Here is a 72,089-nt window from a genome sequence, read left to right on the forward strand (position 1 = left end):
AAAGACCGCGTTTTCCGCGATTTTTGAACTTTTTTGTTGCACTACACGTACACACAGTGCACTGTTCTGTCAGCAACGTCTCATCGTGGCGGCTTTGTACTCAAATATGACGAGTACGCTTACACCAGAGACTTGTAACTGATTGATTTCACTACATACCGTACTTCCGCACATATAAGCGCATGTGCTTATGTCCGGACATAAGCGCACCCCCAATTATAAGCACATGGGCTTATATGTGAACACTATTGGTGAAGCATCCGGGAGCTGAATATACTGCTAAGCATTGTGATAACACCGTTGTTTAGGACACAGACAAACCTTTATTGCACATATAAGCGCATGGGCTTCTACCCGAACATGTTCACACAGCAAAAAATCTTTTTGTAGCAAATTTTCACTTTAATATAAGCCCATGCGCTTATATGTGGGGAAGTACGGTACTCACTGAAAATTGCCTCATATCAACTGCAAACTTGCCGCATATCAATAATATTCACCGCATATTTACCGCAAATAATAATTATGCCATAATTATGCCGCGTTTTTTTGCAATTTTCCCCGGGGACGTCGTCCGGACATGGACAGCATGTGTAGTGGTAGGCCCTTGTGTTGCGCCCACTGTCACAGCACTGGTAACTACTTCTTCATGCATACTTCGACTCTTCTCTTCGCAAACGCTACGATCTTTTCACTGAGTCTGTCGTGTACATGTATGCTTCAGACACCGTATGTGGTGCTAGGGCCGCATAAGTGTACATAATGTATGGATAGCATTCGGCACTATTATTACGGTAATATTCATTAGGTCGCCTTTCTCTGGCCAGCTAGCTAGCCCAGCAGGATCTACAAGTACCGGTACATGACTAGTCGACTGTAGATATCTAGGACCGTACTGTACTAGTAGTAATAGTATCGTAAGTACTGTCTCATGCATGCATGCATAGTAAGTGGTTTTAGCAACACACATCAGCGTCAGCGAGCATACTAGACCGAGGTATTACGACGTCACTGCCCACCATGAATGGTACATGCATCAGCCTTCGATCTTGTTCACATTTTTATGCATGAACCCGGTACTACACGATTGTACTATAATCATGTACCTACATACATGACCCCATTATTTGCATGCCGCTGCTATTTTCGTTTATTCATGTGCCTACTGTCACTGTACTGCTGTTACCATGATGCCATTATTCATGTCCAATAGTACTTTCATGCATGCCATGCATAGTACCCTGCAGCAGGTATACCCAGGCTTTCAGAATGAAATCTTTCAGGATTCCGCGTGAAACCACAGCCACCAGCCCCAGTAAAGCAGTATCTGAGGGCTGGAGGCAGTGGGCCCACCATGTACAATAGTACTTCATGCATGACCATGCAACCCCTGCAGCAGGTTTACCCAGGCTTTCAGAATGAAATCTTTCAGGATTCCGCGTGAAACCACAGCCGCCAGCCCCAGTAAAACCGTATCTGTGGGCTGGAGGCAGTGGGCCCACAAGTGCGGCTATCCCAAAAGATCCCATTCCTGAAACAGAGCCAGCACACCATCAGCAAAGCGACCACAAACGGAGGCATGACGAATTCCATTATGCAGAGCAACAATACCCAACTAAAGAAAGAAAAAGCCCTTCCCCTCCCGGGGTGACAGGTGTTCTGTTCAAGCCCACCACCCAAAAAATCCCAAAAAGCTCAGCCGGTAGAGGGGGGGGGGGGGGGGGGGTGCTGGTGATGACATGCTTGGTTGCTCCTTGACTTGGCGGTGACGATGCACACCATTACACTGAGCAGTGCGGCGAGTGTCATCGGCATTTTGATGGACAGAATCAGCGATGCTGTCATCTGAGATGGAACAAACAAGATGGATGAAGATGGCGGAAGAGCAACCCAGAAAACAAGAGCAAGCAAGGAATGCAAACTTATGGCCCGGGTAATCCATCCTCTATGCCATAAAAAGCGAGAAGAACCCCCCAAAGTTCTGTGTACTCTTGCGCGCCCATGCACTTCACAATAAGCATTCAAGTTCTATGGAGACCGGATCTTGTAGTTGTGGGTGCGCCAAATCTGTTTCAGCATGCCCATCACGCACCTGACTCACATGCGATAAGGGGGAGTGGGGCTAGTCCGAAAGTGCTACACGCCAACCAAATTGTACGTTTCACTGGCTAGTGCTGGAGAACTCATGCATACTTCAGGCGCGGTACAGGGGCATAGAGGTCTGGCATGAAATTCCTTTGTGCCGGGCTCAATCTAGCCACACTTAAACAAGCCTATAGTAATAAGATATGCAAGATGCAGCCCAGCTGTGGATGCGACTTGAAAGTGTCAAACCTCCTAAAACTATCGGACAGTCATTAGCATATCTATCTGCATTAACAATTACATATGCCACACAAATAATAGATACGCAGTACAGATATTTACCTTGCGCATCCCTTGATGTCGCTAGCGCGTCCTCCTGTCCCGTCCCGTCGCTTTACCTGAGCTGGGAGGAGAAACACACAGCAAAGGAGAAGACAGAGATGAACCTGTTCCAGAACAACATTGTCTCTTAGCTACCCACCCACCCACCCAGCAAATGCACACGGGGAATCGCACAAGCATGCGACTATCAAAATGCAACATGGCCAGCAATCGAGGACATCTGAGAGTTGTAATTTTTGTACTCCTCCGAGGTGTGATTTTTGGCGTGCTGGGCCAAGCACAAGGAAGCCATCTGCAAAAAAACTGCAGAAAATGGTTGTTGTTTGATCCTTTGCTGTAATCTTTGTTTCTAGTCGAAGCTGGTTGCTGTTTGGAGCAGAAACGCTGAAATTGACTATTTTCTGCATGTACTCATGTACTCAATCATGCAGTCTCACTCGTATTTTAGCTCTTTAGTCTGGAATGGATGCTGCTCTGCGCCCCTTGGTGAACATTTCCTGCGCTCGTGGAGCAGCTGAAAAGGACCACTGGTATGTCTGGTTCCTGGTTTGAAAGTGGAGAGTCGACTTTTGTGCCTTGAAAAAGGAGTAGAGAGCGATAAAGGTACGTCTGTGGCCTATTTTTGAGTGCTCCTCGTACATTTTTGATCGTGATAGAAATTCTCAGAGCAAAGTCAGACCAAAGTCAGCGCGATGATGGCCGTACAGTTTTCTTGTTTTTTTTTAGTTGTTTCGTCTCGTATGTATGTCAGTATCGTGATGGTGAAGTGGAGAGGGTGATTTTCTTCCTCTAGGCTTCGTTCGGCGACTTTGCTTCGTCCTCGTTGAAAAGTGATGCTGAAAAAAGGTCGATTCGAAATATTATGTTGATTTTCAATAGGGGTGAAACGAACATCGAATTTTGAATACGAACGAACTCTCACACTAACGAACGAACTCGAACGAACATTCTCCATTATGTATTTCATGGATGAATTTTTTTTGAAGACCATAGTTAATTTATTATTATTTTATTACAGTCTGTCAGTACTGGCGTTCTCTGTACTTGGCTGGCCACAGTTCAGACGGTGTACGATACATATACACTGCCAGAACAGAAATATTTTTTTATCGCGTCCGCCTGAGCTGAATCACAGGGTTTTGCAGGTAGCTGCAAAGTCCATCACCATCGTCCGGACGAGAGTTTTCTTCTCATCGCTAGCTCAGGTCGTCAGAGCAGGAGAACGGTACTTCTTGACGTGGGTACGAAGATTGCTTGTCGTCGCTCTGCTGTGTGATAGAAAATTTTTGAAATTGAGAAAATGACTTCGTCTTTCCCGACCACTTTATCAAATTCCGCTCCAACTCCGGATCGCGATGAAAGGCTCGAATGTTTTGACATGATTGCAACGAGTGCACGTTTGCTTTCAGGAACAGATGTCACAAGCGACTCGAATCCTTTCACTACGAGTACAAATCTAACTCAAACGGACACACAGAAATATTTCAAGAAACTTTGTCCCGACGCGACACTCAACTCCTTCAACTTGCTTCAACTTCAAGTGATCATCAAGGCAAACACAGTCGATCAGCGTGCAAGCTCACGATCTCCCAACCTCCGCGGCTCCTTCGTGATCTAGTCACAAGCGATCTTTATGCTTGCTTGCTGTGTTCGTTTATCAATCTTGCGAGTTCGTTCGTTCGTTTTCAAATTTTTCGAACGAATATTCGAACTTTCGTTCGTTCGTTTCACCCCTAATTTTCAATGTACGTGATGACATGCGATTGCTGGCTATGATAATACTGAATCTGTATTCAGGGCATGCAGGGTCAATATTCATGGACGCACGTGATGCACTGCTACACCCAGGGTGGGCAAAGTCAAGCATGCATTCCAAATCAAACACTGCATTGCACTCCCAGACTGCAGGGGACCTCGCACAGGGTCAGGGTTGGGACAGCACCCCATATGCATGCAGGCATGCACACCGGCATTCGCAACAGACCGGTGCAATGATGACGCAAGAAGCAGAGACAGAAGACTGGAGTCTACTGGGACTCTAAGCAAATGTGCATTTCATGCATGAAGGAATCACATTGCACTGGTCTGCTGGAACGTCTAAAAATCATGCACAGCAAAGGGGTACTTAGGTGAGTTGGTGTAGCAGTGCCGATGATCCTTGTGTCCGTCCATCTTGATCTGCTGCTGGCTTCGGGGATGGCGTCCTGTACTAAATGGAATCACACAGCACAACACAATGATTAGGCCCAAGAACAAGCAACACAGCCGATGTGTATGTGTGAACTATGTATAAGCATACATAACTGCAACTTCCCCTCCCCACTCCTAACCCGAAAAAATGCCAGTCAAAAGCTGCAATATTCTTGGAACTCGATATGATTGAAAGTGACAGATGTGCCAAGGAAATGTAACTGAAATGGGCGAGGCAAATAAACAACTCCTTACTGAACAATTTGACTGCAAAAAAGCAAGATCACGAAGGCAATTGGCTCAACCCACTGCATGAAATGGACAGGGGACATATGTAAGTACTGTTGCATTTGAAAAGGAATTTAGTGGAACGAATTGGCTACTGAATGGGGAGAGGAAGTTGCCCTATAGAAAAAAAGACAGCACAGAGATACTTAGGGTTTTGCAGTAGCCTACATCTCCACTGCCCTGCGCTGCAGCCGCCATCGCGTCACTGCAGAGACATGAACGGGTACAAACATTTATCGGTCACAACTAGTAAAATGGCGAACAAGGAAACGGCGAGTGCTGGGGGCGCCACAATGAATAACACAATTCACAAAACGTCATCTGGGAAACGCTCATCGCTGACCAAATTCCTATCACTAGACATAACCACTGACAACACTAACTGCATGTCCCTACCTCGTCCTGGCAGCATCATAACAATTCCACAGCAAGCATCCAGTCCTGGACATCACCAGCCTGGACCTGGAGCGAACAACAGCGGAAGTAGCAAGAGGACAGTGTCAGTGCCGCGTACCAGGTAGGAATGTGCCATGAAAGACATCCTGTCAGTGTAGTGCTAAAAGGCAATCTAAGCAGCAAATCACATCCAGAGTGTGTATCATACAAACTGTGTACCCTACAGCCAGGCAGTCGTTACTCACGGTGAAGGCGACATGATGAACTTGGAGACTTTTGTGCAGGTATTTCTCCAAACAAACGCTCACCCCTGCGGGATCTGAGGGGTGCCTGACGTCCACAGATACAGTAACACGACAGGACACACTACTTTCACGGCGATATGTCGCATAATCTGCTGAAAATTGACAGGAGTCATGTGATAATAAACGCACTATTTGAAGAACAAAAAAACAAGGTTTTTCAGAGTATCACACCATTGTATGGTATGATACGCTTTTGCCAAGTCAAGGAAACAACCAAGCATGTCATCACCAGCACTCCATACCCCTCACCAAACCCATACCCAATCCCGTGGGCTGAACAGAACACCTGTCATTTTTATGGCAACCCGGTTTTGAAGGATTTCCCCAAACCCAAGAGGAGAGGAGGAGGTATGGCTTGGACGACTCATCGCAAAAATGTCCAATGCCAACCCTGTTTGGAGTGGGCTAAATTGTGGCAAATCATAATGAAGAGGACCCGAGAACCTGCATTCGGAGACAGAAAGAAGAAGAGAAACACGTACCACACATGTACATGCACGACCAAAGGCAGACATGTGCATGTGCACACATACGGAATACGAGGACAACCACATGGCCATCGCGTGCACGTGAAACACGAAGCTAAGCACCCAGCCACTGAGCTTTCGTATTTTCCGGAGTACAAGTCGGACTGGAGTATAAGGTGCACTTAATATTTTTCACAAAATCCAGACATCTAGCTTATATTCAGTGTATAAACCGCATCCCTCCTTTGCTGTACGGTCGGTTCTTTTCATTGCTGACAGCTTCGGATTTCTTTTCGCCAAAGGCAAACCATGGCTTCATCAATGCCGAATGAACGGCCACAAGCTCGATTATCTACTTCCTCGGCAGCTTCAGTGACTCTCTGCTTGAAGAGTCTCATAGCTGCTACATTTAGACGAACCATGAACGTCAGATGAAAAAGAGAACTGGAGCTAAAGAGAAAGTGATTTATATCAACATTTTCTTGCAATGATCCAATGTGCGTTGTCCATGCGTGCATGTGACCAGTTGGGTCGTCACAGCCGTCACAGCTGTTGCATTCTCTCTCTCCCCCCCCCCCCCCCCCCCCCCCCAGAAATGTGACCTACCGCAGCCTATTTTGAGGAGCACAGTTTATTTGACCGCCGTAGTATAAGCTGCGCCGACTTCTTTTTGGTTAATTACGAGTGTTGAAAGTGCTGCTTGTACTCCAGAAAATACGGTGAAGCAGTACACACCATGCACCCCCATCCCAAGACCAGCACACCACACTGCAAATGCACTGGATGTATACCCATAGAATTTATCTCATGGCGTCGATAGCAGACAAGATCGGAATGAAACAGCCTTATTTACGTCCGCAAACTGCCCAATCGACCCCCAACAGACACCTGGTCTTCACCACACGGAGAACAACGGAATAGGACAGCCAAGTCAGGTACCTTTGTACCTATGCACGCCCTATATATGTCGGGGACACCAGTATAGACAGCATGCTGCTTTGATAGAGTAGTATACACTACTACTAGATGCACTGGTACCTTCAAATGAAATTGGAGTTACTTTACCAACCAGCCTCGGCAACGAAGTACTGGAACTCATGGCAAATAGACATACCACCACCAACCTCAGCCATGAGAGCTATGGTAACGACAAACTGGATTGTGGAGTCGAAACTAGTCAAACAGCACACACAACAGCAGCAGCAGAACAGCAGCAACAAAACAACCACTCGGTGAGAATAAAAATTTGAACCACACCCATTGCACTCTAAGGGCCTATCCACACTACAACAAAAACCGCGTACAAGTCACTTTTCCTTGTAAGTTGTCATGGAGAACCGTGGGAAACGGCGCGAAAGTGAAAAAGTCGCTTGAACGTAATCAGCAACTTCCGAACCCCGATACGAGGAACGGATCACCAACATCGAGCACGCCTCCTTCTCACCAGTTGTCTTGTCGTGCAGTGGAGGGTATGGCAAAGCTGCAACAGCACTCTATGCTCGGCTGGCATCGATGCTCGCCGACAAGAAGCAGGAGCCGTACTCTGCCACAATCTCCTACATCCGATGTAAGCTCAGCGTTGCCCTCATCCGTGCTGCTGTTGCCAGTCTGCGAGGCCATCGGCACCGAGTGCCCTCAGATACAAACGACTTGGCCCGATTTGCGGTTGCCATGAGCAGCATCGGTTAAAGCTCCCTCCCGAGGCTCCATACTAGACTGTTTTCACAGCCACGTTGCTCTCTCGACTGTTCTCACAGCCATTTTTGCTCTCTCGACTGTTTTCAGAGCCATTTTTGCTCTCTCGACTGTTTTCACAGCCATTTTTGCTCGTTTTTCTTCCGGTGCTGTTGAGGTTGCACTCGTAAAAAAAAGGATAGACGGTGGACGTGGACGGTTTGTTTGTTTGTATTTATTTGAATTCACAACTTCGAACAGGCAAGAACCCAAAAATACAAGGCCACCTTTTTCTTTCAAGTAGCTTTTCCAGGTTTCGGAAGTAGGTAGTTGTTGAAGTATTTGTTGAAGTATCTTGAGAAAATGCCGAGGGTTGTGTTCTGTGAAGAGCTGGAAGGAAAGCTCATTGAGCTGTGGGCTGCGAACAGAAAGCGAGCGATGGGACGATGAAAAAGCGGTCGGTGAAGGAGAAGGAGATTGCCGTGAAGTTGAATTTATTATCGTTCCCAGAAACCTCTGCCACCGTGGGTTTCATGTTCTGGATGAGTGGTCCACAATTGACGGCCAAGCGAAGTAGTGCTTGCACTCAGGAGCAGCAAGAGTCCTGCTGTGGGAAAGAAAGAAGATTCTGACTGTTCATCCGTTTCCAAATCGCGCGTGCAATCAAAAAAACTTGATCGGCTCAATAACAGCAACCTCTTTCGTCTTCGATTGTCCATAACTGGAGGCATTCTCCACTCGAATCAACAAACAGGGAGACATAGGTAGGAACTACAAGATAAAGCCTCCACGAACAAATTTCTGAGTCGATGATTTCTCTTTCATTCAGATCAATGTGGAACTCTCCGAGATAAAATTTTGAATATGAGGGGAAATTCCCGCGGGCACTCCTCAAAAGTCACGTTCACGCCGGCTGTTCTTGCGAGTGTGGATACAAGTGCACTTGCACGCCACTTGAAGGAGGACGCTACTACGTTTCACACCTGTAGTGTGGATAGGGCCTAACTTGCTTCAATATCTGTACTAGCAATCCGAAATTGAATAGCTGGCACAACCAGAGTCATAAGACGGCCCTGGTTCGCGTCAGACTCGACTAGAGGCGGAGTTTTCCGCATCCGCAGGAGCGTCACCACCCAGCGCAGATGCAGCTCCTGAAGCGGTGGGAGGTGAGTAGATCAGCTCACCAGCAAGTGGTCATAGACCCTAGCTAGACTGTAGACACATCACTGCAGTTGAGCTCGGCGAAATCTGACCCAAAGTGCACATTTGTCGCCTGCACAGCCCTCGACACCCTGGAAGTGGTGTGGGCGCGGCTGGACGTACAAATGTACAAATATGGGCCACAACCAGCTAAAACCAACCAGCTAAAATATGTCCTAGAATAAAAAATCAAATTTTGTAGTTTTTGGGACCTTACTTGACTTTTTGAAGGCGGCACAGGGCACAAAAGCGGTCTAAAAGTGCCCCAAACACCTCTTTCAAAATGTATACTTTGAAATAGAAAAATGACTGTTTTCGCGCAGTCTGAAACACAGACAAACTTAGTGGCTTTTGTGGAGGAGCACAGCACAAAGGAACTAAAGATGATGACACAGACTTGAGCATGTCAACGACATAAGTTCCAAGCCATGGACCAAGTTCTTCCCAGAAAGCACCACGATGCTCTGGGCGGCGTTGCACTTGCATACTCTTTCGATTCTGGCAGTGACACTTTTGATCGTCACCTGCACTTCCGAGACTGCGTCAGATGACTCATGAGAGCTGAACGGCATGTGCCGTCGTAAGGCTATGGCCAGCAATCAGACATCTGAGAGTTGTAATTTTTGTACTCCTTCGAGGTGTGATTTTTGGCGTGCTGGGCCAAGCACAAGGAAGCCATCTGCCAAAAAAACTGAAGAAAATGGTTGTTGTTTGATCCTTTGGTGTAATCTTTGTAGCTAGTCGAAGCTAGTTGCTGTTTGGAGCAGAAACGCTGAAATTGACTATTTTCTGCATGTACTCATGTACTCAGGCATGCAGTCTCACTCGTATTTTAGCTCTTTTTCTGGAATGGATGCTGCTCTGCGACCCTTGGTGAACATTTCCTGCGCTCGTGGAGCAGCTGAAAAGTACCACTGGCATGTCTGGTTCCTGGTTTGAAAATGGAGTCGACTTTTGTGCCTTGAAAAAGGAGTAGAGAGCGATAAAGGTACGTCTGTAGCTTATTTTTGAGTGCTCCTCGTACAATTTTGATCTTGATAGAAAGTTCTCAGACCAAAGTCAAACCAAAGTCAGCGCGAAGATGGCCATACAGTTTTTTTTGTGGTTTTTTAGTTGTTTCGTCTCGTATCTATGTCAGTATCGTGATGGTGAAGTGGAGAGGGTGATTTTCTTCCTCTAGGCTTCGTTCGGCCGACTTTGCTTCGTCCTCGTTGAAAAGTGATGCTGAAAAAAAGGTCGATTCGCAAAATTATGTTGATTTTTCAATGTAAGCGATGACATGCGATTGCTGGCTATGCAGTTTGTCGCCTGATGTACTCGCCCACAACTTGTGCCTCTTCGCTACTGGGGACAACGGGGCGATTCAGCTTCGCTGTCGACATCAACATCCCTGAGATCCCCAAAAATTGTCGTCGTCACTCTGCAGACCTGCCGCCACGGACTTGCTGACACCTGACCAAACCTGCGCAATGCACTTCGATCCTCTGGCCCTGCGAGCTACTCTAGTGTCACTAGATACGAACATTAATAGTCTTTGCTCGCCAGCTACTTGAACTAGAACGCCAAACAAGTGTTTGAACAAAATTTGAGAATAGGATCGCCACCGGTTAATGAATGAAGCGCAGCGTGAACGCGGTCGACAAAACATTTTTCATTCCGTCATTTCTTAATTTTTGCGAAACCCCAAAGACATGTTTTAATTATAGTGATGTAATCAGACCTAATCCAGGGTGCTAGCTTTACACTTTGGGTTGGATTTGACTGAGTGGAAATGTACCAATAAAATCGGGATGTACATAGAAGCCATCACTTTTCCCAGCCCTGTCCGGAAGAGTTTGATTCAAGTAACAGATGTGACACATGCCCCACACGGATTCGCTGTGCTCTTCAGGATTTTCCGACGAAATCCACAGATTGCAACCACAGACTGCACCCCACATGAATTCGCTGTGCTTTTCAGGTTTTGAGAGAAATCCACGGATTGCAGGAACCACATACGTGAATTTTGCACCAACGTACTTGGGTGCTCCCAGAAGTGTCGCAGAAGCTCAGGCACGCGGATTTACCGAGCCTGGTCTCGTGCCACAACTATTTTCGTGTCACCCCAGATTTGCGCGCTTGCAGATTGCGCAGGCAATCTGGAATTCTCAGATTGTGCAGCGCAATCTGCAAATTGCGCAAATTCTCAGATTACGCGGAACATGTACCCCGTAGTAGTTCACGTGTGTATGATGAACTATCCAATAGACTATACCCAACATAGAATATACCCTTTTCCCGCCAATTCTGGAAAGTGAGAAGTCATAGAAATGACACAGCTTGCGCACACAGTTACAGATGCTATTTACCGATCAGCTGGTCAGATGAGCAGCAAACATAGTCCGGTAACTCCTGGAACGGACGAGCCACTGGATCAAGCGTGACATGGTCTAGCTGCCATCATGGTCTGTTTTTTCTGCAGCATTGGATCATGCTGGCCAGGAATGAGCTATGGCAAAGGCACAGCACGCACGTGCTCCCACATTCACATGCAGGCCGGCATGTCACACATTCCTTCAGATCAGCCGGGGTTGTTCGTATTGTTACCAAGATATTCAAAATCTACGAGTATTCAATCAATCTGCTCATCAGCTGATTGGCACATAGAGCATCGTGCTTTTATAACGCTTCGATCACTAGCTCCAATATTGATTCTGCTTTGTCCATTTTACTCTTCAGTAAGCTATTGCATTCTCTTTTTCTCTCCCTTTACAGAAGTGGTTGCTGATCAATAGAGGCCACACAGTTTCTCTCACAGCAAATCAGTTTCAATTCGTGGATGGGTGATACGTACAGTAAAACTACCCAGATTCGGACGCCTCTAATCTGGGCACTGTTCTGACCGATCTAGAGTGACAAAAACTGGTCTCAATTAGATCTGGGGTTCAATGTAATGCACCTAGAAAAAGAAGAGCGGGGGGGGGGGGGGTCACCTCTTATACTGGCACGCATTCGCTTACGGGCACTACGGTATCGTGCTGAGATCTGAGTGCCAATAACTGTACACAGTACGGTCTCCGACCATATGTGGGGATTGAATCCACCTTCGCCGACCCCCCCCCGTCCGAGTGTGCAGGAACGTAGCTCTCACACCCGTGGTGTGATGTGACAATGTACATGAGCACATCTATGGCGTGGCCACCATGAACCAGAGCACGTTTGTGGTGTGGTGACCACGCACCACCGGCAACCTCGTAGCCACCATTTTGCCTATTTTGACTATGCACTCGTACTATGCCGCCATACCCTGGTCTGGTGACCGGGGACTACCCTGACCATACACACAAGCTGCGGGCCTGGTGTGGTGTCACAACTGCAGCTGAAACACCTAGTAGCTTGTTTACTACCTACATCTATTCATTGGAAGTGGTGGCACCAAACATGCGATCACAAAATGAGAGAATGCTGGTTGTGCTCTCTGTCACTGTAGCAGGTAAAGGGGTAGTACAGTAGCAGGGTGAGGAATAGAGCCATAGAAATGTCTTCGTACACGCAAAAATAAAATGGATAACAAAATCATGAAAAGGTACAAACTCATAAAATAATACTGTCAAATCATGAAAAACCACTCTCACGAAGACAAGCCTATGACGACTATTCCACGCCCAATCAGCAATGTGTGTGTGAGTGTTTGTCAACAGGGGCAGTGAGTGAATGTGTGCATTGGTATCACCACAACCAAGAAAGCCTTTGATCTGCAACTTGACATTTTACTTTTAGTTTCACAGTTGGATAGAGCACCATAATCACCGGCATTGCACATCTTGAATAGCAGTTGGTCGTATCCCCCCCCCCCCCCCCATCACAGTCATGTCACATGGTTGTATAACTGAGGAATATCAGGTCCTATGACTATTTCCCAGTAAAATCACACTTCAGGCTGTAACGGCCAAGGAATAGCATGCACTGCATACCCTCTGTACCCCATGGCTGTGCTGTGTTGAAGCTCATGCTATATACGGACTGTTGGGTTTTCCGTGTATTTTCACTGACTTCTACGCTACTAAATGGGGCCATGCGGTTGTAAGGAATAACCTTCAGAAGGATAACGTTATGCCACCTGTTGGCCAAAACGAGTGTCAAATCACATCAATTCACTACGGAGATCACGCTTCCACAAAGAGAAGTTGTCATTGTATGTAGCCAAGTACACGCATTCCCTTGTATATGGTTTTACCCTGCACTGTCCTTGGTTACTATTTTGCTGAGCATTTTCACTCCAGTCGTAGCCGATGTCGTTGCAATTTGTATGTTGGTATCCGTTGTGACCACACACAAAACAATCATCATGTGCAGTGGGCTTCGGAAAAGTCCGTGTATTCTTTACTAGTCAACTTCGTTACTTCACAAAAACGAAATCAGGAACTCTCACCTGGTGACTGGTGGTCGGTATCCGGGTTGGTTTGGTGACCTTGTAGGTGGCTGACACATACTTCTGTGAACACTGCCGGCGATCACGCGTTTTTCTCGATCCAATGCTGCTCGATCGCAAATCGATACTGATGCTCATTCTTCGATCTCGCACTAGTCTTCGGCCGATACAGTAGCGACGAGTCGATTCAGCAGCCCTTCCACTAGGCACTGGCAGATTAGTAGGCTCCTAAGTGGAACTCATGTCCATCCAGAGCAAATAAACATAGCATAAGGAAAAGGAGAACAGGCAACAATCATTTGCAGTGCCGTATGGAAATTCTTTGACACAGATCAACGATTAGTTACGAGCCAAGTGCGATACCGGCGCATACTGATTTGCACAGTAATGTCTAATTACGCTCACCGAATCGTGGACTTGTAGCGCCAAACATGGAACAAAGCCTCAGAAACCGCGAACATTACAAAATCGGTGAAGCAAACGACAACGTTCTTCAATAGTTCGTTATTTCAATACTAGGCCGGATGAAACGACCATTCCACGACCTGACTATCAAACAATCAATAAACTCACCTAAGGTATGAAGATATCCACCGAGTTTGCGAGAGGGAGAACGAATCCGAACACGGACAGGTCGGGATGGATGATGAAACATAGCGTGGACAGGATGATCCAGCGGCCCAGGTCGTTGCTTGAACGGCTAGCTCAATTCGCCTCTCGGCTCATACCACGGCTGTCTTCCCAGGTATAATCTGCGAAGGCACATGAACCCTGGACACACAGGAACCGCATCCCAGGAGAAAGAACATCTAATAATTACTATTCTTGAGTAAACGGATTCTGTTAGCACTGGTACCAGGTTTGCAAAACCAATCCCGTGAAAGTTTCACTGTTGCGCTGCATCATCCTTCGAAGTGGTTCATCATTGCGAACTCGTCCACACAAGTCCGAGCATTTGCAGATTATCTAGATGACCACAGTACAAAGAGTATGTCAAACACAAGGCAAGAGAATATCTTTGCGGCGCAAACAGACTCACCGGAAGCAGCCGTATTTCCAAGCGTTCTTGACTCTTCTCGACTACAAACGGTGCAAGCTCATATCACTCTCCGATAGCATCATTGAAGCGGTCCGCAATGACCATTGGCTTCGAGGAGTTGACAAACAAGAAGGAAAGCATCGCAGGGATCGAGTTTCTGTCCAGTTCCACAGATCAGCCGCCTTCAATGCGCAAAAGAACTCGACCTTGGCTTGTAGCTGGCTCGCCACGTGGTTGGACTGCAATCGTTCACTGGAGCGTGCGTGCGTACATCTTCATAATAATGACTGTACAGTCAGATCTCGATGAGCCGTTAGTCCTCTTCATTCTGAAAGAGACAAACACAAAGAAAAGGGGCATTGTCAGGGCAAAACCATTGCCAAGCAAACGCAATTCCAACTAAACACTGGCTTCTTGGATACACAACAAACAAACTGAACTTTCCCATTGTACATGCAGATGCTAGCGTTGAGAACCGACCGTTGAGAACCGATCGTTAGCCGGTAACGGGAGAATACATTTTTCTCCGGTTCAGACACCTAGACCCACAGTAGACTTCCGTTGAAAGTCAGAGTACCGTAGGTTGTAGTCCAACAGCAATACAACGCCACAAGGTGATGATCTTACCTTCTCCTCGTCGAAATCCAGAATAAACGATCCTCAACCTCCGTGACAGAAATCGGGGAGAAGACGACTTCCAGCTTTGATATGGCCAAAGAATAAACTGGCGTGTGGGAATTAACGCCGATGTATGCACTGCTTCGGACTACTTTTACTGCTCTAGCTGCGGGGGGGGGGGACGCCAAGAGGAAAGAAAACACTCTTCTTCCTTCTTCTTCCACCACCAAAGCAAAACAAGAGACAAAGCAAAGTCGATGCTGCAGTGCGGACTTAGTGGAGCATGCGCACTGAGGGTACAGACGCCCCCGCACAAGGCGATGATTGGTCGACGGTTGCAGTTGTAGTCACGGGGACTACCGAGAAGCTGCTGCGCGTGACCGCCTGCGCGGGAAAATATTTTCTGGAAATCGGAAGCCACTACTGCACTGGCACCAGCACTGATCAGGGAGTAGTAAAATATCGACACTTTACTACTTACTAAAACTGTCTTGTCTATGCATGATTATGTTGTTGTACATGTGCGCAAGAACCTACCACCAGCCAATTAGGACATAATTATAATGAACGTTTCCGTTCCCTTCTTCAAACAATACTATAATGTACTAGGCAATGATGGAAATATACTAAGAGACTACAACTACAATACTATAAAGATAAGAAGTTCAGAGATACAGCACTTCAAAATGACACAAACAGTGTGTGAGGAGTCAAAAGCATCGTGCAACCACTAGGTGAAAAAACCTTGTGAAGAAAAAAAAACTGCCGGACGCAATGGAGGGGACTGGCGAGCGGCAGGGTCGGAGGTGGGAACAGTCAGTTAGTTGCCAGGTCAAGGAAACCAGGCATCAGCAATCAAGCATCATTACGGTATTTTGTCAGGCAGTGCTAGTTGTCGTGAGTGGTATTCTGACGATGTATTCTCTGTTTTGTCACGTGGTAGGTACATCTTGCCGACCCACGAGGTGTTTGTCGCTAGGGTCCAGCGGATTCTGCCGGCAGAAAAATTGGCAGAATTCGGTACTTTTTCTGGTAAGTTTCATGCATGTTTGGTATGTGGATAAAGAAATGGAGCAAAATTCGAGGAATTGCCCGCCATAAGGTTTGTATGGTTCTGCCAATTTTTCTGCTTTTCGAGCAGAATCTGCCACCTTTTCGAGCAGAATCCGCCGGTCCCTATTTGTCGCGCTGGAAACGGAGCGTCTCTGTAAGTTTGTAACCCTGGTGATGCTTGTGCCTGGAGAGCACTATAATGCGAAGTGGTGCTCTTCAAGTTAGTTCAGACACGATCTTCCTCAGCCTACTCAAGCTCAACTGATTAGGGGTGAATTCCCCGAAACACTGTGTATTGAGCAGGGAGAAAGACCAAGGAACTACAAGTTACGCTATACTGTCCACTAACACCACCAGTTACTAAACAATCAGCTCATGCGATAACATTGCACGACACTGACCGACGGTGCTGGCGTTCTACAACTACATGTAACTGGCTAACAGCTCTAGCACATCTTGGATACGCACTCCAACAGCCTTCCAACTTGGAAGGTTCTAAGTAACAGTTATTGAAATAACATAAGAAGAGGAAGGTGAGCGCAACCAAGATAAGCACGAGCTGAAACTGTGAAAGTCTCAGCTGTGAAGGACGTTGGCGGATGTTCATGCATATCGATGACGATAGTGCGCATCCAAGATGTGCTAGAGCTGTTAGCCAGTTAGTTGTAGAACGTCAGTACCGTCGGTTAGAGTCGTGCAATGTTATCGCATGAGCTGATTGTTTAGTAACTGGTGGTGTTAGTGGACAGTATAGCGTAACTTGTAGTTTCTTGGTCTTTCTCTTTGTATAAATTAAACCTTGGCTCTCCATCTGAGTCCATTATTGAGCAGGGAGTGATGCTTTCTTGCAGGTTTGCCGAGTGGACGGTTCGATGGACTCCTCGTGTGCTCTGGATGGCAGTCGTGAGTCAGGCAAGTGAGTATTCAAGTCGGCAGGAAAACCGCGAGCTCCCATATGTATGAGCAACACACAATTCCCCATAAAAGAAGAAGAAGAAAAACTCCCTCGTGCAGTGACCCACAAAGGGCTCATGCACAGGTGGCAGGACTCCACCGCAGAGCAATCCAAAACTGCGGCAAAGCACCGACTCGTGCAGAGGCTACAGGATTAGAGGCTCTTACAGGGATTACAATGTACAATGGCGTAATAATTATGAGCCAATACAAATCCCGTATCCCAAGCAAAGATGTTACCTTTCTCCAGCGTCGCCTATAATTAATGTCAGTAATGATTGAGTAAGACGATCGGGGTTGCATGTCATGTAGCTTTAAGTAACGATACAAGGACCTGTCATCATAACCACGTGAAGATGACGCAAAATCTGTTATGAGGCCAGAATACGCTGTAAGATGGTCTGCTATATTTTGGCGGGTTAGAAAACAGGCTCTGCGGATATGACAAACGAGGTTTGTGGATTGCGACTGCATGTCAGCATGACATGCCATCATTGCACATGACATTGGACATGATTGTATGTATGACTGTGCTCGTACGTATACAGGCGGGGAAGAATAACCAAGGCCAGTAAGGGAAAGGCACATTGCTTTTTAGTCTAGAGCATACCATCCATGGTAGTAGACCACGTTCGGATTCAGGACTGACACAAGGCTGTCTTCAACAAGTTCAAGTAGATTTCTTACCATAATTCTCACTCCAATGTGTTGACAAACCCCTTTTATTTCCAATGTGTAATTCTCACTCCAATGGCAATGTGTTGCGGCCATAACTACATGACTATTGTATAATAAAACAGTGTGACTGTTATCACCCAGAAGAAAATAATAACACAGTCCTGGCATTTCTCTTATCTCTTCGTCCCGTTGCATGCCATGTTTACTCTCCCTCTGTTTCTGTCTTTTCTCTCTATCTTGAGTGCGCTGTGGTTTTTATTCTGATGCCGGGATAGTCCATCGTTTGAGCGGGGTCACTTATGTGGCACTTAATACAACCAGCCGTGTCGTTCCGTTCATTGGAAAGATTGCGCCCAAGCCAAGTACTGTACATGTAAAGGTAAAAAAAAGGAAGAACGGTGTGGCGCATACAGTGCTGGCAACTGAAATCCGACCCCCCTGGCGTCTCGTACGAATCGCTATCGCGGCTAGCGCAACGCTAGGGGGGTCGGATTTCAGTTGCCAGCACTGTCATGTACTTTCACATAATAATTATTATAGATGCTCAGTAGATATGCACCGGCCGCATGGACAATAGTCAATAGGTACAGGCCGGCGACCCAACCGGCCTTCGCAGCAGATAAGAACAATAGATCTACAAAGCACACTGCCTACATGCCTTTCATCCGTGTTTTGAAATAAGCTCAAGGATACTGTCGAGTCTACTCGCGTATTGATAATACCTAGTGTAACTTGTAGGAACATACGTTACATAGCACATCACCACCTTCGTAAACAGATAACATTCTACATGTTGGTATCTGAACCTACAGGAAATCCGCACCAACGACTAAGGTCGTACCAGGTAGATTGTGGTGACATTGCATAAGCGTATCGCCAATAAAATAAGAATTAGTTCAGCGATAGCTGGCTAGCTGTCACGCAGATCGTCGAGCCGACCCTCGCCTGCAGAGGCTGCACTGCACTCACTGGCAACAGTCAACAGTGACAACACGGATACAGTTCAAATGACGCTGACTGTACTAGACGGTACAGAGTCAGTACTGCCAGTACTGGTAGTGACAGCACTCAGCAGCATCTCGTGCCAGTTCGTAATCGTGCTTGGCATTATGAACGCAGCCTTCGGAACAGGTGACTTCCTTCTGTTGTGAACTAATACTTCTGTACGTAGATCTACAGTGCACAGCTTGGTACACAGCCAGCCCATGCATCCATATCGCTACTGCCAGTAGATAGTCTTTACTGATTTTGTGCACGAGTGCAGGGCGATTCCACTTCAGCGCGCAGAGTACTTCAAAACTGCATCGATCTCTGTTTACTCAGTTGAGGATTTCTCGACGTCTATTGTTCTCTCTCATCTCTGGAGACATTGACATGGCTACGTGCAGGGTGCTGTGCATCTCGCCTACTTTCTAGCGGATCGAGCGTGTTGCTGCTGCGGAGATTTAGGCCACACCGTCCACATCTAGAGCGCAATGCCTCGCAAAGGCAGCAGAGAGCAGCGCGAGCGGCGGGAGAAAGCAGCTGAGAAACGTTTGGAGGATCGTCGCCGTGTGTGGAGTGTTCCCCTAGAAGAGGAAGGTGGTACGGACAACATGGAGGTAGTGGTTGAAGTCGACCAGGCCAAGACGGGATGCGCCAACGAGATGGCTTCACAGGTAAATGACCAGTGAAATATTTCTTGTGTGCGTGTGCGGGTGAGCGCACTGTGTTTTGTTTTTTTGTGGCAATGCATGGTCAGCTTTCTAAGGAGACAGTGTGTTATGCACATGTGCCCATCACTCAGGTTTCTGAGCTTCATAATCCGAAATACGTTGCAGTTTCTGGCTCACGTTTGCTTACTCTCGCGAATAACGTCATTGACGCTGGTACGGATTTGTGGAAATGTCACACCTGTGGATCTTTGTCTGTGGAGATGTTGCACTTGCAGACGGATCTCTAGCAATATTGTCAAAATATTAGTGTTACAGCACCCGAGTCTAAAACATTGCGCTTTACAAAATGACGTTAACACCGGTGGGCTTTCTTGCATTTCGTGTTGGCTAAAAGAAGAACTTTCCCTCCACGTAATTGATGTACTGACGCTGTCGGCCGAAATTTGACGTAAGGACAGTGCTCCAACATTTTGTAGTGGAGCGGCACGGCAAATTGTAGTGTAATACAGTACTTTGATAAACCCACAGAATGTGTATGCAAGTCCACGAACACACAGACGAGCGAGGTGATTTTCTATGATCAGGATATGGCCTTTCCGGCTCTCTGGAAGATATTGAAATTAATTATTTTGCGGCTCTCACCATCAGCTGGTGCTGCTGCTGCTTGTACTTATGCCAACCAGGGAAGTGTTAGTGGTGACACAGTGCCCTCACACAGGAGCAGATCTGTCAAGTCATGGTGCGTGCTTGATTGGCCAATGCATGGCAGGACGGAGATGCAGGAAATCCAATCATTGTATTTTATCAGCTCCATAAATACTAACGTCAGCCCAGGGATCGAACCTGCCAGGTGCTTCTGGTCTGGAGTCAAGTGCCCTAGCTACATGTGACACCACTGCACTTAGTAATAGAGACCCATTTTACTGAGGACATGGAGCCATGGCATTCAGACCTACACTTGGCCAGCAAGACAGTACTAGTAATCCATTCATGTGTTGGCTTGCCTCTATTTATTTCAAAATCCCAAGTAACATTAATATTCATGCCATGCAGGACCCCCACAGTCTTTCGTGCTTTGTGTATAATATGGTGGGGACATATGCCTTCCTCAGCAGTAAACATGCGATGCTATGAAGTTCCATTGAATGTAGCAGTATTACGGTTCCCCATTCACATAGTGTCTTTGGATCCTCACTGTATGGCATCTGAAACAACGTGAACTGGTGCAAATCTAGGGGGGGGGGGGGAGGGGGGAGGGGGAGGGGGGGGGGGGAGGGGGAGGGTAATAATGTGGCTGAATCTTTTGTGGATCATGGCAATCCAGATAAGGATGTCACGTCAAGTGTATAGTGTAGTACCGTATTTCCCCGATTATAAGTCTTACACCTTTTTACACTAAAAATCAAGGGTGAAAAGGGGGGGGGGGGGGGGTGCGACTTACAACCGATCATGACTTACTACTGAAGTGAATACATCAAAAAATTATGGCTCAAACCTGGTAATGGGCGTGCGACTTATAATCGAGTGCGACCTATAATGGGGGAAATACGGTAAATACAGGATGCTAAGTATGGAATAGTGTGTAAATACAGGATGCTAAGCATGGAATAGTGTGTAAATACGGGATGCTAAGCATGGAATAGTGTGTAAATACGGGATGCTAAGCATGGAATAGTGTGTAAATACGGGATGCTAAGCATGGAATAGTGTGTAAATACGGGATGCTAAGCATGGAATAGTGTGTAAATACGGGATGCTAAGCATGGAATAGTGTGTAAATACGGGATGCTAAGCATGGAATAGTGTGTAAATACGGGATGCTAAGTATGGAATAGTGTGTAAATACGGGATGCTAAGTATGGAATAGTGTGTAAATACGGGATGCTAAGCATGGAATAGTGTGTAAATACGGGATGCTAAGTATGGAATAGTGTGTAAATACGAGATGCTAAGCATGGAATAGTGTGTAAATACGGGATGCTAAGCATGGAATAGTGTGTAAATACGGGATGCTAAGTATGGAATAGTGTGTAAATACGGGATGCTAAGTATGGAATAGTGTGTAAATACGGGATGCTAAGTATGGAATAGTGTGTAAATACGGGATGCTAAGTATGGAATAGTGTGTAAATACGGGATGCTAAGTATGGAATAGTGTGTAAATACGGGATGCTAAGCATGGAATAGTGTGTAAATACGGGATGCTAAGTATGGAATAGTGTGTAAATACGGGATGCTAAGTATGGAATAGTGTGTAAATACGGGATGCTAAGTATGGAATAGTGTGTAAATACGGGATGCTAAGTATGGAATAGTGTGTAAATACGGGATGCTAAGCATGGAATAGTGTGTAAATACGGGATGCTAAGTATGGAATAGTGTGTAAATACGGGATGCTAAGTATGGAATAGTGTGTAAATACGGGATGCTAAGTATGGAATAGTGTGTAAATACGGGATGCTAAGTATGGAATAGTGTGTAAATATGGGATGCTAAGCATGGAATAGTGTGTAAATACGGGATGCTAAGTATGGAATAGTGTGTAAATACGGGATGCTAAGTATGGAATAGTGTGTAAATACGGGATGCTAAGCATGGAATAGTGTGTAAATACGGGATGCTAAGTATGGAATAGTGTGTAAATACGGGATGCTAAGTATGGAATAGTGTGTAAATACGGGATGCTAAGCATGGAATAGTGTGTAAATACGGGATGCTAAGTATGGAATAGTGTGTAAATACGGGATGCTAAGTATGGAATAGTGTGTAAATACGGGATGCTAAGTATGGAATAGTGTGTAAATACGGGATGCTAAGTATGGAATAGTGTGTAAATACGGGATGCTAAGTATGGAATAGTGTGTAAATACGGGATGCTAAGTATGGAATAGTGTGTAAATACGGGATGCTAAGTATGGAATAGTGTGTAAATACGGGATGCTAAGTATGGAATAGTGTGTAAATACGGGATGCTAAGTATGGAATAGTGTGTAAATACGGGATGCTAAGTATGGAATAGTGTGTAAATACGGGATGCTAAGTATGGAATAGTGTGTAAATACGGGATGCTAAGTATGGAATAGTGTGTAAATACGGGATGCTAAGTATGGAATAGTGTGTAAATACGGGATGCTAAGTATGGAATAGTGTGTAAATACGGGATGCTAAGTATGGAATAGTGTGTAAATACGGGATGCTAAGTATGGAATAGTGTGTAAATACGGGATGCTAAGTATGGAATAGTGTGTAAATACGGGATGCTAAGTATGGAATAGTGTGTAAATACGGGATGCTAAGTATGGAATAGTGTGTAAATACGGGATGCTAAGTATGGAATAGTGTGTAAATACGGGATGCTAAGCATGGAATAGTGTGTAAATACGGGATGCTAAGCATGGAATAGTGTGTAAATACGGGATGCTAAGTATGGAATAGTGTGTAAATACGGGATGCTAAGTATGGAATAGTGTGTAAATACGGGATGCTAAGCATGGAATACGGTAAATACTGGATGCTAAACATGGAATACGGTAAATACTGGATGATAAGTATGGAATAGTGTGTAAATACGGGATGCTAAGCATGGAATAGTGTGTAAATACGGGATGCTAAGCATGGAATAGTGTGTAAATACGGGATGCTAAGCATGGAATAGTGTGTAAATACGGGATGCTAAGTATGGAATAGTGTGTAAATACGGGATGCTAAGCATGGAATAGTGTGTAAATACGGGATGCTAAGTATGGAATAGTGTGTAAATACGGGATGCTAAGTATGGAATAGTGTGTAAATACCGGATGCTAAGTATGGAATAGTGTGTAAATACGGGATGCTAAGTATGGAATAGTGTGTAAATACGGGATGCTAAGCATGGAATAGTGTGTAAATACGGGATGCTAAGTATGGAATAGTGTGTAAATACGGGATGCTAAGTATGGAATAGTGTGTAAATACGGGATGCTAAGCATGGAATAGTGTGTAAATACGGGATGCTAAGTATGGAATAGTGTGTAAATACGGGATGCTAAGTATGGAATAGTGTGTAAATACGGGATGCTAAGCATGGAATAGTGTGTAAATACGGGATGCTAAGTATGGAATAGTGTGTAAATACGGGATGCTAAGTATGGAATAGTGTGTAAATACGGGATGCTAAGTATGGAATAGTGTGTAAATACGGGATGCTAAGTATGGAATAGTGTGTAAATACGGGATGCTAAGTATGGAATAGTGTGTAAATACGGGATGCTAAGTATGGAATAGTGTGTAAATACGGGATGCTAAGTATGGAATAGTGTGTAAATACGGGATGCTAAGTATGGAATAGTGTGTAAATACGGGATGCTAAGTATGGAATAGTGTGTAAATACGGGATGCTAAGTATGGAATAGTGTGTAAATACGGGATGCTAAGTATGGAATAGTGTGTAAATACGGGATGCTAAGTATGGAATAGTGTGTAAATACGGGATGCTAAGTATGGAATAGTGTGTAAATACGGGATGCTAAGTATGGAATAGTGTGTAAATACGGGATGCTAAGCATGGAATAGTGTGTAAATACGGGATGCTAAGCATGGAATAGTGTGTAAATACGGGATGCTAAGTATGGAATAGTGTGTAAATACGGGATGCTAAGTATGGAATAGTGTGTAAATACGGGATGCTAAGCATGGAATACGGTAAATACTGGATGCTAAACATGGAATACGGTAAATACTGGATGATAAGTATGGAATAGTGTGTAAATACGGGATGCTAAGCATGGAATAGTGTGTAAATACGGGATGCTAAGCATGGAATAGTGTGTAAATACGGGATGCTAAGCATGGAATAGTGTGTAAATACGGGATGCTAAGTATGGAATAGTGTGTAAATACGGGATGCTAAGCATGGAATAGTGTGTAAATACGGGATGCTAAGTATGGAATAGTGTGTAAATACGGGATGCTAAGTATGGAATAGTGTGTAAATACCGGATGCTAAGTATGGAATAGTGTGTAAATACGGGATGCTAAGTATGGAATAGTGTGTAAATACGGGATGCTAAGCATGGAATAGTGTGTAAATACGGGATGCTAAGTATGGAATAGTGTGTAAATACGGGATGCTAAGTATGGAATAGTGTGTAAATACGGGATGCTAAGCATGGAATAGTGTGTAAATACGGGATGCTAAGTATGGAATAGTGTGTAAATACGGGATGCTAAGTATGGAATAGTGTGTAAATACGGGATGCTAAGCATGGAATAGTGTGTAAATACGGGATGCTAAGTATGGAATAGTGTGTAAATACGGGATGCTAAGTATGGAATAGTGTGTAAATACGGGATGCTAAGTATGGAATAGTGTGTAAATACGGGATGCTAAGTATGGAATAGTGTGTAAATACGGGATGCTAAGTATGGAATAGTGTGTAAATACGGGATGCTAAGTATGGAATAGTGTGTAAATACGGGATGCTAAGTATGGAATAGTGTGTAAATACGGGATGCTAAGTATGGAATAGTGTGTAAATACGGGATGCTAAGTATGGAATAGTGTGTAAATACGGGATGCTAAGTATGGAATAGTGTGTAAATACGGGATGCTAAGTATGGAATAGTGTGTAAATACGGGATGCTAAGTATGGAATAGTGTGTAAATACGGGATGCTAAGTATGGAATAGTGTGTAAATACGGGATGCTAAGTATGGAATAGTGTGTAAATACGGGATGCTAAGTATGGAATAGTGTGTAAATACGGGATGCTAAGTATGGAATAGTGTGTAAATACGGGATGCTAAGTATGGAATAGTGTGTAAATACGGGATGCTAAGTATGGAATAGTGTGTAAATACGGGATGCTAAGTATGGAATAGTGACGGGATGCTAAGTATGGAATAGTGTGTAAATACGGGATGCTAAGCATGGAATAGTGTGTAAATACGGGATGCTAAGCATGGAATAGTGTGTAAATACGGGATGCTAAGTATGGAATAGTGTGTAAATACGGGATGCTAAGTATGGAATAGTGTGTAAATACGGGATGCTAAGCATGGAATACGGTAAATACTGGATGCTAAACATGGAATACGGTAAATACTGGATGATAAGTATGGAATAGTGTGTAAATACGGGATGCTAAGCATGGAATAGTGTGTAAATACGGGATGCTAAGCATGGAATAGTGTGTAAATACGGGATGCTAAGCATGGAATAGTGTGTAAATACGGGATGCTAAGTATGGAATAGTGTGTAAATACGGGATGCTAAGCATGGAATAGTGTGTAAATACGGGATGCTAAGTATGGAATAGTGTGTAAATACGGGATGCTAAGCATGGAATAGTGTGTAAATACGGGATGCTAAGCATGGAATAGTGTGTAAATACGGGATGCTAAGCATGGAATAGTGTGTAAATACGGGATGCTAAGCATGGAATAGTGTGTAAATACGGGATGCTAAGTATGGAATAGTGTGTAAATACGGGATGCTAAGTATGGAATAGTGTGTAAATACGGGATGCTAAGCATGGAATAGTGTGTAAATACGGGATGCTAAGCATGGAATAGTGTGTAAATACGGGATGCTAAGTATGGAATAGTGTGTAAATACGGGATGCTAAGCATGGAATAGTGTGTAAATACGGGATGCTAAGCATGGAATAGTGTGTAAATACGGGATGCTAAGCATGGAATAGTGTGTAAATACGGGATGCTAAGCATGGAATAGTGTGTAAATACGGGATGCTAAGTATGGAATAGTGTGTAAATACGGGATGCTAAGCATGGAATAGTGTGTAAATACGGGATGCTAAGTATGGAATAGTGTGTAAATACGGGATGCTAAGCATGGAATAGTGTGTAAATACGGGATGCTAAGCATGGAATAGTGTGTAAATACGGGATGCTAAGCATGGAATAGTGTGTAAATACGGGATGCTAAGCATGGAATAGTGTGTAAATACGGGATGCTAAGTATGGAATAGTGTGTAAATACGGGATGCTAAGCATGGAATAGTGTGTAAATACGGGATGCTAAGTATGGAATAGTGTGTAAATACGGGATGCTAAGCATGGAATAGTGTGTAAATACGGGATGCTAAGCATGGAATAGTGTGTAAATACGGGATGCTAAGCATGGAATAGTGTGTAAATACGGGATGCTAAGCATGGAATAGTGTGTAAATACGGGATGCTAAGTATGGAATAGTGTGTTAGTACAGTATAACCTGTCTACGGCGACCACTCAAGGGACGAGAAAAAGTGGTCACCTTGGCCAGGTGGTCTTCATATCCAGGTTCAGTGGATCACGTGGTCATACCCGCGTCATAATACGTGTGATATATCATTTTGATTAGTGTATCACGCTGCACACAGGCTATGCCACTCTAGCACGACTCATGTGCCCGGGCAGTTGCCGTGCATGCACCATGCACAAGTACATCTACACGTCCTGCACTGATGTGTAGATCTACCATGCACTGGTGTGTAGATCTACCATGCACTGGTGTGTAGATCTACCATGCACTGGTGTGTAGATCTACCATGCACTGGTGTGTAGATCTACCATGCATGGTGTGTAGATCTACCATGCACTGGTGTGTAGATCTACCATGCACTGGTGTGTCGATCTACACGTCCTGCACTGGTGTGTAGATCTACCATGCACTGATGTGTAGATCTACCATGCACGGTGCACCATGCAATGTGTGCATTTACATGTACTAGCAGGGTGGAATGCGGAAGCGGGTGGGTGCATGGGCGTCGGTCGCGTTGAGCGAGTGGTCGCCGCATCCGAGCTGTTTTGAATGTGAATGCGTACGTGACAAGGAAAAGTGGTCGCCATGGTCGAGTGGTCGCCATATCCGAGTGGTCGCCATTACCGTAAAGGACCGGTGATCCGCCCCCTCTCTAATTCCCGCCCCCTGTCGATTTTCTCCTTGTGAAGCGACTTCGGCGTATACAACGAAATACGATGTTGAACCGACGCATGCATTGCTGTACACAATACTTGCCAATCCAGGATCAAAATGTGCACAATCCAGCACATTGAGTCTGATCCTCTACGTTGTTGAACATCGTACTGCACTTGACAGCCTTGATCTAATTCCCGCCCCCCTGCCGAAAACCCAGCTGGGAAGCGACATGGCGTGGGGGCGGATCAACGGTACTTTACGGTACAGGTCTTACTGTGGTAAGTTTTAGTCTGGTCGGTAGGTACGGTAACGGTGGTTGTGTATCAGGTTTTCTCTCGGAAAAGTCTCATTAGCATTAGTTGGTGTCGTTGCTGCTTCTGTCATCGTTGTTGTTCCTGCCTTTGTTGTGGCTGACTCTATTATCGCTGTCATCCTTGTTGTGTTGTCGTCGTGTTGTCTCTGTTGTCGTTGTGTTGTCTCTGTTGTCGTTGTCGCTGGCATTGTCATTGTTTGCTTGTCAGGTGCATATAACAGTGAACGAGGAGAAGTCTTGGGATGCCCAGCTGTACAACTCCTGTTCGCAATGGCCAGCATGTGGAACGCCGAATCGTCATTGTTGGGTAAGGTCACTGAGCTGATGCCTACGCTGCATGTCTGAAGTTCTACACAGAAAAAATATTCATCAGTTATGTTCATCTTCCGATTCGCCTTGTGGCGGATCTGATCTACTCACCTCCCACCGCTGTAGGAGCTGCATCTGCGCCTTGATCCTTGAGGGTGGTGGCGTTCTTGCGGATGCTGAAACTCAGTCTGACTGAATCTCAAGCGATCCGTGTATTCTTGGAGAATTTATGTACAGTAGGTATCGGTTATGGCGTGGGTGTTTGAAGTGGGACGTTCCATTCTTATTTCCGATATTTCTTACACACGATAAATCAAGTGGTGTGACATATTAAATGCATGTGCGCAGGGGCAGGATGGTCATCATACATGCAGCGTATCGCTGCTGTGCATACAGGTGTTCAGTTTGAATCATAATCCCATACGCTTACTGGCCATGTGGCAATGCAGCGCGAGGAACATGTACATGACTACAACAGTTGAACCTGCAGCACTACGATGCAGTGCAAGTCGGATTAGAACTGCATTGGACTGATGTTATTACTACCGTAAAGTACCGTTGATCCGCCCCCTCTCTAATTACCGCCCCCCTGTCGGCGTATACAACGAAATACGACATTGAACCGGCGCATGCACTGCTGTACACAATACGTGCCAGTGCAGGATGAAAATGTGCACAATCCAGCACACTGAGTCTGATCTTCAACATTGTTGTACATCGTACTGCACTTGACAGCCTTGATCTAATTCCCGCCCCCTGCTGGAAACCCAGCTGGGAAGCGAAATGGGGGGGGGGGGGGGGGGGGGATCAACGGTACTTTACGATACAGGCGATACACTTCGTACTAATCTGGCATGTGTTGCTACACAAAGTCCATTCTTAGGACCGATCTATTCTACTATGCGATAACATTGCTTGTAAGAATAAACGTTCACTTGAAACCCATGGTACGATCATTAAAAGACGAGAGGTCATTCTTGTGGGCAATATATTCTTTTACGCGACCACACTATAACCACTACGCACTGTATATCTATCTTGCGTCCGATGACCTAACGGCAATAGAAATGTGTAACATTTTGGTAACCACGGTGGCCGGCCATAACAAAACGGTTGTGTTGCTGGACGAAGGATTGATAATGGTTGTTGGCCCCTTATTGGCTTCTGTTGCAGGCTTGTGCTGCATGAATGTTTTTTTTGTGTTACTGCGCGCGCACGTGTGTGTGTGTGTGCATGTGGGGGGGGGGGGGAGGGCGTGTGCATGCATGTGTGTGTGTGTGTGTGTGTGTGTATGTGCATGCATTTTGTGCATGTGTCTGTGTGTATATTACGTGTATGTGTATGCGTGTACATACATGTATGTATGTTCTTGTGTCCTGTGCGCTGCTGTCAGGTGGAGAAGGGACACAAGGTAGAGCTGGCACTGGACGGCACTGCGCTGCACGTCTGGAAAGAGGCCATGGTGCTTTTCATCGACGGCCGGGAGGTGGAAACCGGGCTGACCCGAAAGCAGTACTGGCGTCGCGTGTTCCTCCGCAAAGTGCTCATATCGTGCATCTTCATACTGCTCGGCTCTCTAGGGCTAATTCTGTACTTCACTACAAAGAAAAGCGCCGTGTCTATGATCCTGCTACTTGTTCCATTCGGTCTGGTATACCTGGTCATGTCTATTCAGGCCATTATCCGATTTCAAAGTGACCCTGTTGAAGTGTCTATTGAACCTGTTAGCAAACAGGGTCCTGATGATGTCAGACCACTGTTGTGTGCTGAAGTGGAGAGCGTATGAGCTGCGCTACGGAGATTGTACTGCCGACAATCATTGTCCTCGGATGTTCGACGCACGTGAGCCGGAGGACATTAGTAAGCTGGGCAGCAGCAGATCTGCCATTGCTCACTCCACCCCGGATATGCCTCTGATATTGATACGGACGGTTTTTGATACTCGTGCTGTGTCGTTTTCTTATGTCTTTTTGTTGTGTTTTCAATATACGGCATACCATGGCACTATAGGCAGCTGAAGCAGTTGAGCAAAAAAGGTTTTGTTTGTTCTTGTTTATCTCTCTAGTCAAGGCCAGTTAAATTGATAATCACTGGTGCATCCAGTGTGGACGAAATTTCTATTCCTCAACGTATTTTCTACGCTGTTGGCTTGAGTTATTCTGTTTGGAGCTGTGGGCTAGCAGAGACTGGCCACAGTTCTTCGTCAATTCGTATTCTTCACACGATGTTGCAAGCTGTTGTGCTTGTGTGGTCTAGAGTATGCTATATTTTCAGTTTCGAATGTCTTGATTCCCTCCCCTGCTATGACCTGTAACCCGTTGACAGAATAACAAATGATAATATTATCACAAGTGACTGAAATGAAGCAATGTTTGACTGAGCTGCCTAACTGCAAACTGATGTCTGAGTGTTGTGTCTTGTGCCGGATTAGTCTATATTCGCACTCTGATCATGTGTGTGTGTTTCCGTCAATCGTGAAAGTCTGTAGTTCGTTTTGAGAAGAGCTGGTGTCCCCGATAGACTCGTCCGCATTATCCAAGCTTTTCACGACAACATGAAGGCATCATTGGTACTGGCGGGAGCTGACGTTGACCCGATTGATGTAAACAGTGGTTTGCATCAAGGATGCTGCATGGCACCAGTCTTGTTTAATTAATATCTACATGTGGGCTGTGTTCCAGCAATGGTACAAGGCGATTGCAGACATTCCGGATATCGGGCTTCCTGTGGCGACGAATGCTGGTGGTCGGCTACTATTCCGCAGGCCACGTACAGGCGTTTTGAAACGGCACAACGACAGCCAGTTTGCTGACGACTCTGCACTGGTTGCCACCTCCCATGAGGGTGCAAGGCACAACTGGCTGCGTTTGTGAGTCTTGCTTGCGCATTTGGCCTGAAGGTGAATCTCGCAAAGACCAAGGTTATGGCGGTCGGCTACGGACTCCCCAGCACATGACCACTTGCCTTTGATGGTAGTGGGTGATATTGTTGAGAGCATGGCTGACTTCAGGTATCTCTGCTCCATCGTACATACAGATAGTCGATAGGCTCATGATATCAAGTCACGCATTGCTGGAGCATCGAGGGCCTTCGGGGCGCTGCGTCGCACGGTGTTCACGGACCGCAACCTATCAGTTGCCACTAAGCGCCAGGTGTATGAGGCGTGTGTGTTGTATCCCTGTTGCTCTACTGCTCTGAGTGCTGGGTGCCGCTGAGCCGGGATGTAGCCGCCCTCTCGACATTCCATAATGTATCCAATCGATCCTGGGCATCACTCAACTTGACATAGGGGCATCCCGATTGACTAATACCGATGTTCTGGCAATCTGGAACACCGCCAGACAAGATGATCTACCGACCTGTGTCATGCGTCGCCGAATGGAGTGGCTTGGTCATCTGTGCAGAATGGAGGAGGAGCGTACTCCGCGTCAGCTGCTGTTTGGCGCCCTCTTGCCGACCCGTCCTGCCTGTGGCCCTCGGAAGACGTGGCGTGATGCCGTGAGAGCGAATGTTTGATGCCTCGACCTTGGCGATGACGCATGTTCTGACTTGGCACAGGAGTGCAGTGAATGGCAAAGGGCGTACTCTAGCATTACTTCATCTGGACCACGCCCGCAACCACGAACACCATGCGTGGTTTGTGGCCGGTCACTGTCAAAGAGTGGTATGGCCCGACACAAATGCGAAGAGGAGCGCGGCAAGCCGATCGCAGATCAGATTGGGAGGCTCCGAGCAGGAAATGCGCAGCGTGTAAGACATGGTTCAGGAGCACCGGAGGCCTCGCTGTCCATAAGTGTCAACCCGACGACGTTCGCTCTACGTGCCCAGTGGCGGGCCTTTTTTTTGCCTGCGCCCAACCCAGTTGTGGCAGTACCGGTGCCGGCGAGGACTCAGCTAGCACTACCCTGCTACCAGGCTCATTGCAGCGCATGTGGCAGATGCTGCCGATCAAAGAGGGGTTTCCAACTCCACAGCTGCGCAAAGTACACCAGCACTCTCGTTGGCCGCTAGCCTGCGGAGCGTGCTGCGTACTGTATTCAACCGACCCACTGTTGGCCCCTCGTATGAACCTTGAACGTACCCATTGCCGATGGCAATGATAGTCCCCTCGTACCCCATGTCTGTTGGCGTGAGGGGACATGTGACCGTCTTACGGCAATGTTCAGGACAGGGACAGGTGTGTGTGTGTGTGTGTGTGTGTGTGTGTGTGTGTGTGTGTGTGTGTGTGTGTGTGTGTGTGTGTGCCCATATGGTGCAGTGGTATGTGCAGCGATTTCTAATCGATAGATTGCGGGTTCGATTCCCAACGATTATGGTCACACACGTCTTTCTTCTCTTTCTCAGACTCTTCCTGACTTTTCTTTCATTCTCCTGGGTGGTTACCAACAGCCAGTGCATGCCGGAGTATGTGGTGTGATGTGTGTGCGGGGAAAAAAAAAATGAAAGATCCTTACACTCATACAAAGCACATATGGCGCATACTGCTACACTGTACAGCTGTGGCTTAGGTAATTACACGTACAACACGCAACAGTCAACAGCACACATACTACATGTACATGTACTGCATGCAGTGTGACTTTTTCATATACATGTATTTCACAAGTGGGAAATGTGAACAACACAGCCAAAATTGAGGTGGATGCACAATAGAGTGCTCTTCGTTTAAAAAAAAGTATCAAAAAAGATGACTTGGCCCAGTGCAAACAAGTTGAACGACTTTCAGTTGTCATGAGATACACTGCATTCTTTTTGTGCACAGACTCTAGTGATTCACATGGCATTTTTTAGCTGGCTTTATGGGCTTAAGTAGTGCTAAAAATAATTATTTATTATTGTTCCGGATGACTGTTTAAAGTTCCGCTCATGGATAGAGCACCATGCACCGGTCAACCCCGACATGAGCAAGCCAATGCCAGGGGTGGGGTCATGACATCATACCGGTGGAGTACTACCTTGTAAAGACATACAGACCTGTACATGACTGTATTACTGTATTTACAGTACTAGTAGCCATGGTAGCTGTAGGGTCTGCATTGTCCCAGGTTAGTGTGCGATTGCCCAGACTGTGTAACGTACAATGTACATCTCCATGGCCGGAGAAGAGGTTGAAGCTGGAAGCTTGCTGTGAAATATAATTCAGTGTAACTGAAATAGTACATACCCAAACAAGCTGAGTGTCCCCGTACAGACTCAGTACAGTGGTATAGCTTACCATAACATGCACGCCCGCACGGCCGCGCCCATCGTCGGAACATTACGTGACGTAACATCTACATGTACATGACATCCCCGATCATTGTACATGTACAATGCTTTTTGTGTCGAGTGTTCCACAAAATTTCAACTCAAACTTCTAGAAAACCCAACCGCGCAACAGTGGACAGACCTACATGTACTTAGGCAAGCAGCAGCAAGTTAGTAATCCAGTCGAATGAAATAGAAAGGAATTCGGGTGGACACACCCATTCCCATAGCGCTGCACATCCGAGCCAGTTCCGTTATTTTAACAACGTGAAAAGAACGGGACTGGTTCGGATGTGCAGCACTATGGGAATGGGTGTGTCCACCCGAATTCCTTTCACAGATGAAGCTGCAGGAAGCCTCAGCCTTTCTTCAGAATGAAATAGACATTGGGAAAGTAAAACTGTAATACCACTCATGCAGTATAACATTTTAAAGTTAATTAACCGGTACCCGGGCTTCTGCCACTGCTGATGCAGCAGAGGTATCACCCACAGCCAAGGCACGAGAATGCCGGCCACCACTAGCCTTTGGCGGGTAATGCCGGCAGAAAAGTGGGCAGAATTTTGTACTTTTTTCTGGTATGTTTCGTGCATGTTTGGTATGTGCCATGGATAAAGAAAACTGAAAAGGAGCATAATTCAGGAAGGTGTGGGCCAATTGCACTGCGTTTCGACCAGAAACTGCCAACTGTTCGATCATTATCTGCCAAGGGCTAGGGCCCACTGCACAACCCGCAATACGTGTTGTTTTACAGATACATGTACAAATGAAGAATTCCTTTGGAGTTGAGAGACTTCTAACCGCGGTTAAAAGCACAAATTTCAAACCTTCTACCATAAGCATTGGGATTAGGGAGTAGTATTTTGCTACTACTAGTACCACCTGATTAGGAGACAGGAAATTTCACTAACCAATCTGCGTGCGTGCGTGCGTGTACTGCGCAGACCTGTATAAAAGGAGATAGAGTAAAATTAATATTGAAAAACTGGCCTATTGAAGTATTTGCCAAGTTTGGTGCTGCTATTATCACCATAGCCTCAGGCATAGGTCATCGGCATGTTGAGGAATAGTAACAGGATATCTGATGTGCCTGTAGTGAACCCTGATTATACCGGGCGAGAACCACACCGGAAGCTTTTCCGAAGTCAACTCCGTTGAGGGATGACCGTCCTGGCAGGTCAGAAATCCGGTCAGCAGCCAAAGTCTGCTGGAGGATATCCTCTCCATTCCGACAGGTGATCAATCACGACACCGTGCCACTGACACTGATTTCATTGGTCTAAATACACAGTGACACCACAGCAACACACCGGCATGAACACATCCCTGTATGAATCAATACACCTGAGCTCTGAGGAGACATAATGCATCGGCTCACTAGGCACGGCGTACAATGTCTAGGCTTGCAGGGGAAACCTTGCATGCATCGAACTCTCTACTGTACATGTTAATGTACTGTACTACAACCACGAAAAAGCGTGATGGCTCGATTGTATTTCGTCTCAGGTGAAACATGTACCGGTAGTCGAGTCATGTACATGTACATCATTCTACATGTCCACAGATTGAGATGTAGCAAATGTACAGTCATGTATATGTACATGTACGAGTATATTATATTAATTTTTTTGAGGCACCATAGTTTAATAATAATAGTGCGTGGATGTTACCACGTCTACTCAACAAACTTATGGCTATGACCATTCTGCTGCCTGTTCTGCCATCACGCCCTACCCTAACACAAGCACAGTACCGGTAATTTTACATTGTATACCAGAAGTACACGACAAACGCTTTCGACACGTCATTTGAATAGGTGAGTGTTTCCTGTAATACACATGTACCTCACCTATTCAAATTCACTGCACAGGTCATGGTCATTCTCAGCTACCGTGACCTCTGAGGCCATTGTCAGAATTAAAGTTGGCAAGATTCGAATAATATTATCAAAATTGATATGCAATAGGTTTGGGCCTAAAGAAATCGGTGCAAAGAACTGCTAAGCGCAATATTGTGTGTAGGAATATTCAAGTTACATGCAAGTCGACAAAAAGCCAGCATACGTGTGTGTGTAAAAGGGGAAGGTTGGCATTCTCTCATCGATCAAATGTCTGTTGAGAAGAAGGAGCACAGTTGTGTAACCTAAGGGGAGGCGGGGGGGGGGGGGGGGGGGGGCGTGTATGGCAAATGACCCAGTACATGTGGATAGAGCGAATAATAAGGTTGTGCTTGCTTTGTGGGTAGTGCTTCACAAATCCATAGGAACGAGGTATTCCGATGGTAGACGGTTCCGTAGCGATGTGATGTTGTGATCGCCTAGGGAGTTGCTGTGATCCTCTTCTGGCAGGGCCGGTGGAAGGGCAGTGGTGGTTGGAGTGATTTCTCCGGATGTATCTTGAAACGATTTCCCCAGCGCTGGAAACTTCAGGTTCGAATAGGGCGCTTCTGCGAAGCGAGTATCGCTTTGGTTCATTGTGCTAGTAGCGGCAGACTCACCTTTAGTGTGTAGTGTATCAGAAGCACAGTCCGACTCATGGACCATACCTGGGATCGGACCAAACATACTGGCCACTACCGTACTAGGATCTGAGGGACTGGTATCAACTTCTAACTCGGCATAGTCGTTCACCATGTCCTCAATGCCAGCGTCTGTGGGGGGAGTCGTGATATACTCGTACGCATGCATACTGGGCTGTGTAGACGTGATTTTCGTCTCCACTGTGCGGTCTTCTCCGGGTTGTGGTGTTTCTATTGGCGCTGCTGGTCCACACACTGCATACACGCGAATGACGCCGTCATCATGCGCCTGCTCGTATCGCAGGGCGTTATCCGCTAATAAGTCACGTGACAGTACTTTACCGGGGTCTACACCTGTTGCGTGATGGTGGTCTCGTGCGGGCGTCTCCGACCTGCAATGGTTGGTGCTCAATTCCGTGCTGCCATCGATATGGATCAGTGTCCTTTCAGGAGACTGCCTTCGCTTGCGGTGCACTAGACATACAACCACAAGCAGTAGGATTATGACCACTCCAGAGAGCGCAAGAATGATGTTCAAATTGGAATTACCTGAAACAATGGCTGGTCTAGATGCCGTTGTCGATACGGACGTGGAAACTACAGGATATGGGCGAGACGATGATGTCTTCGTGGTTGCTACTGTAGATATTGGGCCGGATAGGAAGTCAGAAGACTGAGGTGGAGTAGCAGTAGTGGCAGTGCTCGTGGCTGCTATTGTACGTATTGGGCCGGATAAGAAGTTAGAAGACCGAGGTGGAGCAGCAGTAGTGGCAGTGCTCGTGGCTGCTATTGTATATATTGGGCCGGATAAGAAGTTAGAAGACCGAGGTGGAGCAGCAGTAGTGGCAGTGCTCGTGGCTGCTATTGTACGTGTTGGGTCGGGTAGGAAGGTAGAAGATTGAGGTGGAGTAGCAGTAGTGGTAGGACTCTTGGCTGTATCAGCTATCTGACTGGTTTGTTCAGATTGAATATCCTTTTGTGTCGGATTTGCGGTAGATGTACGCACAGTTGTTACCATTGAAGGTAGGGGTTGAACCGTGCTGCCATCCACAGTTGGGGTGTGTTCACCAGTAGTCGAGGCTGAGAGACAGGAACAGAAGTTATGATCAACCGGTCAGTATCATTACATACATGTACATGTATGAATGCCTCGGTAGTGTCCTCAACAGCGATTATGCCCTATAGATGTATCACCAGTACTAGTACATGACTGTATTATACAATCATGTACTAGTATCACCAGTACATGACTGTATTATACAGTCAGGTATTATGTATACTATGTGTCCTGAGACCCAGTATCATACACAATACATGTACTGGTAAATGAAATCCGATCACTTGAGTCCAAGACAATGCACATACTAGTACTAGCACTAGTATACCCATTACGGTGGAAACCGGATATACAATGTACATGTTTATACCGCCATGCGTTAGATAGACAATTCTTGTCTGCTAGGTGCCTCTTAATATCAAAACACTCATTCAAATACTGTGTTCATAAGCAAATGCATTCCATCATACAGTGGTGGGCCTTTCAGTTTCCTGGGCACATCTAGCGGGTACAAGGTAGATCGTAACAAAAATCTCCTATTGTAATTCCCATTGAGTCAGTTGGGTTAAGTAGATTGGCGAGGATAGACACGCACCTGTATAGTGTACGGATATGTAAGGTTCTTCCCCGACGAGCTGAATTCCACAATGCCCTCCAAACATCGATTTGCTCACTGTGACCTTCAAGCGCAGCCAATGATGAGCAATGATTGTCAATCTCAGTTCATTGGTGATTAGGGGAACCATTCGTGATGCCACCTTCACTCACTATAGTAACAGGCGAGACATCTAACCATGTCACGCCATTTTCTGATTCCTGTTTGGAAACCTGGACGGAGGAGCACTGGGGCGAGGAAATATCTGTCTGGTATACGATGCGAGTGATATTGATGAAGCAGCCACCTGGAAAATTAAATATGACTGCATAGGATTTTCTGCTGTCGATGAAAGTAGTTTCTGTTGGAACATTGTGCCCTGTGCGCGTGATGTAGGCACTTGGTTTAGTTTCTGGTACCTTTTCTGTGTCTCGATCCGAAGGCTGGCATGGAAACGACGTCTCTGTTGATTCTGATCTTGTACACTTGATGTATAGCATGACAGCATTGAGTAAGAGGAACCATCCCGATCCACATGACCGAGACTCTGCAGGATAGGTCAGAACACAACCGAATACCTCGTATTGATCGTCCGCTCAAAGCCCTACACAATTGACACCATATTGGTACTTACCCCGCATAATCTTCTCTGATCGTTGTGCGATCTGCTGAAGTGTTGCTTACTTGAAACGCAGTGGCTTCCACACAGCAAAGAGTGATTATTGTTGATAGGAAAGAGAGCTTGACAAGTTAGTTAGAATGAATGTAAGTACTGCTGTCCGGAGATTGAATAGAACTATTGGAAAGTTCCTCTTGTAGTAATTCTTTCTGCGTCGAGGCAAGGACTTTGCAGAAGGCGATCCGAGCTGTTCCTCATCTAGACCATCTCTGGTTTTCAACATTGCGCGGCAGCTTTAGCACTAGAGTGCCTTGAACAGAACTTAGCACATGCCAAACCGGGGTGAAGGGGTGAATGGTGATATATCTTGTTTTCCGTGGAGGAGGATACCGTACTGGCCGGCACGTACTAGGTGCACGAAGTTCAACAAGGACGCGACACGACTTGGTGTCGTTCACAAACTGCGACAAACACAACACTACGAACAGGACACGTGGTGACTCTGAGACTCTTCCTGTACAATGATTATGTACACGTTTAACAGTTATACATATACATGTATACATGTATATGTATACATGTATACATGTACATGTATACATGTACATGTACATGTACTCTGTGCTGTGCTGCGCTGATGAGTTCAAAAAGAACGAAACAGCATGCTGTCCGCAGATTGAGCATATACATGTACATGTACATTGTAGGCACGCTATGACCATTCCAAAGTTATGCATGCTATCCCTTTAAATAATACTAGTATGTTAACCAAATACTTGGCAATCATATCGTGCAATAACCTGTCGCGAAAGAGACACTAACACTCTCCGGCTTGACAGCACAGCGTTCAATATACATGTACACGTAGGCGACTGTTGGATTTGCGCATCCAGTGTGTAAGATTGACTTGCTGATACACATGGTCACAGCTGGCTGCTGGGAGAAAATGGCACATGTATTAGCAGTTCGTTTTCCAATAAGCTTGGAGGAGTGGCGCTCCTCGCCTCCCCTCGTCACCGGTGCCTCCTCAAACACCCATTAAGAATTCTTAGATAGGTTTCCAGGGGTGGAAAGTATCTTCCCGCAAACTGGGACTAAAGCTGATGACCTCATGTTTGGATTACCAATGCTCCCAAAGTCCCACTGCAGAAGGCGATCCGATCCCACTGCTATGCCAAGAATACAATCATGATTTGATTTGCAACTACAGTCTGTATAGTTATATATACGTGTACTACTAGCAACTGTCTTGTATCTGATGGAAACTGACATTAATTGTAACAAGAAAATTACGAAACATCCATTCAGTACCAGCAGTACCAGCAGTTACTACATATAAGTATCACAGTTGTCTCTCCCTCTTCAACACGAAATTTTGAAAATAATTACACGCAGTCATTGTTTATACTTCAGTAGTCCGTGAAGTGACTGAATTTAGAGACAATGATGGAATGGTAGTCACACTGCCTCACGGTCAGCATGATGAGGCGAAATCCTGCGCGCTCACAAGCACATGGATAACCAGTCTTGCATGTCTGCATACCAAAGTGCGGTGTTATCACACCAGGAATAGGCAGTAGCGTAACTACCACCATATTGCTATAGTACATTTGTGTGACCCGGGCCAGAGCACGTACAGTTAAATGTGAGAACAAGCCTTCATCCAACAGCACAATCATACTCACGTCTCCACCAAGCAGACTTATGGCTATGCTTTAAAAGTAGAAAAAAGGGAAAATGGCAATCGCCAGATGAAGGAGTGGGGAGAAGTGAAACCATACACACACATCAGTCCTGTGTTATGCACACCACACAATGCCGTAGATTGTGAGGCAGGCTACTGTTTCAGCCCATGAGGTTTCATGTATTTGTACCGTTATTACGTGTTCATCATGTTTTAACGTTAGTTTGTACACCACTGAACTCTTGATCTTGCACGTGACTCAGTTCTTGACGCGGTGTCTGAGAAAGTTAGCACTGTCTACGAGAACCGTACATGCATGGTCTTTCTTTGCGTGTTTGTGGAGGGGGGGGGGGGGGGAGATCTGAGAGTGTCATCACGTGTCTACTAATATTCTGGAGGTATTCTGGAGACATACAAGTACATGTACATGTGTCTACATGTACACTTTCTTTGTAGCTGAATGACTGTACATTGTACAATAATGATCATTCTGTGTACATCTACATTGTATTTGATTGTGTCTGGCGGCTGAGCTACTGAACGAGGGCATGACCTTAAGAGGAAGCGATCAGTTGATGACCAGACGACTCTCCACTTTCCTCCCCTGGCCTGGTGAAAATGTATACTTGCACCGAACAACGCAGGCGAAATGTTGTGTAGCTTTTGTGAAGCATTTCAGTGATCATCACACAACTACATGTACATGTATATTGATAGACTTTCAAATAAGGCGATTAACTACATGTACGCTGGATGACCACTAACACCAGTACAGCAGATATCTTTTCCAATTGCCAGAATATCGTTAACCTACTGTATGCGAGTAGTGTTTCGCATTTTCAGGCTACCGTTCATGAAAAAATAAATCGCCATCTTGGATAGTATTCGCTGTAAAGGTACATGCCATTGTACATGAACTACGTCATTATCTGACCTAGCAATCATCCAGGCTTGGGATTCCCTCGACAGGCATCAACTAATGTTGGTGTTTTCCTTTTTAGGACCAATCATGAATCACAGTTAAAAAATTAATGAAATGAAGGCCAGTTTAAACCTACAGTACAACAAGTAACGTTTAACCAAGTAAGAGATACACAATCAAAGTAGTAGCAGTGGTGAGGAACGTGAAAGTACTAATATCAAAATATGTAAGGGATGAAGTGGAAAAGTATGAGAAGCAATCCTGGCACAGAAAGATTAAACGCTCGCAAATCACTGTTATGCAATTTTGAATTGATTCCATCATACACATTATTATGTGGCCACTGGTATTTGCTTCGTACTCGTGCCCATGTGGAATTTGAAACATAATTTTAACATAGCACAAGGTCACTGAGGGGTCTTGTACAGCGTGGAAATGTGAAAACACGAAAACACTCAAGTCATTCAGCAAACAACATGCAGACTTACATTGTGTACATGTATTATGTACAGTATACATGCAATTTTCAAATTTGGACCTCACGGAGAATTTCAAAGTGTTAGGAAATTTGAGTATACATGCATGTACGGATATGTGTTAGTCTGGTTACGGTGTTGGTACCCCGATGTGAACCTTTGCTTCGGATGCGGCTGCAGTATTGGAAATTAGCAATCAGAAGGCTCAAGATAGTCTGATGGCGTCATTACTCTCCGTGAAGATGGATGGTGACTGACAGGCTGGGAATGTGGCACAGAGTAGGTGTCGTTTGGCAGTGAAGGTGGTGCTGGACCTGGAGTATCATGTACACGAGGGCACGTAGCCGATAGTACACGAGAAGAACTCTCTATGTAAGTATATTGGCTTGGAAGGTTTGCGGAATTCACCACGCTGCGTTGGATTTCAGGCTGAGTATATCGTTCCGCATCTGGATCTTCACCCACGCGGCTTGTCGCTGCACTAAAAATCGATGCGTCTGTAATATCCGGCGGAATACGGTGCCCGGAGCGTACTATTGGTAAGTTGGAAGGGGCTGTAGCTTCGCTATACATTTGCTCTGCACTATGCCCGTCTCTTTCAGGAACAGTAGCATACTCGCGTGGTGCACCAACCACAGCCACAGTATATTCATTAGTGACTCGATTGGAAGGCTGGTGGGATAACTGCATCTCCTCATGGTCAGCACGAAATGTTGCACTCACCACCACCTGTCCTTCCGATGTTGTTGGGCGTGCGGCGATTTCATTTCTGTGGAAGAATTTGGCTATCTGTTGTCGTTTACAGAATGCCACTGCAAGCAGCAGAGTCATGAGCATAAGGCCAATGACTAATAACGTCACTAGTATAGTAACAGAGCTGCTAGATGTGGTTGAGCCTGGCATCATTGTGTCCGACTGTGTTGTAGCCGGTATGGCGATAGGCGATGTGACATTGAGTGGCGCGCTAGACGTTATAAGATGTGTGGTGCGATTACTGGCGTATTCCGTGGGTGGCAATGACGGGTGTGATGTGAATTTCTCATGGGCCTCAGAGCTGGTGGTAGCAGGTGTAGTATCTGTACGTTCCGATGTAGTTGTAGGAGATGCTGTTGGCCCTGGACTGGGAGCTAAATTACACAGCAAACCAACCGTCAGACCCAGCTATACATTAGTGTCAATGTCAAGAGCATTTGAGAAGTAACTTTGAGGCATATTGCAGCTCCATCCTTAGAGAAAGGTTGGGTGGATACACCTATTCCCAACGCCCTGAAAACCGAACCAGTTCCTTTGCGTACAACGTTTCGGCAATATTGCCATCGTTAGGTACGAATGAACAATGATGCCATTCAGGCCAAAAAGAGGAGTTTTGTGCAAAAGTCCTATCGCCAAAACAGCATAATCTCGTGCAATCAGAATAATAGAATATAGCAAGTAGTGTTTGGTGGTAGGATTTTGTCCTCACGATATGTTTTGTTGTTGCCGTTAAATGTCTCACCTACACCTCTGCCACTTTAAAAGATTGACTGGCCGGTATGTTTCCTAGCGCAGCAAATTTTTGCTTTTTTTTTACCTTGACCTGAGGACAGTCCAGCCTCACTTTCGCCCTGCATAGTGCTTCCTCACGACACGGTTTCCACTCTTCGCCTTTCCTGGCCTCTGATAGGTGTAATTCTCTTCCGTGGCAGCCCGTTTTCTTGATTCAACTTTCTTCACGCATTTTCCTAGGGTAGCCTGTATATAAAACCTTATACCATGTGGGGTAAGGAAATAATACAACTTTTAAAAGTCGTGAAATGATGTAGAATTGCCAGTCAACCTACCCAAGCCAAGGCCTAACAGTTGCATACTCGATATGCTAGGAGGGTACATGTACATGTATGTCCGGTAGAGATCACATTCTTCACCATTTCCCTTGGTCCACAATAGAATGTTGCATGAAAATGTCTGAAAGGCATAGTAACTCAACGTTTCTTGGGGCATGTACATGTACCTTGGCCCAAAGTCATCAATCCGATACAGGGGAGGGGGTATTTTATTTTATTTATTTTTTACTATGTTCACATACCCAACTCGTAAATAATAATGAAAGACAATTGTACTGAGACAAGGATAAACGTGCCAACTACTGAGAAGGGGCTGCACCGAGATGCAGCAGTGATGTGTATTGCTTCAGACATTCTCCAGGCGAGCCTGAATAACATTGGACATGCAGAATGCAGTGCGCACGGGCAAAACCTTTTACCATTAACCCTGCAAGAAGCCATGAATTAAACCACATGGCGTATCAGCTTCAGACACGAGATAGGCCCAGGTCTAAAGTACATGGATAACTACTTACCTACACATATGGTTCTATTACTAGTATCCTGAGCTATGTATCCCTCGACGCAATTACACGAGTATGACCCCATACTGTCCACGCATCTTCTAGGACCTTGCGCAGAGTACGCAACACAGTGGTGAGGTGTAAGAGAGCATTCATCAATATCCTGGCATTGAAATCGGTGTCCCTTCTTGACAATCTCATAACCTTGCCGGCAAATACACTGATAGGCTCCAGGAGTGTTCACACAGTTGGGCTCATTATCCCTGCGGATATATCCATAGCAAGGCGTAGAAGACCAAGCGCATTCATTGATGTCGTTGCAAATATAGCTATATCCATGTCGATATCCATGCGGGCAAGTCCTCGTACAGCTGAAGGATCCCCACGTGTTTGTACAATATAAAGGGTTGTAATATCCATAGCAGGGATGATTCGATGCTGAACATTCATCGTGATCTAAAAGGAATATTGAAAAATGCTGGGCAGTCATTGATTAAATTGTTCACAATAGTTGATCATGCACGACACATGGAACGCAACGCTTCCGATTCATTTGAAGTTATATGTACTTGAAGTAGAATGAAGTTGAAGACACCACTGCAGCTGTACTTACGGTTGATAAATATGGTGGTAAAGACACACCTGGCAATATGGCGGTAAACACACGCCTGCCCACACACGCTTTCTAAGCTGCAAAATTCTGGCACAGAGCTCTCCTATGCCAGAACTTTGCAGCTCAGAGAGCGTGTGTGGGCAGGTGTGTCTTTACCACAATATGTATCAACCATAAGTACAGCTGCAGTGGTGGCTTTAACTTCATTCTACTTCTACTTCTACTTTACCACAATATTTATCAACCATAAGTACTTCAAGTACCGGTACATGTATAATCACTGGTGTCAGGACCACAGGTGATTATCATACAGCTAATCGCATTGGTATTTTATCATATTATGCGAGTGGATATCTAGCTAACATCTACAATTCTGGTTTACGAATCTTTGAGAATGAACTCGAATTGAGAGCCAAGGAAATATTAATTGAAAACATGGAAAACATCAGCCCACAAGTTATGCATTAGAGTCCACCGACTACACCAGATATTGAACTGTTATGCGTAGACAATCTAGCACCAAACTGACATAGAGTACTAAGATATTCCACATTGGGCAACATCTGCTATAGGTGGTTGACTGTAAGGCACAACTTGTGCACCACTGGTTTCTACAGGAGCGCGACTATAATTATTATTATAATTATTATGCGAAACCCCAGGAAAGGAAATCATAGGATTCCGAGCAGGACAGTGCTACTCCACTAATATCTGCAATCCGACATACGAATCTATGAGAATGAGACTGCATTTTATACGAAACCCCAAGAATGGAATGAAAAAGGATTTCGAGCAATGCTACTCCACAGATATGCGTTCTGAAAAACCGGAAAATTGGGTGTTTGGATGGGACCACCAAGAGCAATATTTTCAAAGTTACTAGCAGTATTGTAGAGGCCGTTTTAGAAATAAAAGTTTCTAAGTATATCTCAATGATGAGTAAAATACTTTCTCTTTATTTCGCTTTCGGATTTTCAAGTAGTTCGATATGACCGCCCTACTTCGTGCAAATGATACAGAGGAGACTTATCGAAGTAAATACATTTAGCAGCAGGAATAGACATGACTGCACATCTACATAATGTACGAAAATGACTCAGTCAAATTGCTGTACACTGTACTGAACATCTTTCAAGGTGTTCAGTAAAACAAATTCCAGAAAAGCAACGACTAACTGTGGTCTACTGCGCCCGCCTAAATGAGGAGATTTCCTCCCTAACGAAGGAGAAAAATAACATACCTTCTTGGACGTGCAAGGCGATGAACGGTTCACGTGCTTCATTGAGTTGAAACGTACACTGGCTGAGAGGACGTGTCATCTCACTCTCAACTGTGAATTTGATTTTCAACCCATGTGATGATTGCACGTAGAAATGGAGATAGTGAAAATCAATACGAACATGATCCGTGAACCAAACTGGCCTTGTGTTTGACCAACCATTGTGGTCAAACTCCTTAATGGAAATTGAGACGCGACATTTTCCGCGTGCCACAAATGATACACCTATTGCTTTAATAGTGCAGCTCCCGTTAAACTGGAAATTTGTGCTATAAACACGATTGTAGTTGAGGTAGCGAGTTGATAGCGTACCCGGTATATTTGATTTGTACCACTTGAATGTATTAAATCCGCCGTTCTTGCCTTCGTCAATATATAGGTGATCAGATTCTGGACGGCATCTCGGGATTAAACACCAAACCTTGGTTGTAATAGCAACCACTGTTATCAATAGAACGATCCAATTGTACTTGGTCTGGAAAAAGACTGAAATGCAGAAGAGAGCAAGGGCAACTCGAACCAAATTGTTCATCTACCGCTAGCTATAATTGTGTACATTGCTAGCTGTATACGTATGCAATCAACACATAGTGCTCGTAAACTTTACCGAGGCTGAACCACAACAATAGAAATCCATGTGTATTGTGTTAATTCTGGGTAAACCACTCCCCATGGAATGACGTTAAGAAAGTAAGTGGCGTAGACGAGTCTAGTTTGGGGCTGGATGAAAACAAAAATGATTTTTTTTACCTCGAATATATTCATTGTCAATGTAGCAGTGACAAAAACTAGCATATTTACCTGAACTGGACACCATTATTACACGATGGTGTGAATATCAGGACCGAGAAGAAGTTCCAATCCTGGTCAAGCCAACACGGGGCAGATTGGCTACGAGGTGAGGAGGCAATCCTTCCTCGATGTGATCAAAACAATCTTAGACTGACCTTTTCCTAGACCGAAGCCAACCTGAAGAACATCTTCATCAAAATAGCACTGACCAGTGTGAAGCCTCTCCACTGAGTATCTTTCCAATGTTACGTTGTGCACGAAATGATATGAGTCGGGCATAAAGATGCACTTTGCCTGCGACATGTTAGAAAAGAATCGTTCTCACATCCGTGTTGCCACCAGCTATGCCATGGTGTTACGAAGCGCAATCAGCGTAAGACGATTAGAACTTTGCAGGTCACCAGCATGCCTAATGGATATACCTGTGTGGATGTTACCAATGATACACTACTGCAGATCCAGTGTGCCACGCTAGCACTGATATGCAAGTAACGACAAGGTACAATGGTTCTACCCACTACAGATGTAGTGTCACTGCTGTTATTCATAGTAGTACCAGCTGTTCTCTTCCAAAACGTGTACAAAATTGACTGGCACACATCCCACAAAGAAATGAGATGGATATGTTCGACACATCATTAGAAGCCGCTGTCAATGATGACCGCGCCCAATGTGTCTTCTGGCGTGCCAAAGACTTGCACTACACGTCTGTCTAGTTGTTTGGCACAACAGCGAGCCATTGTGACTAATGAGAGGCCAGGAAACAGACAGTAATATGTTGAGGTCAGTCACCGGATTGTGCATGTTTGTGTGATTACCATAAATGGACTGTTCAGGTTAATTAGTTGCATGCAGTATGGTGTCTTAGGCTTGGTAGTGCTTGGGAACACCGAGTCACGGCTAGACGGGTAGTGGAAGTAATCTAAAGGCAAACCTGAGACCTAGACCAAGAGACTGTTAGAACGTGGTAAAGAGGGTGAACGTATGCGGCACTGATGGTTGTGTGTGCAGGTTTAGAGTGCATACAGTGTATTTGGCACGTAACGAAATTGGTCCAAAAAATATTTGAAGTGTTTTGAGATGAGGGTTTGCAAAAAGAATGTCAAAGTTTCCGCAAGGATTGAGCAAAGCAAAGCAGACGTCTCACAGGATGAGAATCGGACAGACCCTACACAAACCAAGTCTGATAGCTAGTGTGCTTCAGTTCACCCAAAGCCGTTACAAATATAAGAAGAGCTGATTGATCTGGGATTGTTTTTCCGCAGCTCTGTGATGGCGGATTTTACACGTATCCCTACATACAGGATCAATGGCTCTTTGTTTCACTCTAATGTGTATCAGTATGATTATATTTTAGGTGCAGCATGTACGATTGCTGTTCAAATGGCTACTGATGGCTATACAGTTCCTTGGGCGTCAGTGAAACTGCATCCGCTTGGCCCTGATTTGAATCGTGTGGTTTACCATCTGTGCACCATGCTTGGTTAGAGTCTCTAACAATACAGTAGAGCTCATTGAAGTAAGCACTAGGGCAGACTCCTGCTTCGAACGCATATTGTTCGATGCACTGGTGTCAAGATCCAAACCAAAGTATTTTGAGATAAAGTGTAACTCAGATACTACGTACTATGTACACTTTCCTGCTGCCCATGGGGAAGTCTTGCAAATTTGACACCTTCTGTGATGCGGCTATGTTTAGATTCCCATAACATGAGGCAAGGTCCAACGCGAGATTTCCAAGTTGACTTGGCCATGTTTGCAAACAAATCTCAGCAAGTAACAGTTGAATATCTCAGCCCTCTTTTGTATTGGCTGATCATTAACCATTACGCAGCAGCTCTCTTGCTCTACCATAGCTCTTTGAGGCCTTACGTGCATATCCTAAATGAAGTGAGAAGTTGATGATGCGAAATACGAATGGCGTGCATTGCGATTCTGAGCATTTTTCAAGGTATTTAGGGTTAAAAATTGGCATTGTGCAGCAGCTCTCTTCCTCTGCCATAGCTATTCGAGGTTGTATATGTGAGTCCTAAATGAAATCAGAAATTGAGGATGCGAATTACGAATGGCGTGCTTTTTTGATTATGAGCATTTAGAAACGTACTATATACACTGTGGGTACTTTGAAGTACAAAGCTATCACTTGCTCGGTGACTCATTACGCTCAGATCGAGCGCTTGCATGCAGTAGCAGAGATCAATGGTTAATAAGCAAGTTATGTGGAATGTGTGAAGGCCAAGCGTTTCAATGGGTTGAAAAAAACAACACCACTCAGTAGTTTTAAGTGTCTGGAAAGGTCAAAAAGCAGTGTACCTCTTACCGACCTGCACAGAAAAATGCTATCCGTTCATGGAGCTATGCGATGTGAAAGCACTCCGCAATCGCATCATATTATTAACTTTGAAAATGCAAGAAGAACTGTTACAACAGTGTAGACAAATTGTTCAATGATCTACGCCAACAACTCTCTCACACATACATATATACATGTACATACTTCGGAAGTACACGAATGCATATACTATACTTAAAGGAAAGTATTTTGTCGTGATACTATACTTTAAAGGAAAGAAATTTAATCAACGCAATAAATAGAGTAAGCTGCGCACTCAGTACAAACACCATTAGCAAAACTTGTTTTCATGTATAATAAATAAGCTTGTTCCTAAACGTTTTCGTCGCCATCTCATCAGAGGATTACTGGCAAATCAACAAAAGCTCTTAACTCAATATATATACGCACAATGCAAGTAATAATTTAGACCCTAACTAGCGCGATCAAATGAGAGCTGAAAGAAACATTACACCATTCAACGATATCAGGTGACAACAAATGCGATAAATTCACCACTAGAAAGTTACCAAGCAACCACAAACGAGAACTACTGATCTAAATTCACAAACAATTTCAACGTAAACAAATTCTTTTTCTGCCTACACAAAATCGGCCTGGTGGTAAAAATGTAAATAGACTCCAATACACGCAAATACCTTTGACTACGTGAACGAGACCAAACAGAAAAGCAATCATCAGCATAACTAGAACGACAATCACTATTCTGAACAAGATGGTTGGCGATAGAAGATTCATACACCCTAACAACGCTACTAAAACCAGTACATACTTTGGAATTACGTGACAATGAAACCGACCTGACATTCCTTGCCGTTACTGCCAATCCAGACGAGGCCGATGTAGATGTCCGTACCAAAGGCACGTCCGTTGCTGGCACTGCCTGCTGCGATGATGCTCCCTTTGACGTTCCAATGGCTGTTGATGTTGATGAAGAGGAGGAGGGAGATGAGGAAGACGCTGACGACGACGATGACGACAACGACGGAGACGATAAAGACTCTGCTAACCTCGCCCTAGAGCGAGTCACTGGTCCCGCAGACACACCATCCGGTGGTTTCTTCGGTGGCCGGCCACGCTTTTTGCCACCGGAGGTGGACACACCGGATGACGGTACAGAGGAAGTCAAAGAAGACGAAACCGCAGATACCAACGATGATGACGGGATAGAAGGAAGAGACGGTAAAGACGAAGGCAATGACGAACAAGCCGATGCCGACGAAGAAGACAACGACACCCCAGTTGGTTCCGTCCCCAGCGAGGGTGCACCTCCAGTCGCAGTACCAATCTTTGGGGGACGACCTCGTCTAGGCCTTGACGACCGTGCCTCAACAGGCATAACGTGAAGAGGCACATGCTGGTGGATCCGTGCCTCCAGGTGCTGAAGGGTCCTACCCACATGAAAGTAATTTAAGTGGTCTTTGTAAAAACATTGGTCGTGAGAAAATAGTATTGAAAGGGTGAAATATGTGCTAAAACGTTGGCCAACACTTCGTTCAATAGCTAGGGTAACAGGCAGTCGGGGGGGGGGGGGGGAGGAAGATAGTCTGATGGATTCGCTGGAACCTGTTCTTTTGCCTGAGAAAAACTGCTGCCCCTCTGCTATGAACCTGCCACGCCATAGGACTCATTAGGCAGTGGAAGTGGCATGTCAAGGAGAGCATTATTGACGGGAGGTCGATCCGCTCCAGGCAAGTAGTTAGGTTAGGAATCTTTTCTAGCCGCCATTGCTCCTCGATCTGCAGCTGATGTGTTAGCCACGTGCGTTTGATCAGACATGAATCCAGAGCTGCATGGTGTGGTCCTGCTCTTGGGCATGGAAGTGCGAGCCGTAGCGAAAGCGTAGCCATAGCCATCTGTACTCTCCACTATGCCGATTGATACAGCGCCCGCACATCTCCCCGTGTGATCATCACATGTCCTGTCTGGATCAGTGGCAAGGGCATAGGTATACTCCACATTATGCTTCATTCGGTCAGGAACACTAGCGTATTCGTTTGGCAATCCTTCGAGTATGTAGTCATATTCAATTCGATTCGGAGCCTGTGAGGGCATCTCAGTAGTGGAAATAGATCCAGTGCTTGGGGCCATGGCATGGTCATACTCATGGTAATCGCTTCGGACACTCTCAATGGTAGCGCTAGCATGTTGGTCTCCTCTCTCGGTGGATGTGCGGTGCGTGTGACTTCGCTGCTGGGAGGGCATCTCCACCTCTGCACGGTCTGCTTGAAACGTATTAACTGGAGGAAAGTGGAGAGTCGTCTGGTCATCAACTCCTCGCTTCCTCTTAAGGTCATGCCCTCGTTCAGTAGGTCATCCGCCACACACAATCAAATAGATGTACACGGTATGATCATTATTTTACATGTACATGCACATGCATGTCTCCATAGTAGACACTTGCTGAGACCCTCACCCCCCCCCCCCCCCCCACACACACATACACATACACACGCATGCACGCACGTACAGACACACAAACCCGTACACACAAAACAAGCAAAGACAGGTTCGCATGGCTGCAAATGGTAGCCTTAGACTTTGCTAACGTCCTCAGACACAGAATCAAGAACTGAGTCATGTGTTAGATCAGGAGTACATAATTTGTTACTCTTGCTTAGACCTACTACAAGTAACTAGAAAATGATGAACACCTAAGGTACAAATACATGAAACCTCATTGGCTGAAACAGTAACCTGTCTCTGTCACTGTCTACGGCATTGTGCGTTGTGCATAACACAGGACTGGTGTGGGTGTATGGTTTCAATGCTCCCCACACCTTCACCTGGCGATTGCCATTTTCCCACTCTTCTACTTTTAAAGCATAGCTTTAGTCTGCTTGGTGGAGACGTGAGTATGATTGTGCTGTTGGATGAAGGCTTGTTCTCACAGTTGACTGTACGTGCTCTGGCCCGGGTCACACAAATGTACTAATAAAATAATAGTAATATTATGGTGGTAGTTACGCTACTGCCTATTCCTGGGGTGATAACACCGCACTTTGGTATGCAGACATGCAAGACTGGTTATCCATGTGCTTGTGAGGGCGCAGGATTTCGCTTCATCATGCTGACTTTGAGGCAGTGTGACTACCATTCCATCATTGTCTCTAAGTTCAGTCATTTCACGGACTATAAACAATGACTGCGTGTAATTATTTTCAAAATATGTTGAAGAGGGAGAGACAACTGTATACTTATATGTAGTAACTGCTGGTACTGCTGGTACTGCTGGTACTGCTGGTACTGAATGGATGTTTCGTAATTTTCTCGTTACAATTAAAGGGGAACTACACCCAAAAATCAAAACTTCATGGTCCGTAGAGTTTTGGACGCTGAGTCGAATGGTGAAGGTCCCACTTCGATCCAACCAAGCGTTCCTGAGATATCTTCGGTTTAAATTGTACTTTCGGGGGACGCGCCATGACGTCATGCGGCCGCGACACACCCCCAACACACCCTTCTACGTCATTGAGACTTGCTTGCCTGGGCCAAGCTCAGAAGTACAGGTATTTTGGTATGTGAAAGGAATAGTTCTGACAAAGACGTCCTCACCATGAGCGATTCCGACGTATCAGACGAGCTTGAAAGCTCAGAGCCTGAGCTGAAAATGTTTGGCTTCGGACATGAGCCGAAATTTTCAGGAAAGGTTATGGCAGCGCAAGCGGTGGCTTCCAATCGGGCTGTAAATGTGGATGAAGCAGAAATTACTGCAATTGGAGAAGTCGCTCTCCATCAGCAACATCTGGCAACCGGTTGGCTGGGCTATTTCGAAATGAAGCGGCAGCCAAAGCAGCTCAGACAACCCTGACAATCCGTAAGTGTTTTCACAGTATAGTCCTACGTAATGCTCACAAATCGAATCGTTCTCTTCATATCGTAAATTGTGTGAAATTTTGTATTCGCACAGTACTCAGATCAATAGTCTCCTCACTCGTACTCCTGTATATGGAGTTTGCTGCGTACCATGGCTAGCATTATCTCCGTGAAAGTCGTGCAATGTGTATCGGTTCACTTGTGCTTTATCTCACATAAGTGGACTGCACTCAATTCGTATTGTGGCGAAATACATTCTCAGCTTTTGCATTATCACTTAGTCTTTACAGAATGCTGAGACGTTCTCTTGTATTTCACGTAGCTGTGTACCAACAATTACGCTGTGCACTCTAGCAGCAGCAGCAGCAGCACAGTAGCATATTGAGTGCGTTTTGCCCTACTGTGGTGTCTCATGACTGCATTACCGGAACAGCTCTGTCTTTGATTATCATTCTAAAATGTGTGCACATATCCGCCTGCGCCCCACACACACGCATGCACATGTGCTCACCTTGGTGGGCACATAGTATAGTAGTCACACATGCTCACGCACGCAGACACGCAATTTCACAAGCGCGTGCGCACACGAGTGCATAAGCATACAAGTGCCTGTGCACATGCTCGTGCACGCACACATGCGCGCACTCATGCACTTGGTTGCATACCCACACATCCCTCAGGATCACTAACGGCAATGCATCTACTACTTGTCATTCCATGTCCCTCCCGCAAATGGGGAGAGAATGACATAAAGGAGAACACAGAATAGATGGCGTGAATATATTTGGAATGTTATATTACATTACACAAAAGCACACGCATGTGCGCGCGCACACACACACTCACGCAAGTGCGCGCACACACTCACGCGCATGCGCGCGCACACACACTCAGTGTCACGCGCGTGCGCGCGCACACACACGCGCGTGCACCCCCACACACAATAATAATAATGTCTGTCTCTCACGCGCGTGCGCGCAAAACACACTCACGTGTGCGCACGGGCGCGCGCACGCACACACTCACGCTCGTGCGCGCACACTCACGCGCGTGCGCGCGCACACACACACTCACGCGCTTGCACGCATACACACAATAATAATAATGTCTGGCTCTCATCTGCATCCATACTGAGAAAACCCAACGAGTTCCCGAATAGGTGTACACCGTTGCCGGTATGTGGACTATCTTCTCTCCTTGAACTGCGGGTCATTGCGTGATGTAGCTTATCAGCAGTACATACTGTGTGTTCATACAGGAAAAAACATGCCAGCTAGAGGCGCTGGCGCTGCAAACAGTCCTTCCTATAACCTTGGGGCGGTGGCAGTGGTCGTAGCTCAACAGTGAGTCACTGCGACCGATGGTACAGCCGCTCTTGATCTTCTTCCTGTAAAATCAAGAACAGCAATCGCAGACAGGTTCATCGATCGCACGCAGCATAGCCTAGGGAAACAGGAGATCTACTGCCGTCCACCTCATCAGGCCGGTTTCGGAAAGCTTCACATTTCGTAGTGATGTAGTCCAAAACAATTCTACAAATGCTTTGGAAAAGAAAGAACTACATACAGTAGCTAGTGTTTTTGAAATATTGCACTCACCTCCGCTTTTCGACTGACACTTCACAGTGTGGCGTGCGAAAAAGGACGCACCACAGTTTCATCCACCAGCGTCCGCATCGGATGAGTGCCATAATATTCCTCCTGAAAATCCTCCTCTGCCAAATGGCTGGAACACACGCGAAGGATTTACATTGTAGTCCCTAAATTGTCAAGCAAATAATTATGTCGCTTGATAGCTGCTATGGTGCACTGCTCGGCCTGTGCCAAGCACACTCCTTCAGAAATTGGTGCAGGTTCATCCCAGGGGGGTTACCAGTAAGATTATAGTAGCCAACAACACAGCCAGAAGCCATGATGACACAAATACCCTCTTCTTCCATGGACAAACAGAAAGAAGATGCGAAATCCCAGTGTTTCTGGATCTGGCCAAAGGATCACCAAGTCTCAATGACGTCACGGGTTTGTGACGTCACGGCACGGACCCGAAAAGGACAATTGCAAACTGATATATCTCAAGAACGCTTGGTCGGATCGAAGTGGGACCTTCACCATTCGACTCAGCGTCCAAAACTCTACGGACCATGAAGTTTTGATTTTTGGGTGTAGTTCCCCTTTAACGTCACTTTCCATCATATACAACTAATACTTCATACAAGCCAGTTACTAGTAGTACACGTATATAATTTACAGCCTGTAGTTGCAAATCAAATCCTGAGCGTATGCTTGGCATAGCAGTGGGACTGTTGGAGCACTGGTAATCCAAACATGACGTCATAAGCTCTAGTCCTAGTTTGCGGGAAGATGCTTTCCACCCCTGGAAACCTGTCTAAGAATTCTTGGTGGGAATTTGAGGAGGCACGGGTGACGAGGGTAGGCGAGGAGCGCCACTCCTCCAAGCTTATTGCAAAACAAACTGCTAATACGTGTACCATTTTCTCCCAGCGGCCAGCTGTGACCATGTCTAACAGCAAGTCAATCTTACACACTGGATGCGCAAATCCAACAGTCGCCTACATGTACCGGTACATGTATATTGAACGCTGTGTTGTCAAGCCGGAGAGTGTTAGCGTCTCTTTCGCGAAAGGTTATTGCACGATATGATTGCCAAGTATTTGTTTTACTTACCAGTATTATTTAAAGGGATGGTATGCATAACTTTGGAATGGTCATGGCGTACATACAATGTACATGTACATATAACTGTTAAACGTGTACATTGTACATGAAGTGTCTCAGAGTCACCACGTCTCCTGTTCCTAGTGTTGTGTTTGTCGCAGTCTGTGAACGACACCAAGTCGTGTCGCGTCCTTGTTGAACTTAGTGCACCTAGTACGTGCCGTCCAGTATCCTCCTGCACGGAAAACAGGATATATCACCATTCACCCCTACACACACTACCGGTGTGGCATGTGCTGAGTTGTATTCACGGCACTCCAGGGCTAAAGCTGCCACGCAATGTTGAAAACCAGAGATGGTCTAGATGAGGAACAGCTCCGATCGCCTTCTGCAAAGTCCTTGTCTCGACGCAGAGAGAATTACTGCACGAGGAACTTTCCAATATTTATATTCAATCCCCGGAGAGCAATACATTCATTTAACAAACTTGTCAGGCTCTTTTTCCAATCAACAGTAATCACTCTGTGCTGTGTGGAAGCCACTGCGTGTCAAGTAACCAACACTTCAGCAGAGCGTACAACGATCAGAGAAGACTATGCGGGGTAAGTACCAATATGGTGTCAATTGTGTAGGGCTTTGAGCGAACGATCAAAATGAGGTACTTGGTTGTGTTCTGACCTATCGTGCAGAGTTTCGGTCATGCGGATCGGGATGGTTCCTTTTACTCAATGCTGTCGTGCTGTACATCAAGTGTACACGATCAGAATCAACAGAGACGTCGTTTCCATGCCAGCCTTTGGGTCGCGACACAGAAAATGTGACAGCAACTAGACCAAATGCCTACATCACGCACACAGGGCCCAATGCTCCAACCGACAATACTGGTACATTCCTCATGAACAACGAATCCTATGCAGCCAGATTTAATTTTCCAGGTGGCTGCTTCATCAACATCACTCAAATTTTATACCGGACCGAAAGAGACTCAGATTTCTCCGTCCAGGTTTCCAAGCAGATATCAGAAAATGGCGTGACATGGTTAGATGTCTCACCTGTTACTATAGTGAGTGAAGGTGGCATCACGAATGGTTCCCCTAATCACCAATGAACTGAGATTGACAATCATTGCTCATCATCGGCTGCGCTTGAAGTTCACAGTGAGCAAATCGATGTTTGGAGGAGATTGTGGAATTCAGCTCCTCTGGGAAGAACCTTACATATCGGTACACTATACAGGTGCGTGTCTATGCTCGCCAATCTATTTAACCCAACTGACTCAATGGGAATTACAATAAGAGATTCTTGTTACGATCTTCCTTGTACCGGCTAGATGTGCCTAGGAAACTGAAAGGCCCACCACTGTATGATGGGGTGCATTTGCTTATGAACACAGTACTTGAATGAGTGTTTTGATAATAAGAGGCACCTAGTCCCCTACTATTTATAATTTACGTAAACGACTTACCTGCAGTCTTCCCTGGAACGTCTCTGTTTGCTGACGACACGACCCTTCTCACCTCATCAGCTTCCCTCACTGGCCTGAAAAACAACTTGCGTGCTGGCATTCAGGAAGTTCTTTCCTGGATGTCGTCCTGGAGGTTGTCCCCAAATCTATCAAAAACAAAGATCATGCTCTTCCCGCCCCAGCCGGAGTTCACAACCCTCATCCATGCCAACTTTCCAAATCCAATTGACATAGTGTCTTCTCACAAACACCTTGGCATTGTGATTGACTCTGCACTCTCTTGGGTACCTCACATCGAATATATCTGTAAAAAATCAAGTAAATCCTTAGGAATTCTCTCCCCCCACTGCTCCTACCTCCCACTTTCTTGCAAGCTTCTTTTTTATTTAGCCTACCTTCGCCCAATATTTCATTATGCAGATACGTCTTGGGTTGGGTTATCCTCTTCCGCTGCTGCAAAGCTTGAAATACATCACAAGAAAATCCTTAAAATTCTCCTCCGTCAACCCCGCATGCTCTCATCATCCGCCCTTTATAAAATCGCTCACACAACCCCGTTATCACATGGACGCAGTGCACACCTGGCTTCTCTTGTCCATTCTATTAAGCTTGAGTTGTGCCCACCTCATCTCATGTGTTTTAATTGGTTCTCTTCTCTAAGAACTAGAAACTCGCTCTTACTCCCTAAGTGTAACTCATCCACTCTTTTGCGCTCCCCTCTCTTTATTGCTTATTCTGTTTGGCTCACTCTACCCAGAGAAGTTAAGGACCTGACCTCACTCCGCCTGTTTAAGATCCGTGCCGCCCCTTATTTACTACGACATGCATAGCTCATTATCTACATGTCCTTTGCGTCTCTGTGTTTTTCACTGTTTTTATTTGACATTATCTTTCTTTACGGAGTTGTTGTTGCTGTTCGTTTTGCTACTCTTTCTTTTTCCCTCCCCTTATTTCTATTTATCGCCGTGGTTGGCAATTACCCACTCTCGTAATATTGGCCGGTGTTTCCGCCGAGTCTTGAGATGTTGCAATAAATAAAATAAAAATAAAAATAGCAGACAAGAATTGCCTATCTCTCGCATGGCGGTATAAACATGTACATTGTACATTGTATATCCGGTTTCCACCGTAATGGGTATACTAGTGCTAGTACTAGTATAATATTATGTGCATTGTCTTGGACTCAAGTGATCGGATTTCATTTACCAGTACACCTGTACATGTATTGTATATGATACTGGGTCTCAGGACACATACTGTACATAATACCTGACTGTATAATATACCGTGAGTCATGCACTGGTGATACTAGTACATGACTGTATAATACAGTCATGTACTAGTACTGGTGATACATCTATAGGGTATAATCGCTGTTGAGGACACTACCGAGACATTCATACATGTATGTAATGATACTGACCGGTTGATCATAACTTCTGTTCCTGTCTCTCAGCCTCGACTACTGGTGAACACACCCCGACTGTGGATGGCAGCACGGTGCAACCCCTACCTACCATGGTAACTACTGTGCGTACATCTACCGAAAATCCGACACAAAAGGATATTCAATCTGAACAAACCCGTCAGATAGCTGATACAGCCAAGAGTCCTACCACTACTGCTACTCCACCTCGGTCTTCTAACTTCTTATCCGGCCCAATACGTACAATAGCAGCCACGAGCACTGCCACTACTGCTACTCCACTTCAGTCTTCTGACTCCATACTCGGCCCAATATCTACAGTAGCAACCACGAAGACCTCATCGTCTCGCCCATATCCAGTAGTTTCCACGTCCCTGTCGACAACGGCATCTAGACCAGCCATTGTTTCAGGTAATTCCAATTTGAACATCATTCTTGCGCTTTCTGGAGTGGTCATCATCCTACTGCTTGTGGTTGTATGTCTAGTGCACCGCAAGCGAAGGCAGTCTCCTCAAAGGACACTGATCCATTTCGATGGCAGCACGGAATTGAGCACCAACCATGGCAGGCCGGAGTCGTCTGCGCGAGACCACCATCACCGAACAGGTGTAGACCCCAAAGAACTGTCACGTGACTCATCAGCAGATAACACCCTGCGACACGAGCAGGCGCATGATGACGGCGTCATTCGCGTGTATGCAGTGTGTGGACTAGCAGCGCCAATAGAAACACCACAACCCGGAGAAGACCGCACAGTGGAGACGAAAATCACGTCTACACAGCCCAGTATGCATGCGTACGAGTATATCCAGACTTCCCCTTCAGATCCTGGCATTATTCAGGATATGGTGAACGACTATGCCAAGTTAGAAGTTGATACCAGTCCCTCACATCCTAGTACGGTAGTGGCCAGTATGTTTGGTCCGATCCCAGGTATGGTCCATGAGTCGGACTCTGCTTCTGATGCACTACACACTAAAGGTGAGTCTGCTGCTATTAGCACAATGAACCAAAGCGATACTCGTTTCACAGAAGCGCCCTATTCGAATCTGAAGTTTCCAGCGCTGGGGAAATCATTGCAAGACACATCGGGAGAAATCACTTCAGCCACCACTGCCCTGCAACCTGCCCTGCCAGAAGAGGATCACAACAACTCCTTACGCGAGCACAACATCACATCGCTACGGAACCGTCTACCCTCAGAATATCTCGTTCCTATGGATTTGTGAAGCACTTTCCACACAGCAAACACAACCTTATTATTCACTCTATCCATGTTCACTGGGTCTTTTGCCATACAAGCCCCCACCCCCGACTCCCCTTAGGTTACACAAATGTGCTTCTTCTTCTCAACAGACATTTGATCGAGGAGAGAATGCCAACCTTCCCCTTTTACACACAAGTACGTATGCAAGTGTTAGCTTTGTATAAGTACTTTTGTATATCCTCAGATTCCAACTACACACCACTCCTAATTCGCATCATCAACTTGTGATTTCATTTAGGACTTGCATTTACAGTCTCAAATAGCTATGAAAGTGCAAGAGAGCAGCTTCGCAATGGTTAATGGGCAGCCAATACAAACAGGCGGCTGGAAAATTCAGCTTGCTAATACTTGTTTGTAAGCTGGACCAAATCCGCTTCTAATACTCACGTGGAATCCTTTAATAGCTCGTGTTATGGGAATCTAAGCATAGTCGCATCACCAAAGGTGTCAAATTTGCAAGTAGGGCATGGGCAGCAGGAAAGTGTACATGGTACGTAGTATCTGAGTGAGTTACACTTTATCTCAAAATACTTTGGTTTGGATCATGACACCAGTGCATCGAACAATATGCGTTCTAAGCAGGAGTCTGCCTTAGTACGTACTTCAATGAGCTCTACTGTATTGTTAGAGACGCATGGTGCACACATGGTAAACCACACGACTCACATCAGGGCCAAGCGGATGCAGTTTCACTGACACCCAAGGAACTGTATAGCCATCAGTAGCCATTTGAACAGCAATCGTACATGCTGCACCTAAAATATAATCATACTGATACACATTAGAGAGAAACACAGAGCCATTGATCCTGTATGTATGGATACGTGTAAAATCCGCCGTCACTGAGCTGCGGAAAAGCAATCCGAGAGCAATCAGCTCAGCTTACATTTGTAACCGCTTTTGGTGAACTGAAGCACACTAGCTATCAGACTTGATTTGTATTATGGTCTGTCCGATTCTCATCCTGTGGGACGCGTGCTTTGCTTTGCTCAATCCGTACGGGAACTATGACATTCTCTTTGCAAAATTCCTCTCATTGCATTTCAAATCTTTTAAACCAAGTCCGTTACTTGCCAAATACACTGTATGCACTCTAAACCTGCACACACAACTATCAGTGCCGCATACGTTCACCCTCTTTACCACGTTTTAACAGTCTCTTGGTCTAGGTCTCAGGTTTGCTTTTAGATTGGTCCTCCTACCCGTCTAGCGGTGACTCGATGATCCCAATCACTACCAATCCTAAGACACCATACTGCATACAACTAATTAACCTGAACAGTCCATTTATGGTAATCACACAAACATGCACAATCCGGTGACTGACTTCAACATAATTATTGTCATCTGTTCTGGACGTTTCATTAGACACCATGCCTCGCAGGTGTGCCAAACAACTAGACAGACGTGCAGTGCAAGTCTTTGGCAAACCAGAAGACACATTGGGCGAGGTCATCATTGATAGCGGTTTCCAACGACACGATTAACATGTCAATCTCGTTGTTTCGTGGGATGTGTGCCAACCAATGTTGTACACGTTTTGTAAGAGAACAGCTGGTATACGTATGAGTTACAGCCATCACGCCACAGCTGTCGTGTGTAGAACCATTGTACCTTTTCGTTACTTGCATATCAGTGCTAGTGTGGCGCATTGGATCTGCAGTAGTGTATCATTGGTAACATCCCCACAGGTATATGCATCAGGCATGCTGGTGACCTGCAAAGTGCTAATCATCCTAAGCTGATTGCGTTTCAACACCATTGCATAGCCGGTGGCAACACGGATGTCAGAACTTTGCTTTTCTAACATGTCGTAGGCAAAGTGCATCTTTATGACCGACTCAAATCATTTCGTACACAAATTGACATTGAAAAGCTACTCAGTGGAGAGGCTCCATACTGATCAGTGCTAATTTCATGAAGATATTCTTCAGGTTGGCTTCGTTCTCGGAAAAGGTCAGTCTATGATTGTGTGGATCATATCGAGGAAGGATTGCCTCAGCAACTCGTAACCAATCCTGCCCCATGTTGGCTTGACCTGGGTTGGAACGTCGTCTCGGTCCTGATACTTACACAATTGTGTGATAATGGTGCACTTTTCAGGTAAGGGTGGTAGATAGTGTCACTGCTACATTGGCAGCGAGTATATCCGCCCCAAACAATTCATTTTGATTTCTTCCAGCCCATCATTGTTATACTTGACTGGTCTACACAACTCACTTTCTTAAAAGTCATTCCATGGCCAGTGGTTAACCGAGTATTAATGCAATAAACATGTATTTCTATTTTTTTGGGTTATGCCTCGGTAAAGTGTATAACCACCACTAAGTCTTGTTGATTGCAGACGTTATACAACTAGCAATGTACATACATGTAATTATACCCCCCTCATTTTCTCTGTGCTGCGCTGATGAGTTCAAAAAGAACGAAACAGCATGCTGTCCGCAGATTGAGTATTTCGCTCCTGCTCTTGTAGCAGTTGAGCACTCTTGCGTGGGGTAGTGCCTTTGCTGTTTGCATTATGCAGAGCTCACTGACTTGTCAGTTTGAGCACTCTGGCAAGGTACGTTCGGGCCTGATTAGAAATTTTTATTTCCATTGCTATCAGGTTCGGCCTCATTTTCTCTGTGCTGCGCTGATGAGTTCAAAAAGAACGAAACAGCATGCTGTCCGCAGATTGAGTACATGTAATTATAGGTAGCGGTAGGTTCATACTTTGCTTCGTGTTGTCCTTGCTATCCTCTGCATTACAGTCTGTTTCCAGACCAACTACAGTTTGATCGTTCTAGTGACGACACTGGTTGTCATCACAACTGAGGTATGGTGTTTGACCCCAAGTTGCCGTCCAGTCGCTCATCGTCAATATAGTTACGAAGGCTTGAACGGTGGACTTAACACATTCAAGTGGTACACATCGCATATACCTGGTACACTATCAGATCGCTTCCTCGTCTACAGTCGTGTTTATAGCATAAACTTCGAGTTTCAAGGGAGCTGCACTATTGCAGCTATAGCCATATCATTCACGGCACACGGAAGATGTCGCGTCTCAGTTTCGTCTAAGTCGTTTGACCACAATGGTTGGTCAAATGAAAGGTCAGTTAGGTTCAGCCATAGTAGTAAATTTGGATCCAGTCACAATCTCAATTTCTCCGTGCAATCATCGCATGGGTTGCAAATCAAATTCACAGTCCAGAGTGAGATGACACCTCCTCTCAGACAGTGTGCGTTTCAACTCAATGAAGCACATGAACCGTTCATCACCTTGCACGTTCAAGAAGGTATGGTATTTTTTCTCCTTCGTTAGGTAGGAAATCTCCCCATTTAGGCGGGCGCCGTATACAACAGTAAGCCGCTTTGCTGGAATGTGTTTTACTGAACACCTTGAAAGATGTTCAGTACAGTGTACAGCAATTTCATTGAGTCATTATGGTACATGACATGTATGTTCCTGCTGCTAAATGTATTTTCTTCGATGAGAGGGCTCTTTTCCATTTGCATGAATTAGGATTAGGCCATTTCAAACTACGTTACTTTTAAAAATATGTTGAAATATTTAAAAATGAAGAAATTTTTATGCTCATCATTGGAGATTCACTTGGAGTACTTTATTGTTAAAATGGCCTCCATATACTGCTAGTAACTTCGGAAAATGTTGCTCTTGGTGGTCCCAGCCAAGCACCCTTCTTCTTCTGCCCGGAATCCTTTCCTTTCCATTCTTTGGGTTTCCCATAAAACTCAGTCCCATTCTCATAGATTCGTAGGTCAAATTGCAGACATTGGGAAGGTACCCGCTTGAATAATAAAACGGATAACGATTAGATCAGTAGTCTGGTGATTATCTGTGGTGTTGCCACAAATGATTATACTTGTACGGCAACTTAGAATGAATCTGACGTGTTGCGTTCCGTGTCTCGTGCATGATCAGCTATTCTGAACATTGTAATCAGTGACTGCTGTGCATGTTTCAAATATTCCCTTCAGATTACGATGAATGTTCAGCGTTGCATAACCCCTGCTATAGATATTATCCTATCCCTGATTCGGGTCCGCATTGTCACAACACGTGGGGATCTTACAGGTGTACTTGTCAACATGGATATAAACGCACTCAAGATGGAAATACCTATACCTGCAACGATATTGATGAATGTGCACAGTCGGATAACCATTGCTATACATATTCTCGCAGGGATAATGCGCCGAACTGTGTAAACACAGCTGGAAACTATTTCTGTATTTGTGGGCAAGGCTATGAGATTATCCGCAATGGAACCTTACTTCAATGCCGGGATATTGATGAATGCTCTCTTACACCTCACCACTGTGCTGCGTACTCTGCGCAAAGTCCTAGAAGATGTGTGAACAGTATGGGGTCCTACTCGTGTAATTGCGTCGAGGGATTCGCCTTCCAAGATACTCCTAATGGTACTGAATGTTTACAAGTAGGTAAGTAATTTGCAATGATCATAATTATGTACTTGAATGTAGGTCTGTTTTGTGTCGGAAGGAGCAAAATCGTGTGTAATTACAATTGAATTGAGGCTTTTGCTTACACCATATTCTTGTATAATGCATTGTCATTGATCCCTAAGAGTCCAAGATCAAAATTGAATACTTCATGTAAAATACCTCACTGTTAAGAAGAGGTTGGTGCGACTTCGACGATAGTAGGGGAAGAGTGTGTTGCTTCCTACATGGGAGCTCACGCTTTTCCTGCCGACTTGAATTCTCGCTTGACTCACTCACGACTGCCATCCAGAGCACACTAGAAGTCCATCGAACCGTTCACTCCGCAAACCTGCAAGAACGCACCACTCCCAGCTCAATACGCAGTGTTTCCGGGAATTCACCCCTCATCAGTTGAGCTTGAGTAGGCTGAGGAAGATTGTGCCTGAAGAATACCACTTGTAATTACCAGGCACAACCATCACCAGTGCCACCACTATATAAGTGGTGCTCTTCAGGCACAATCTTCCTCATCCTACTCAAGCTCAACTGATGAGGGGTGAATTCCCCGAAACACTGTGTATTGAGCAGGGAGTGGTGCTTTCTTGCAGGTTTGCGAAGTGAACGGTTCGATGGACTTCTCGTGTGCTCTGGATGGCAGTCGTGAGTCAGTCAAGTGAGAATTCAAGTCGGCAGGAAAAGCGTGAGCTCCCATGTAGGGAGCAACACACTCTTCCCCAAAATACTTCACCACCCCGTAAACTCCCGAAATCACATGTAGATGTCTGACAAATGTGAGAATTCTCATGTGGAGTAATACCTTTGCTGTTTGTGTAGCGCAGAGTTCACTTACTTGTCAGTGTTGTGTCAACAAACGCAAACACACGAGGTAGGGTTTGTGACTTATCTTTCAGAAGACAAAGAGAAAAGACTTCTTGTCCATAGCAAAGAACAGGCAGAAAACCGTGATTCATGTGTGTACTAGTATGCGTACACACGCGAGTGCAAAAGGGCAATGCGTACAACAGGCAGAACATATATGGATACACCAGTCAGTTTGAGCACTCTGGTAAGGTATGTTCGGGCCTGGTTTAAATCTGGTTTCGGAAATTCGTTTTATATTGCTATCAGGCTAGGCCTCATTTTCTCCGTGCAGCGCTAAGTCACAAAGGCCGAAATAGTTCTATCCGGAGATTGAGTTATGAAGTGTAGAGGTAGTGTAATCTTGTGAAATTGAGCACTGATTGGCTGCGGATAACAGAGAGTTTAGATCATGGTATTTGTACGATCATCATTGGCGAACAGCTACTTGTCCTTTTTGATTTTTATGATTATCTGGGTATGCGGGTTTGTGCCAATGTGTTTCTGTTGTCTGTATAATCGCTCACCCTGATCTACATCGCTGCTATTCATACACATCACTGGTCCACATCGCTGATATTCCGATATAGATGAGTGTAAATCCGGTACTCACAGCTGTAACAACAAGACCAACGGTGACAACAGGTATTGTCAGAATTTGAACGGATCTTACGACTGCCCATGCCTGCCTGGTTATAATGGTGCCGATTGTGATGGTGAGTGATATGCTCAGATTCCTGTCTCCTTAATGTCGTTTATATCTTAACAACGATGAAAAGGGATTACATGCATGGCATGAGCAACAATGTATACGTATTTGAACGTCGCGTTCATTTGACTGCCACAAGACTTTTATCATGATTACAGGGGGAAATGTACCACAACATACATGCAGGCAGGCATAGTGGGATGGTCTAAGACCATGATTGAGAAACAGAGGGTGCCAGGTTCAAGTCCTGCTTGGAAGCGGAAGGATTCTTTCTAGCCGTGCTGCGACCCGCAATTAATTGGGAACTCGTGGCCTGGCACGAGGAAAACATGGATGCAGTGAATGGGATTTTAAGTCTTTGACCACTTGCTGGTGAGCTGATCTACTCACCTCCCACCGCTTTAGGAGCTGAATCTGCGCCTTGATCCTTGAAGGGTGGTGGCGTTCCTACGGATGCGGAAAACCCGGCTTCCAGCCGAGTCTCCGGCGAACCGTGAAATGTTTTTAGTACATTACCTTATTTGCTGGAGTATAATGGCAACTTTTGATACACTCAAACTAGTGAAGATTTGATACATATTATGCGCTTTTTCAGGCCCCAAATTGCAGGTGTTCACTAACGTGATGCTCGGAGTATGATAATGTATTTACACCAAAAATTCAGATATTTATCCAATAGTCCTAAGATACTAAGACATTCAGCGACCTGGCATTGGAACTTTCCGGCCCTGAGATTTCCAAGTTGAAATGCAGTTGGTTTGCGCTTGGTAGATGTGTTGAAGCTAGGTGTCAAGACGTTGAATGTCTCATGCCCTGTCAGTTTTATGCCTTGTAGTTGTACTACCTGACTGTATATTATCTTGTTACCTTGGTGGACTGTTAGTCGGAACAATTAACTGGGAGGTACAGTATGGGGTAAGATGAAATGTCGGGATACTGCACGAGTCTAATGGGCTTGGTGCGAGGCGTGCATTGCATTAGAAACAAAGGCCGCGCGCAGTATCGCAACCTCTTCGGACTAAGGCCATTCAATTCAGCGTCCAGAAGACGCCGTTCAGAAGGCTTAAACTTCGTCCGGAGTTCCATAAGAAGGAAGTGACGCTTTCAGAGAAATTTATACACAAATACATATCTAGTCTCCCTCATTGCAGCAGTAATTACGCCAGTTTCATTATAACTACGACCAATAGGAGCATAGCAGAAAGGCGTCTCAGCTGGTTCGGACCCAGACCATTGGAATCATACAGTTCCTGGAAGACTAAAAGTAGGGACATTTTGATTTTGGACGGTACAGTGGCCTTACCTTTTTTGGCTTTCCATCTGTACGTGATACATTCCTTCTCTGCATTCCACTCTGTTTTCTAGCAATGATTCCATCCACAAGTTCTCATCAGCTCGATATGGCGGCAACACGTCCACTATCAAGGGATTCTGATCCCATATCGATCGTAGTGCAATCAACTATGATAAAGTCAACAGCTCAACCAGAAGCGTCCTATACCCTCTACATCATAATAGGATCTATTATATCAGTCTTACTTTTTGTTACTGCTTTGGCTGTTATCATTGCTGTTCGTCGTAGCAAGAAAAACTCCGCACCTCCCGAAACCTCAACGAGTACAGTATGTGTACGGCGAGACCCATCCAACACGACCGACCTCACTGAAAATGAACTCTACATCCTGCAGTCTATTCCCGAGAATGACAACATTTCACTGACTTTCACGGGGAACTCCAACGACGGACCACTACGCGTGATACCAATTACACCTGTACGAGCACTCACTACCATCAATCCAGTGTACGAAGAATCGACTTGTCATCGGTCTCGGGGTTCAACGAAAACAGTATCCACTCAGGAAGATGCCTCTGATTACATGGAGATTCCATAATACTATTGTGTGTTTGAACACACTTGTACAGCGGGCAGCGACACTCGATCAATACATTATTTACTGCTCTACTCACTCAGGGTAGAGATTATCCCACACCACAATGCCTTCCGGGAACGCAGATCCTTATGACAACCAAGACTGTTGGTACAACAACGTGGGGTTTCTGCCCTACTGAGTCAAGTGACGCCTGCGGATCTATAAGTCGCACATCGGAAACCCACATATCAGAAATATCACCTAATAACCATGCGCACACCTATACTCCAGTTTTTTTTCGAATGCACCTGATGCTCGTGATGTGCCCGTCTATGAATACACTACACTATCCTTTCACTCAACGACTCTTCAGACCAAGTATCTCCCTTATGACGAGATCCATGGTCAGGACACGCAATATCCTGTGGTGGTACCAACACCGGAACCACAGCAGACCTAAGTTTACACCTCCTGTGCTTCTACAAATCCATCGCGTGACGCTAACACGATACGAACCGTAGCTATAGGTCTGAATCCATGTTGATTAATTGGTGAAATCCATATGTGTACCTTTTTTTCTTTTTTCTTTTACCTTTTTTTAAGTTTTGGTTATCTTCTTGGCGGATAAGCTGCGAATAAGATCATTCTTATTCAGTTGGAAGATGTTGTATTAACTCATTCCTTCATTGCTTCTGCACGTCGTGTAGAACTAAGTAATTTGTGTCAAAAAGGTGATGACTTCAATCTCTTTATTACACCTCATGCATAATAACGTTACGATGAATGAAGTCATCGACCAATTCCACTTGCCTTGTGAGTCAGCTTTATAGTTATTTTCTCCCCTGTTTGACTTCATGTGCTTTTGTAAACCTTGCGATATTGCACATCCTTTTTTGCAACTCACTGTGTTCAGAGGGTGTTTTAGCCTGTACGCCAATTTCATCATTTTCCATTGGTATTCAAATATTGTATGCTGCATTCACAATGCTACTGCGCTAACTTCTGTTCAATATTTCCACGTACATTGTAGGTTCACGGCATAGGTCCTATCACTTGTCTCTCTGCTAGCCGATGCATTAACATAAATTATTACTGTCATCCTCGTAGAGTTTGAACAAAGAACTCAGGATATTTAGAGCCATTGAAGCAGTGTGGCTGTATATAGGGCTTGAAAGTGATGACGTCAAAAACGGCCTTGGAGTAGTAAATTGACATCAGATTTCTATTTTGGATCCACTAAGGTGTGACTTTGCTATTGCCTCAGTATGTGGGTGCATAGCAACCCACTCATGTCGTATGCAGGTGCAACTTTTACTTCGCCACCAGTTGTCACCCCGCCCCCACTAGGTAAATCAGTCAGTTTCACTGGCAACATCACCTTGCTGTGAGTTAGACCGCTTGAAATGTGCTTGGATCCATACAAAAACTGGATCCAGGTGGATCCAGTTTTCGAATTTTTCAAATTGTTGCTATTATTATTATTATGAATTGCAACATCTCAAGACTCGGCGAAAACACCGGCCAATATTACGAGCGTGGGTGATTGCCAACCACGGCGATAAATAGAAATAAGGGGAGGGAAAAAGAAAGAGTAGCAAAACGAACAGCAACAACAACTCCATTGCTATGGAGTGACGTAGCACTTTCAAGCCCTATTGCGCTAAATGCATACAAACGCTAATAGTCCTTTGAAAAGCATGAGTAGAAGGCGCATCGGGTGGGAATGTGATATGTTCAGAACTTTGCTATTGAGGTGTGGACTGAATCAAGTGCGGTTTTTATGCAAGCTGTGCGGCTTTGGCGGTTGTTTGACTAATACTCTGTGATGATAGAGTTGGTTAGGTTACATGGTGTTGCCTTTGCAGGTACTTGTTCTAGTATCAGCAATGGAATTTCAGTTATCAATGACTTTTAACTGACCACAACACATGTACATGTATCTCTAGATGTAGATGCTACAAGTAACAGCAGTGATTAACTTCAAGTGAGCAGTTAGGGAACCGGATTGGTTAACTTTACAACCGGATAGGATATGCTTCCACCATCTGCCGTACGTATGGCTGCATCACTAGCCAACCTGGAAGCTACAAACTAATCAAAGAGTTGAATCTTCCCGATAGTCTATTATTCATAAGTCGAGGACATTGTAAAGGGTAAAATGTGCCTAGAATGTTACATTTGTTTGTTGTAGGCGAGTATCGCTGTTCGCTTTGCTATCAATATTCGCTTTGCTATCAATACACCACACCACCACATTGCGCTCTTGGCAGACGAAGCTCACGGAGCAGCCAAGGGTAAGCGGATTATGCCGGCATAACGTTTGGCATATTCAGGTCCTTTTGTAGAAAGAGCATAAAATGGCATCCGACAACGGCAGATGCTCAATTAGGCCGTTATACACACCTACTATTGAAGGCGTAATTGAAGGCATACATTTTGGCATAATCAGGTCCTTTTTGAGAAGGAGTATAAAATGGAATCCAATACACCACACCACCACATTGCGCTCTTGGCCGATCCAAACTCTGCACTCACATCACCATCACAACAGCGAGGACAATCGAGGACAAGGACAAGCGAGGACAATCGGTGTTTCCACTGAGTCTTGAGATGTTGTAATAAATATAAATATATAATTCCGTTACTGACTTGTCAGTTTGAGCACTCTGGCAAGGTACGTTCGGACCTGATTGGAAATTTTTATTTCCATTTCTATCAGGTTCGGCCTCATTTCCTCTGTGCTGCGCTGACGAGTCCACAAAGGACGAAACAGTTCTGTCCGCAGATTGAGTATTTCGCTCCTGCTCTTGTAGCAGTTGAGCACTCTTGCGTGGGGTAGTGCCTTTGCTGTTTGCGTTATGCAGAGCTCACTGACTTTTCAGTTTGAGCACTCTGGCAAGGTACGTTCGGACCTGATTGGAAATTTTTATTTCCATTTCTATCAGGTTCGGCCTCATTTCCTCTGTGCTGCGCTGACGAGTCCACAAAGGACGAAACAGTTCTGTCCGCAGATTGAGTAATTCCGTTATACATGTATGTATATAATATTGCCTGAAGCCGAGTGAATATGGGCGAATATTCACTGGTACTGTATACAAACCGAGGCGAAGCCGAGGTTTGTATAACTAGTGAATATTCGCCCATATTCACGAGGCTGAAGGTAATATTAGACCTATACGTATAGGATATTGACCAAGACGAGGTCTATATGGGAAATATAGGCCGAGTAAAAGACCGAGGTCCGCCGAGGTCTTTTACGAGGCCTATATTTCCCATATAGACCGAAGTCGAGGTCAATATCCTATTTATCACGATTCCTTTGCCATAACCCCAAAATTTGAACCTTTAGGAGCTATTGTAACCTTTTTAGTATAGCATTAATTTTGTACTATAGTGTACATAGGATGTTGCCTATTTTGGGTACAAGACTGTAAGAACAACAGGGTTCAGCATCTGCAGCACAGTGGCTGGGTGGTATAAGGGGTTGCTTGAGGTTCATACTGTTGTGAGTTCGAATCCTGCTTGTTCTCTTCCTTTGTCTTCTTTCTTTCAATTTTCTTTTTGAAGTGGAGAGAAAAATTCTAAGTCAAAGTCGAAAGATTACAATGCCTAAGTGGTCGATACAAGCGGTCGATATAAGCGGTCGATATTGCGGCGATATGGGTAATATAGGACCAGTCAAGGATCACGAGAATTAGTGGAGGTCGATATAGAAGAGTGATAACTCTCCATATTCACCCTCTCGTCCCTAAAACCCAACAAACGAGTCATGTTGGTCATACATGTACATGTACGCAGAACTAACGTAAGTCCTTGTTGCTTCAGTACCGACTGGCGTGTTCTTGCATGAATCGGAGGGTGGCGTGTTCAGAATCTTGTTCAATCGATCGTGTACACGTACTGGTGCATGTGGCATGAGAGGTGACAACCTTGGAGAACACGCTGGGGCCAGTCACCATGGAGAACACGCTCGTGCAGCTTTGTGGCGGGAGACAATCATTAGAGAGGTTTCGTTTCACGCGAAGATTTGACCAGTCCGCGATCATCGCGCTAATTCAGGAATTTGTTGTAGCCCTGCATTCGCGCCACATCCGCCAGGGAGGCTCTTCCTTAACTTGAGTCATGCATGACCAGACTGGTAACACACCGAGTGTGCAATTCTGGCGCCAGAATTAGAGAAATTCCGCCCTCTCTTTCGAATTGACGGAATTGGATAAAATCAATTCTAATGATGGAATTTGTGTAACTGTGCATCAACAATAACTAATTCTAGAATTGACCGATTTGTGTGATCGAACGCGCCCATAGTGACTCCATGTTTCACACCAAAAGCGATCATCATCAAAGTGGTGGTCTGATGATCTGGTAAAAGATTGTCGTTTAGTTGCATGTGTCCTACCTATCGTATGTTTCCAAAAAGTTCAACGATGGCAGTAGGTACCTGGTGGGCAAACTTGAACAGTTACCAGATGTCCGAGGTTTTTCCTGAACGCGTTAATTTCTTCGTCCTTACACCATATCACGAGATTTTGTCAAAATTCACGTATTTATACTTGGGGAAAAAGAATTTTTCAGTTAGGACCCATGTCCTCCGTTTGTTGTAGATCATGAACAAAATAGGTGACCATTGTGTTGTATTGTATTGTATTGAATTTATTCTATTTCTGTTGCTCAACATTAAAAACTGTGAAATGCACTGCTACAAAGAGGCCCGAAAAACCGACCATAAGGAGATAAAAGGCGAAGGAAGGAGCAAACCAAAACCTAGATGAAGCGATGCGTGTCCGTGTTTCCATACAAACCCCCGCCGTTGCCCTATGTAACGAGAGTATACCACTGTCTGACCATTTTGCCTTTGGGGAGCTGTATCCCTCAAATACTATTTTCTGGCTTCGAGCGTCGCCAGTTGGACGATATGTTTGTGGCGTCGACGAGCTGAATGATAACTCCAGTATGCCTAGAGCTATGCAAGACTATCCGTAAGATTGGTGCGCTGTGCCGAGCCCGTCGCTCCCTGTCCCGATCTGCACGCCGTCTCTCCGTCCAGACTGTTGTCATCCCTGACATAGTCTACGGCAGTAATGCCTTCTTCCCCACGTTCCTTGGTCGCCAGCTTGATCGCCTGGGTCTGCTGCAGAACAGGGTTATCCGAGCTATCGACGCCACCCACCCTACACAACCGTGCATCCCCTGCT

The 72,089-nt window shown here is 45.3% G+C and overlaps 5 protein-coding genes and 1 long non-coding RNA gene across 6 annotated transcripts; 3 read left to right on the forward strand and 3 right to left on the reverse strand.

The window, feature by feature from the left end:
- The first annotated feature begins 18,886 nt into the window (after positions 1-18,886).
- Positions 18,887-30,271, forward strand: LOC135811598 (uncharacterized). Its single transcript, XM_065324833.1, has 3 exons — positions 18,887-19,358; positions 27,775-27,873; positions 29,269-30,271. Exons 1-3 carry the CDS (start codon positions 19,176-19,178, stop codon positions 29,659-29,661), a joined length of 675 nt encoding a protein of 224 aa, XP_065180905.1. The 5' UTR covers positions 18,887-19,175; the 3' UTR covers positions 29,662-30,271.
- A 4,739-nt stretch (positions 30,272-35,010) lies between these two features.
- Positions 35,011-38,089, reverse strand: LOC135812512 (uncharacterized). Its single transcript, XM_065325844.1, has 3 exons — positions 37,926-38,089; positions 37,292-37,838; positions 35,011-36,719 (listed from the first exon to the last, which is right to left on the reverse strand). The coding sequence occupies exons 2-3, from the start codon at positions 37,440-37,442 to the stop codon at positions 35,371-35,373; spliced, it is 1,500 nt and encodes a 499-aa protein (XP_065181916.1). The 5' UTR covers positions 37,443-37,838; positions 37,926-38,089; the 3' UTR covers positions 35,011-35,370.
- Positions 38,090-41,748: 3,659 nt separating this feature from the next.
- Positions 41,749-46,283, reverse strand: LOC135811599 (protein kinase C-binding protein NELL2-like). The gene is made up of 3 exons (XM_065324834.1): positions 46,012-46,283; positions 45,172-45,696; positions 41,749-43,774 (listed from the first exon to the last, which is right to left on the reverse strand). Exons 1-3 carry the CDS (start codon positions 46,025-46,027, stop codon positions 43,323-43,325), a joined length of 993 nt encoding a protein of 330 aa, XP_065180906.1. The 5' UTR covers positions 46,028-46,283; the 3' UTR covers positions 41,749-43,322.
- A 6,583-nt stretch (positions 46,284-52,866) lies between these two features.
- On the reverse strand, positions 52,867-54,335 carry LOC135811600 (uncharacterized). Its single transcript, XR_010552665.1, has 2 exons — positions 53,770-54,335; positions 52,867-53,558 (listed from the first exon to the last, which is right to left on the reverse strand). It is a non-coding gene; the product is annotated as an uncharacterized LOC135811600 (long non-coding RNA).
- Positions 54,336-55,753: 1,418 nt separating this feature from the next.
- On the forward strand, positions 55,754-59,321 carry LOC135812513 (uncharacterized). The gene is made up of 2 exons (XM_065325845.1): positions 55,754-56,082; positions 57,768-59,321. The coding sequence occupies exons 1-2, from the start codon at positions 55,932-55,934 to the stop codon at positions 58,964-58,966; spliced, it is 1,350 nt and encodes a 449-aa protein (XP_065181917.1). The 5' UTR covers positions 55,754-55,931; the 3' UTR covers positions 58,967-59,321.
- A 3,422-nt stretch (positions 59,322-62,743) lies between these two features.
- Positions 62,744-67,985, forward strand: LOC135812514 (EGF-containing fibulin-like extracellular matrix protein 2). The gene is made up of 3 exons (XM_065325847.1): positions 62,744-63,453; positions 64,905-65,030; positions 66,389-67,985. The coding sequence occupies exons 1-3, from the start codon at positions 62,967-62,969 to the stop codon at positions 66,913-66,915; spliced, it is 1,140 nt and encodes a 379-aa protein (XP_065181919.1). The 5' UTR covers positions 62,744-62,966; the 3' UTR covers positions 66,916-67,985.
- Positions 67,986-72,089: the final 4,104 nt, after the last annotated feature.

Source organism: Sycon ciliatum, chromosome 3 (genome assembly GCF_964019385.1).
Source record: "Sycon ciliatum chromosome 3, ocSycCili1.1, whole genome shotgun sequence".
NCBI classification, from domain to species: domain Eukaryota; kingdom Metazoa; phylum Porifera; class Calcarea; order Leucosolenida; family Sycettidae; genus Sycon; species Sycon ciliatum.

Bases quoted from the DNA above. Each gene is read 5' to 3' on its own strand.
- LOC135811598 (XM_065324833.1), top strand. From the start codon at position 19,176: ATGCCTCGCAAAGGCAGCAGAGAGCAGCGCGAGCGGCGGGAGAAAGCA. The intron at 19,359-27,774 runs GTAAATGACCAG...TTTGCTTGTCAG, and splicing joins CCAACGAGATGGCTTCACAG to GTGCATATAACAGTGAACGA. The intron at 27,874-29,268 runs GTAAGGTCACTG...CGCTGCTGTCAG, and splicing joins CGCCGAATCGTCATTGTTGG to GTGGAGAAGGGACACAAGGT.
- LOC135812512 (XM_065325844.1), bottom strand. From the start codon at position 37,442: ATGGTTCCCCTAATCACCAATGAACTGAGATTGACAATCATTGCTCAT. The intron at 36,720-37,291 runs GTGCGTGTCTAT...CCTGTCTCTCAG, and splicing joins CATATCCGTACACTATACAG to CCTCGACTACTGGTGAACAC.
- LOC135811599 (XM_065324834.1), bottom strand. The intron at 43,775-45,171 runs GTATGTTATTTT...TATTCCTTTTAG, and splicing joins CGCCTTGCACGTCCAAGAAG to ATCACGATGAATGTTCAGCA.
- LOC135812513 (XM_065325845.1), top strand. From the start codon at position 55,932: ATGGTTCCCCTAATCACCAATGAACTGAGATTGACAATCATTGCTCAT. The intron at 56,083-57,767 runs GTGCGTGTCTAT...CCTGTCTCTCAG, and splicing joins CATATCGGTACACTATACAG to CCTCGACTACTGGTGAACAC.
- LOC135812514 (XM_065325847.1), top strand. From the start codon at position 62,967: ATGTTTCAAATATTCCCTTCAGATTACGATGAATGTTCAGCGTTGCAT. The intron at 63,454-64,904 runs GTAAGTAATTTG...ATTCCGATATAG, and splicing joins TACTGAATGTTTACAAGTAG to ATGAGTGTAAATCCGGTACT. The intron at 65,031-66,388 runs GTGAGTGATATG...TCTGTTTTCTAG, and splicing joins TAATGGTGCCGATTGTGATG to CAATGATTCCATCCACAAGT.